This window comes from Manis javanica, chromosome X (assembly GCF_040802235.1).
Source record: "Manis javanica isolate MJ-LG chromosome X, MJ_LKY, whole genome shotgun sequence".
NCBI lineage: Eukaryota > Metazoa > Chordata > Mammalia > Pholidota > Manidae > Manis > Manis javanica.
Window position 1 is genome coordinate 49,391,367 of NC_133174.1, and position 72,089 is coordinate 49,463,455.

The window sequence follows — 72,089 nt, forward strand, 5'->3', positions numbered from 1 at the left end:
AAATGAAACAGAAGGATCTTAAGTACCAAACTCACTTTAAACAACAAGGAACTAGAAAAAACAAATTTGTCCAAAATTTGCAGAAGGAGGAATAACAAAAGATCAGAGAAGGCGTAAGTGAGTTAGAGATCATAAAAACTAGAAAAGATGAAGGAAACAGATAAGTTTTTGGAAAATAAACAAAATTGATAAACCTTTAGTAAGACTGGAGCAAGAGGTTTAAGGTCTGATGTCAGGAGCCCAAGGGTGGAGTTGCAACCTCACTGTTAATTGTCTCTGTGACCTGGAGGTCCTGCCACTTATCAGTTAATTCTTATAGGAAAAGGGAGGCAAATTTCTGTACTCACAAAAGCACTGGCAAGGAGGAACCAAGATGGCAGTGTGAGTAGGGCAGCGGAAATCTCCTCCCAAAACCATATATATTTTTGAAAATACAACAAATACAACTATTCCTAAAAGAGAGACCAGAAGATACAGTACAACAGCCAGGCTACATTACACCTGTGAGAACCCAGTGCCTCACGAAGGGGGTAAGACACAAGCCTCAGCCCTGTGGGACCTGAGTGGGTGCCCCACCTCAGCTCCCCAGTAGGAGGAGAGGAGTTGGAGTGGGGAGGGAGTGGGAGTCCAGGACTGCTAAATAACCAGCCCTAGTCATCTGCACTGGGAGCACAGACACACAGTGTCTAGTATGCTGCATACTAGGAAAACTGAACAGTAAAACCTGTGAGCAGGTTCCCACAGCTGGCGCCCCAGGGAAAAAAGAAAAGTGAGTGATTTTTGAAAGTCTTAAAGTGACAGGAGCCTCACAGCTGTACAGAAGTGTCCCAGCACCCTCAACCCAGCAACTGGAAATCCCTGGGAACTCTGGGCGCCCTAACCCCCTGGGCAGCAGTGCAGCTCTGAAGCCCCTCACAGTGATAAACAGCCTCCCACCCGTTACGTCTCCACGTGGCCCCACCATAGCAGAGCAGCAGCCTGAGACTGGTCATACCCACAGCAGCCACACAGAGCCTCCCCCACAGCCACCTGGGCCAGACTCAGAGAACCCTTCGGCACACAGCTGCTCAGCACAAGCTGCTAGGGGTTGCCATTCTTGCAGGAGAAGAAGATGAGCAAGCGGGAAGGGACTTTGTTCTCTCAGCTAACACAAGTGCCAACTGCCCATGACAACCTCTATCTCCATGCAAAGGCAGAAGAATTTGATCCAGACTAGAATCACACAGACATCCCCTGAGAGGGAACCTGGGGAGATAGATTTAACCAATCTCCCTGAAAAAGAATTCAAAATAAAGGTCATACCCATGCTGATGGAGCTGCAGAGAAAAATGCAAGAGCTAACAGATAAACATGGGAGGGAGAATACAGAAACAAAACAATCTCTGGAAGGACTTAAAAGCAGAATGGATGAGGAGCAAGAGGCCGTTAATGGAATAGAAAGCAGAAAACAAGAATGCAGAAAAGCTGAAGCATAGAGAGATAAAAGGATCTCCAGGAACAAAAGAATATTAAGAGAACTGTGTGACCAATCCAAAAGGAACAATATCTGCATTATAGGGGTACCAGATGAAAAAGAGAGAGAAAAAGGGATAGAAAGTATATTTGAAGAAATAATTGCTGAAAACTTCCCCAAACTTGGGTAGGAAATAGTCGCTCAGACCATGTAAGCACACAGAACTCCCAGCAGAAGGGACCCAAGGAGGACAACACCAAGACACATAATAATTAAAATGGCAAAGATCAAGGACAAGGACAGAGGATTAAAGGCAGCCAGAGAGAGAAAAAAGGTCACCTACAAAGGAAAACCTATCAGGCTATAATCAGACTTCTCAACAGAATCCTTACAGGCCAAAAGAGAATGGCATGATATATTTAATACAATAAAGCAGAAGAGCCTTGAACCAAGAATACTGTAACCAGAATAATTATATTTAAATATGAAGGAGGGATTAAACACTTCCCAGACAAGCAAAAGTTGAGGGAATTTGCCTCCCACAAACCACCTCTACAGGGTATTTTAGAGGTACTGCTTTAGATGGAAGCACTCCTAAGGCTAAATAGATGTCACCAGAGAAAATAAAATCTCAGCAAAGAAAGCAGACCAACCAAATACTAACTAAATGCAAAAAATGAAATCAACTATATACAAAAGCAGTCAAAGGAAACACAAAACAGCACAAAATAAAACACCTAACATATAAAGAATGGAGGAGGAAGAATAAGAAGGGAAAGAAATAAAGAATCATCAGACTGTATTTATAATAGCTCAATAAGTGAGTTAAGTTAGATGGTAAGATAATAAAGAAGCTAACCTTGAACCTTTGGTAACCACGAATCTAAAGCCTGCAATGGCAATAAGTGCATATCTTTCAGTAATCAGCCTAAATGTAAATGAACTGGATGCACCAATCAAAAGATACAGAGTAATAGAATGGATGAAAAAGCAAGACCCATCTATATGCTGCTTACAAGAGACTCACCTCAAACCCAAAGACATGCACAGACTGAAAGTCAAGGGATAGAAAAAGATATTTCATGCAAAGAACAAGGAGAAAAAAGCAGGTGTTGCAGTACTAGAATCAGACAAAATAGACTTCAAAACAAAGAATGTAACAAGAGATAAAGAAGGACATTACATAATGATAAAGGGCTCAATCCAACAAGAGGATATAACCATTATAAAGATATATGCACCCAACGCAGGAGCACCAACATACATGAAACAAATACTAACAGAATTAAAGGAGGAAATAGAATGCAATGCATTCGTTCTAGGAGACTTTAACACACGACTCACTCCAAAGGACAGATCCACCAGACAGAAAATAAGTAAGGACACAGATGCTCAGAACAACACACTAGAACAGATGGACCTAATTGACATCTATAGAACTCTACAGCAAAAAGCCACTATGTACCATAGCCAAGTAATGGAAGCAACCTAAGTGTCCATCAGTAGATGAATAGATAAAGAAGATGTGGTACATATACACAATGGAATATTTTTCAGCCATGAGAAGAAAACAAATCCTACCATTTGCAACAACATGGATGGAGCTAGAGAGTATTTTGCTCAGTGAAATAAGCCAGGCCAAGAAATACAAGTACCAAATGATTTCACTCATATGTGAAGTATAAGAACAAAGGAAAACTGAAGGAACAGAACAGCAGCAGAATCACAGAACCCAAGAATGGACTAACAGTTACCAAAAGGAAAGGGACTGGGGAGGATGGGTGTAAAGGGAGGGATAAGGTTGGGTGAAAGAAAGGGGGCATTACGATTAGCATGTGTAATGTGGGGGTAGGCATGGGGAGGGATGTGCAACACAGAGAAGACAAGTAGTGAGTCTACAGCATCTTACTATGCTGATGGGCAGTGACTGTAATGGGGTTTGTGGGGGGGACTTGTTGAAGGGGGGAGCCTAGTAAACATAATGTTCCTCATGTAATTGTAGACTAATGATACAAAAAAAAAGAGCACTGGCAGTATCATCTGAGAAAATGGTCATAAGATTCTTACTGTGACCTCAGCTCTCTCCCTCTCCAGTGCTTCTATGGACCATCATGGAAAATTTTTCTTTCTTTTTTTTTTTTAAGGGGAAAAGACCCAGAGCCAGGATTGCCTCTCTCTGACAGCTAGCTAGTCCCAAAAAGAACAAAACCAAAAAACAGAAAAAAAAAAAAACCCAAAAAACCACTTCTTGATGCTCCAGAAGGAACTTTGGTTCTGCTGGGCAATGTTTAGGAAATGAAATTGTATCAGACCACAGAGCTATTGCACCTGAAAAGCTCACAGATATGTCATTCAGGGGGTACAAGAATTTGTGGTAAGTACTATAACAGAGGGATGGAACCTATGTAAGTACAAAGTAGGGAGCAACTGACTACATTGGGGCATTAAGGAAAGATTTCAAAGACAAAATGTTTAAGTGAAGTCCTGAGTAATTGAGCATATTTTTATTAGCAAATGTAGTGGAAGAAAGAACATCCCAGATAGGAGGAACAGAAAGTGCAAAAACCAAGAGATTTGAAACAACTTAGAATGTTGAGTGAAATGGCCTGGAGCATGAGAAGAAGGAAGTAGTAGTAAATAGTACAGAAGTAGTAAATAGAGAGGCTGGAAAGGGAAAAAGGACCCACTCATTAAGGGCCTCAAATGCCAGGCTGAAAATGTTGTCTTTATTCCAGGTGAATTATGTAGCATTGCCATACAAACCGGTGTCCCCATTTTTCATGCTAAATCACAAACTTAATTTCTTCCATTCTGTGAAACAATTTATTTTAAGAAGAGGTATCCATTCAAGATGGAATTCTGATCCATTAAAATTAATTCCAATGCCTGCCTTTCCTTGTCCAGGGTGATAATTGTCAACATAGTCTACCTTGCAACATCTGTTCTTTTCTTGCCTGCTAGCTGGTGGTACTCATTTCTGTGGGACACTCACATTTTAGTGAATCAGGAGAAGAAAGAGGACCAGAGAGAAGAGAGATGAGGATTAGAAAATGAAAGCTCTCTACTCTTCCACTAGCCATCCCACTATTCCTCATGTCCTCCCTCTCTTCATATGTAGAAGAGAGCCTCATAAGGAAATGTTACAATCTTAGGGAAATGGACACTATATCAGATATTTGAGATCTTAGAAATGAGTGAGCCACGAATAATATGAATTATTATATTACTGGCTGAGTCTGACAATGTGCACACAATGATTTGGTTACTTCATTGTTTAAGCAAGGGGGATCCTATAGTCAACAAATAAGTCCATGAAAATCAATAAATATCAAGCAAATAACAAATCAAGAAATATCTACGGGAATCAACAGCTTAAGTAGATCTGGGTGAAGCCTCTGCAAAGGCAGTACTATGCCACTGTCAGGGGTGACTCATGAGGACCCTGGTGACACCTTCTTCACCAGAGATACTGTGTATTGCATTACTAAATACTGGTAGGATGAGCCAAAATGCTGAATTATAGCATCTGTGTATGGCCTGGCTATGTGTGTAACAAAAGGGCTGATATAATAAGGTCTCACATGAACAAGAGCTTTCTTTTATAGTCTCTGACCTCCTCCTTTGTGCATAGTCAACTGAATTTTGAGCTAGATTTTGGCAGCCCACTCCCCTTTCCCTTTGACTAAGACACACTAAGAGTGACACTTATCCCATCTTATCCATGTGTTTTCTGCTGTGTTGTGGGTTAGAAAGAAATATAAAAAATAAACCTCTTACCTTCTAAGTGTATGCTTTTATTCTGATGGTTTCATTCAAAACATTGGTGTAAGGCAAGGGAAACCCCAATATCTCTCAAAATCTTTCCAGCTTTAGAGGCATCTGAGGAAGAAATGAGCTGTCAGTGCTCAGACTGGTGGACACATTACCCTGATTCAGTGAAAAGAATGTCATATGCGATGTTTTGGTTTTGGGAATTTTTATTCCATGGAGCTGAAAAGCATCTTGGAGATGACATTTGAGATGTAATGTAAATAGCTTCTCAGAAAGAGATTTAAGGGGCAGGTGACTAAAGAGATTTAGGGGGCAATGAAAGGACTTCCATGATACCACATTCTTTGTTTAACTCCTACTTCACTGATGGTGACTTCTTTGACTCTTTTGCTTGTATCTCTTCTTCCTGATCTCTTTGTTGCCCAGAGCCCTGCCCATGGTCATATGGTCTTCTCTATGTACCCTCATTCCCTAGGGTGACTGCATATAGTCCTACGACTTTAAATACAATGTGTATACAGAAACCTCCAAATTTATGTATCTAACTCAGTCAGACCTCTCCTCTGAACAGCATACTCACATATTCAATAACTGCTCAACATCTTCACTTAGAGGTTTGAACAACACCTCAAACTCAACCCACCCCCAGACTGAGTTCCTGATCTCCCCTATACACCCATCCAAACCAAGCCTTCTTAATCTCTGTTAATAACAACTCCATCCCTCCAGTTGTTCAGTCCAAAAATCTTGGAGCTGTCCGTGACTCCTCTTTTTCTCTCACATTCCACTTGCAATTTGTGAGAAAATCTTGCTGGCTTTTAGTTAAAAATATATCCAAAATCCAAATTCTTCTCACCACCTACCTTGTTACATCTTAGATATCATCATCTCACACTTCACCTGGGCTCCCTGCAATGCCTTAAGTAGTTCCCTTTTCTCTTTACACAGCTTGTGCTCAAAGCATCAGAGAGATCCTTTAAAAACACAAATCAGGTCAACTATCTGCTTAAAATATGTAATGGACCTGTAGACATGGTGGTGTAATATCCAGGTTCCTCTTCATTGACAGACATTACCCCATTAAGGATTGCCTCATCTGCAGAAAGTAGCTTTTTCCAAGGTTGCATCCTTTCACAGGGCAGCCTACATCCAATGATTAATCGGCATATGAGTTTGTTGGTGACACTGTTGTTGAGTCTTTATCAGAGCTTGATTTCTCCCTCAGTGCTCCTGCTTCTTTCTCATTTCTTCCACTGGTGTTAACCCCAAAGGCATTGCTTAATAAGTTTTCTGAAGGATTAGCTTTGTTTCAGAATTTGTTCCCTGGGAAACCCAACTCATGACATGATTCTTATGTCCTTCAGAGTCTCAACAGTGCCTTACAAGATATATGATTTGGACCCTTTTTACCTCTCTCACGTCTCCTTTGGCCACCCCCTTCATTTATGTAGCTCCAGACATGTAACCTTCTTGCTGGTTTTTGAACATGCCAAGAACATACTTACCTTAGGGCATTTCCTCTAGCAGTGCCTTTTGCCTGGAATGCTCTTTCTCTAGATACATGCTTGGCTAACTTCCTCACTTCCTTTATTTCTTTGCTCAAATATCCATTTCTCTATGAACTTTATACCCTAACCACCCCATTAAATATTTCAACCCACCACTCCACTTACCTCTCATTCTGCTCTAGTTGCCTTTTTGTTTATAATAGAACAAAATTTTTATAATGTCACTTTCTGACCTCCATATAAATTATTTACTTATTATGTTTATTGTTTATTGTCAGCCTCCACTTGTTTGCATTTAAGCCCCATGAGGACAGTGATCATTGACTGCTTCACTCACTGAAATATCCTGAGTGCTTGGTTACAGTGCCTGGAACAAACTAGGAGCTAAATAAATTTGTTGAATGAATAAAGCAGATTTAACACTAAGGACAAATATGTGTTGAGAGAGGAAGACCACAGCTGTAAATAAATCACTTTGAATTTGCCCTTGATACCCTTGCTCCTTCCCCATTTTTCAATGAATATGTCAGCAAAAATAATAATTAGAATAGCACTTGGCATCGGGAGACCTAGGTTCATATTCAGTACTCTTACTAGCTGTGTGACTCTGATTTCCTTTTTCTTTCTAAGCTTGATTGCCATATCTGTAAACTTAAGATATAACACTTAGCCCTCAGTATCCTGTGAAGATTAAGATGTGCCTGGCACATGCTAGGTGTTCAATAAATGCTACTGACATCTGACCACCCTCCAGAGGTTAATGATATAAACTAAATGGTACAAATGTCTTGTAATGTGTGCTTGAAACTGCAACCACAAAAATAAATAAACACATTCATTACATTATTTATGGGATTTAATTTTAACTCTCTGCTGTGCGTTTGTATCCTGGATTTGGTGGAGGGGAAGAAATTTGCCCTGTTTCCATCTAATCATTGATTTTTGGCTCTTCATTTCATCTCTAGGGTCAGGGTAACAATTGAAAAAATACACAAACATATTGTTTGTCTTTTGACCTCCAAAAATTACCAGAAAAAAACAGTGACATAGTCAACTGTATAAAACAGTAGAGAAGAATCATGAGCTATAGATCTCAGTATTAAGTATATGACTGAATTAATAACCATGGATAAATGATTTCAGCTATCTCAGACTTTCAACTTGTTTTTCTCTTTATTTTGCTCCTCCTTCAACTTTTGGCATTGGCTGGCTTCTCATCATTTGGTTATCTCCTCATATATCCACTCAGGCCTTTTTCTGACAAACCTGAGCTGAAGAAGTTTCTTCAATTACACTCTATTCCATTGCTTTGCTGTGTTTTCTTCATACAACTTATCATTCTCTGAAATTATATAGTTTATTTTTCTACATCTTTGTTGTGTTTTTCCCCCTGTGAGAATTTAAGCTCCCTGAAAGTGTGGAACTTATTTATCTCTTTCATCACTATTGACCAAGTCAATCAGAAAGTATTTGAATAAATGAATGATTGAATCTACAAAATAGGATAACACTCTGCCCTAAACACTCAGGAATGTTATGAAGAATAATGAGCTCTCTGGGAAAGTTTTTAGTATGAAAGGAAAGAACTATGTACATCCAAAGAACTATTTAAAGTCACTTTTAGTAATAGGATTTCTAGACTATAATTCACCAGTTAAATGATATTGTAGCATTGATGAATATAAAGATTTACCAAAAAGACATGGGCTTTATCCCTGTGGGAGCAAGGAAGAATTCAGTTCTATTTACCTGCACTATGTTATACACTAAGGGTATAGTTTTTCATTTAGTTCTTAACAGAACCAAGTAAGATAAAGATTATTTCTTGCAAAAATAGGCTTAGAAAGATACTTAAATCACCCCAAATCACAGAGCTAGTGGAGCATGGAATTAGTGCCCATTCTACTGACTGCATTGTCTCTCCTATTCTATGCTCTCCTGGGGAGCATGTCACCCTCAGATCTATGCTTCTTAGACCAAGGTTAAAGGTGACCTATTTCCATAATTGAAACTGGCCTGTCTGAAAACAGTGAGGGAAGACAGTAAAGCTTGATTAGCTTAGTTACTGGTTACCTAAAATCCTAGTTGAAATAAATCTTGATCATTTCAAATCTTGTAGGATTGGTAAAGCCAAATTCCTTACCCTAAACTAAGCTTTACGAGAACAAAGGCAAGGAGATGGGAGACTTATCAAGAAAAAAGATTGGGGACAAGAAAAGCCTAATTTTCTAGACCAGAATTTCCTAATCAGTATTTGATGATGATAAGAATCACTTGGGGTATCTGGCAGTGTAAGGTGGTGCTCAGAAATTTATAATTTAGCAATCATGCCAAGTAAATTTATTCTCAGGTAAATTAAGGAAATAATCATTCTGACCTCACACAATTGCCATCTACAAGTTAGTGATTCTCAGTGTGGGGTCCCAAGACAAGCAGCATCAGTCTCCTGTGAGAACTTGTTAGAAATGTAAATCCTTGGACCCCACCCTAAACCTATTGAATCAGAATCTTTTGTTTGGTGGATCCCAGCAATCTGTTTAATAATTCTAGCTCTATTATATGCTAAAGTTTGTGAACTACTATATTAAGGAAATTCCAATCCTAGTCAACAACAAGAACCTTTAAATCCAGAACAACTTCCAGGCACAAGAAGTGGCATAAGATGAAGTAAACTGATAAAACTGTTCATTCACACAGAAAGTACATGCTTCCAAGATATGTCTCCAAAGGAGACCTTTTCAGAGAACAAAAAGATGCTGGATAACCAGAGGACTCACTCTACTGCCAGAGCAGACAGTCCTTCTCTAACAGGTTATGATATACAGTTGACCTTTGAACAATGCAGGAGTTAGGAGTGCTGGTCCCCATGCTGTCAAAAATCCACACATAACTTTTGACTCCCCCAAAACTTAACTACTAATAGCCTACTCTTGACTGGAAGTCTTACTGGTAACACAGTCAGTTAACACGTATTTTGTATATTATGTGTATTCTGTACTGTATTCTTACAACAAAGTAAGCAAGAGTAAATAAAATGTTTTTTCAAAATATTTCCAATATATTTACTGAAAAAAAATTTATATAAGTGGACCTGCACAATTCAAACCAATGTTGTTCAAGGGTCAACCTGTATGTTTTAAATCAGAAAATACTGTGTATTTTTTCCTACTTCCTCCTTTTTCAAATGGTAGTCTTTTTATTATTTCTCTGGTTATTTCTCAACAATTGTATATTGGGTATATATGATTGTATGTTGGGCTGAAGGTAATTTACAATTTAACTACACATGACGAGACTGCTAGGATGATAGATCTAAAAATGATGGCATATCAACCAGAGATCTTAAACTTGATGTTAAATGCAGTTAACTGGATAAGACTTCAGGTTTTCACCTTTGGATGACATAAATTCACTACATGTAGGTGTGGGCATTTTTGAAAGTGGGTATGTGGAAAGAAAGGTGTCCATGGATACTGACTTTCCAAAGGAGGAATCCATACTAGCCATTTTTGATTGGCTCATCGCATTCACTCATGCCCTTGATTTTACTAGAAATCCATTTGGGTTAAAGGATGAAATACATGTCCTGGATAAGCTAATCAGTGCCTTTCATCCATGGGACTTCAATTTTTGTTTCAGGTATATGACCTAAGCCAGTTCAGAATGCACCATAAGATATATGTGATTTATCTTTTTCTAGCCTGTAACTGATGGTCCAGTTTTGTTACAATGAGGAAAGGCAGTGTAAGAATGAAACTGACATACAGAGAAAGGAAAATACTAAAGAATTACAGACACACCTTGAGCCCAATTAAACTGTGCCTGAAGCACATCTAACTTCTGGAACCTTTTAGTTGCATGAACCTTTTAGTTGCATGAGTCAGTCATGCTTGATAACTATTTAATCCTGTTTACATGGGTTTCCTGTTACATGCAGGAAAGCATTCTGTTAGAAAAGGCAAAAACTATCAGCATAAATTTGAACATGGCAGTAGATATGAGTGCAAATTGGAATAAAATTAATGACTCTTCATTTCATTTATGGATTACTGATTATATTACCTTAACTTTTCCCATAGCTTCAATTTATGTTTGAGTCTCCTGTAACTTCAGTAAAATATACTAGCCTCTCTCAAGGAATTCCTTCTACAAAATTCATTGTGTTCGCATACATTTTACATTCTACAAGTCAGAAAAATTTGCCTGGCAGAAATGGTAGGTTTGCAGGGACATGTAAATATTCATTAAATTATGTTGGAGTTTGAAGGTTTGAAGTAATCATACCCACTTCCCTTCCAGATTCTGAATCAACTAAAGAGCATACACAGGAATCAAAGGATTAAAGTATTGGCTTTAATATATTGTTAAGTGAAAAAGCCAAGTTCAGAACAGCATGCCACCATTTCTTTAAAAAAACCTACACACACACACACACACACACACACACACACACACACACAAAATGCTTGTAAATACAAGGATTATCTCTGGAAGGATATATAGTAACTAGTAACATTGGTTATGCTCGGAAAGAGGAACTGAGGAACTGAGGTCAGGGGTGGGAAGGAGGAAAGGAGACTTACTTTTACTGTATACTCTTTTGTACTGTTTTATTTTTTCCAGAAGCGTGTGGGGTTTTTTTTACAAAAAAATCTATATATTAAAATTTTTTAAAGAATAAAAATATATACTGTCTTTATTGCTGACAGATCTGGACTAGAGAACATGGTTTGGACCCAGGCCTGAAATGAACTTTTACCCCAAGTCTGAAGAAAATGGAATCCCGTACCCCATAGGGAGGGAGGGGTCTATAGAGCAGATGTTTACCCAGCTACACAGTGAAGGACTGAAGTCTTTCCCATACCTCACCGAGAGGAATGAGCTCAAGAACCAAGAGGGGCTTAGGCTGCTTATCCATAATAACACTATACTCAATTTCAACCAAGTTACTCTTCCTCCCATATGGAAGACTGAGTGAATAACAAACAAAGATGGGTAGAAATTTTCTTCCAAATATTTATGATAAGTGCAAGTACTCTTTTTTTTCTTGAGCCGGGAACATGGAGAGAGGCAGAGATATATCCCATCATACTCTTAGATATTTTGTTCCCTTAAATTACAGCTGCCAACAGCAAAGACTATGGTTAACAAATAGAATTTGGCTCTCTTCTTTGGAGGAGACCAGCAATTTGTTAGGAATGTTCTGCTTCCACCTGTATAGGACTGGTGAGCATTTACGTTTTTGCCCCTAAAAGGCTCTGAAATAAGTCAGAATAGGACCGTAATTAAGTTAACCCTAATGCTACATTATACCCCAGGTTGAAAATTCACTCACTAGTTTATCCCCAATTTACTATAATGTCCAACCACATTATCTGACATAACCTACAAAGATTATATAATGACCCCAAAAGATAGTATCAAAATAATCCAAATAATACAATGTCAAAAACATAATGAAAATGCCTTAATTTGAACTATATGAAATATATTCCAACTATTAAACTCCAAAAGAGAAATTAATGCTCCAAATTAAATTTCTTTTTTAAAGTCCAAAGGAATTAAAGTCCAAAATACTGCCTTTCTCAATTTGTTGTTTTTTCTTATTTCAGCTACACAGATTTCACAAAGATGTCTGGACATATATGGGATTCCTTCAGCAGCTGCAGCCTGGGCTGTCTTCCTCTTGACTGTGTGTAGTTCCTTCAGGACTTCAGAAGCTGAATCAATCTAACCCCACAACAACTGTAGGCCATACATTTTTAAGAGTTCACAGGGTCAATAGGACATAAGATTATTACAGTACCAGCCTCACATCCAAAAATCTAGGAAGCACACTAATCCCCACCCACTAGAACATATTTCCCAAGCAAATTTATGTCCCCAGGAGTTAGTACATAGTGTGAAACAGACCCACATTGCTGTTGTCAGTCAAATAACTCATCAGACTTAGTGGCATCAAGAGGAAGAAAAATACGTAGAGAAAACATGGGTGAAAAGAGAGTATCTTCTTGGTTTCAACCTCAGCAGGATGCCAGTCTGTGTCAGTAGTCTAGACTTTGTAACCTGTGAACTTAAACTAATTTAGAAGATATTTCCAAGTGGTTGATTGTATTGTCCTGAGTCTCAGACCCAAACCTGCAGGAGTCCAGGGCCTGTCTGTTACTGCTAATGGGGCTTTCATCAGAAACCCAATGAGGAACCATTGGCTTTGTCCAGAGCTCCTCTCCAAAACCATGCTTATTTTTCAAAATTTCTTTCCTAGTCTTAGATTAACCTTCACTAATGTTTTCAATAGCAGAAGGTACAAGGCCCATTCCACTACTTATTCTTCTGCTACAGTAGGGCTCAGCCTTTTCCTCACATGAGTTTCATAGGGCTAGCCAAGAAACAGAATAAAATTGAAAAACAAAACACCAACAAGTATCTATTATATTTCTATCTACCAATGCCAGCACTTAAAACATCATTAAGCCTATTGATCATCTAGTACTGATTCTAATATGTGTGTTCCACTGTCCTTCTGGAACACCATAACAGATGATCCCAGCAGTTCCTACAAGGAAGCAAATCCTGTTATTCAGCCTTTCTTAGTTCTAGCAAGTGCCTTGCCCACCTCATATGCTGAGACTTGAAAGTCCCCTAAGAATCAAATCTAAAACGTAATTTAAAATTTCTCAGAGTCTCTCTTGGTATAAGAAAGAATCTCTCTCCATCTCAGCTAGATTCCAGACTTTTGTTCTTTCATTTTGGGGTCCTGGACAGGCCTGCTAACTCTTGCTAAGCCCAGCCTTTACCCTGTGACTAAAGACTCTAGTTAGAACCTGGCTTAATGCTCCATTGTGCTGAAGTCTGCCTACACAGCCTGCATTTGTTAAAACCCACTTGGTATCTGCAGGGAGAAGCCAGAGCTATTGCAGACAACAGAGCCCCTAATGCCATTGATAACCAACCTTGATTTCTCCACCTGGAGTTAGGTTCCAAAGTGCTTGCCCTCTTATCAGTTTCATAAGCTTTTGCAGCCTTTGCTTATGTACTGCAATGGAAAGTAATAACCCTCTTGATTTTGAACCAAGTTGAGTAATAAATGCAAGAATCAGAAAGGGAGCAAAATGTTAGCCTTACTTTTAATACAGTTAGAATTGAAAATGCAGCTTCACCAGGAGAACAAAATGGGCTTCCCACTCCTCTCCAAATTAGACTTTTAAGTCACCTGGGGGGAGAGTTGAAGTTGCAAAGACACTCAATCAGTCATGTTGAATATCTCAGGAAGCTTCACACTTAAGTGAGTGCAGAGTACAAGTGCCCCAAAGAAGAGGGCAAGAGGTGTTCAACTACCATTAATCAATAACACCAAGATAAAAATATGGGCCAGTGGATGTCAGATTTTAACTTTCTCACTAATTAGATAAATCAATCATTCTCCTAAAAGGATTAGAGAGAAGGGGAAAAGGTTTCTTCCAAAAGTGTCTGAGCGGGTGCAAAATTACAAAATTACAATCTTTTGCCAGGCAAAAGCAGGCAAAAATGTAGAAGATTGTTCTTACATATTGAAAAGCAGTCAAAGACTTTTTGTGTGTACAGATTTTACAAATCATCTTACATACTTGGCAAAGTTCAAGATTGCTTCTAAGATGCTTTTACCAAATCACAGACATAAATATGGAAATCATCATCAAATTTGATGAAGTACACAGAGGGTTTTGCTTCTGTATGATGAATGACCCTGCCATTCCTCTTGGATCCATCATCTTTGGCTTATTCTACCTGTTTGCCTACTAGGTTGCATATGACTTTTGGTTCCCTCTCTGTGGGAGGAGAATCACTGGAATCTGGAAGGATACATAGGTTACCATCTTTACAATCATCCAAGAGCTGTTACATATATAATACAGGATCTTTTTCATAAGTAAATAAAACCATGTGTTCATGACAGGTACCTGAGCTAAGACCATCCCCCTTCATTCACTTTTGCAATCTTCGTCTGTCTTTAATGTTCCACTGCTTTGCCAATCATAGTTTCTGTTAAGTCTATGTAACTGATTCTAGATTTCTATGAGAAAGGACTTCAAGTGATGACACTCTTTTATCTCTGTGAAGTTCCAATCCATAAACAGTCAAATCATATTTGATAAGATACAGAGAGGGATTTACACATAGCTGATCCAGAATGGTTCCCTTCCACTGTGTTAAGGGTTCATCTCCATCTCTCCATCCATGCCGAATTTTGCAGCCTATGATGTTGTTTCAAGGCTGAGAGGTCAGTCTGCTCTTATGCTTCTTGTGTGCCGCCTTTCTATTCAAGGTAACAAACATGTCTTGTGCCTGTCCTGGACCACCACCTTTCTGGACTGGGTCTTTAGCCTCTGAGGAGCACAGTAGCAAGAAAGAAAATTAAGAAAAAATAATTTCACAGCAAGACACAGTGAGCTTTTCCTTCTAATTAGTGCACTCCAGGATCTTGCTCCTAAGTTTTTCAAGAAAGCTACACAGGAAAGCTGGAAATCAAGGCATCCTGACTGCATGCCTGCAGTAGCCTTCCTCCCAGCTCGTTCTGGCTTAGAGCGAGGGAGCTGACGTTAGGGTCAAAGAAACAGGGGACATACTCCACCCTCCCAATCCTTCTGCCCCTCCAGGTCAAGGGGCACAGACTTCCCAGGGCCTGGTATCATGGGCCTCACATGTCCTATTTGGACACCTCGCTGCTGCCTCCACTGTGAGCCTGTGGCCAAGGAAGATAAGCAGGCGACAAGTCAGGTGCTGGGAGAGGAGGATTGCAGGCGAGGAGTGTGTCTAAGAGGACAGCGGGGAAGACGAAGAGGATGGCGGTGGTGTCCCCAATACTCAGCTCTTGAGTCCTCCGCATTCCTGGTGGCGGCGACCCCTCTGCCACAGTGGGCTCCCACCAACCATTGCCACCCTTCCTGTCAAACATTGCACAGCTTCCTGCCAGGAGAGAAGCCTCCCTTCCTGTCAGACATTGTGCGCTGCACTCCCTCTCCACTTTGCACAGCCAACTCTGAGGCCCATGACAGTCATGGGCCTGGAAGGCGCTTCTTGGTTCCTGGCCCTGGCCCTTTCTGAAACCAGGAGCTGCCTTGCACACCACCCCACTCCCTGACAACTCTACCTCTCCAGTTTAGGGCTTCCAAGCTCCCCACACCGCCCCTCACCCCGACCCCTACCTAGTGCCCCTGCCTCATCTTCCAGGAATTCACCCTTTCTTTTTTCCCATGCTCTCCTGGACTCACTCTTTATATACAGAAAATTGCTTTTCCTGTCATTTAAAGAGATTTGAGGGTTCAGTTTTCCAGCTTGATCCTATCTCTAGGTAATTTTTATTATCTGGTCATTCCCAGGCTTTACTTCTTGAGGATAATTTTTTCCTTTTTCTTTTCCCTCTTTACTTATTTATTTTTTTACCTATTGAAAAAGAACTGTACGAACAATGTAGGCATTTTGTAAAATTCAGAATATAAACATGAAGAAGAAAATAATCAACTGTAAGCCCACCTCCTATTCCCCATGGCTCATAGCAAAACATTAACACTTCCAAATGCCTTTTTAATAGGCTCTTACAAAACTGGGTAACTTTGCATATTCATTTTCATGGCATGCCTTTTCCACATAGAATTAGCATTTGCTCAAGTTATATTGATTGAAACATGTTTTCTAGGAGTTTCACTAAAACCAGCATAAAGATATTTTCTTAATTTAGCCATTCTCTCCTATCTTTAGATATTTAGGTTTTTGAATTGAAATATCATTGATATACAATCTTATATTGATTTCAAATATACAACACAATGGTTCAACAGTTATCCATATTATTAAATCTGCATGCCCAATAGTGGGGTTATTACCTGTCAACATAGAAAGATGTTACAGAATCTTGGTTATATTCTCCATACTGTACTACTATCCTCATGACCAACTTATTTTATAATTGAGAATTTTTGTGCCCCTTTATTCCCCTCATGCTCCCCAACCACGCACCCCAACACGCCCCTGCCAATCACCTCTCAGCATCTATGAGTCTGCTGCTGTTCTGTTCATTTGGTTTTACTTTGTTTTTATATTGCATGAATAAGTGAAAACATATGGTATTTGTCCTTCTCCACCGGACTGACTTCACTGAGCAAAATACCCTCTAGGTCCATCCATGTTGCTTCAAATGGCAGGACTTCTTGTTTTTTTTATGGCTAAATAATATTTCATTGTGTATATGTACCACCTCTTCTTTACCCATTCATCTATTGATGGACGCAGGTTGCTTCCATATTATGGCTATTGTAAATAAGGCAGTGATAAACATAGGAGTGCTTTATCTTTTCCAATCACAGATTTTGTTTTCTTCAGGTGAATTCCTAGAAGTGGAATTACTGGGTCAAGTGGTATTTCTATTTTTAGTTTTCTGAGGAACCTCCATAATGCTTTTCACAGTGGCTGCACCAATTTACATTCTCACAAACGGTATATGAGGGTTCCATTTCTTCCATTCTCTTCAACACTTTTTATTTCTTATCTATTTAGTAGTCATTCTAACTGGTATGAGGTGATTTGCATTTTTCTGATGGTGAGCGATGTCGAGCGTCTTCTCAAGTGCCTGTTAGCCATCTGTATTTCTTCTTTGGAGAAGTGTCTGTTCAGGTGCTCTGCCCATTTTTTAATCAGATTATTTATTTTTTTGGTGTTAAGGCATATAAGTTCTTTATATATTTTTGATGTTAACTCCTTATTAGAGGAATAATTTATGAATATATTCTCCCATACTGCTTGTAGCCTTTTTGTTTTGCTGATCTTTTCCTTTGCTGTACAGAAGATTTTTACTTGATGTAGTCCCACTTGTTCATTTTTATTTGGTTTCCCTTGCCCAAGGAGATGTAACCAGAAAAAAACTTCCCAAGCTTATGTTTAAGAGATTTTTGCCTATGTCTTCTTCTAAGAGTTTTATGGTTTCATGTCTTGCATTCAGGTCTTTGATCCATTTCAAATTTACTTTTGTGTATGGAGTTAAACAGTAACCAAGTTTAATTCTTTTGTATGTAGCTGTCCAGTTTTCACAACACCAGTTATTGAAGAGGCTGTCTATTCCCCATTGTATATTCATAGCTCCTTTATTGTATAATAAGTGACTATATATGCATGAGTTTAAATCTGGGATCTCTATTCTGCTCTATTCATCTGTGGGTCTGTTCTTGTGCCATAATGTTTTGATTACCATAGCTTTGTACTATAGTTTGAGGTCAGGGAGTGTAGTACCCCCAGCTTTTTTCTTTCTCAGGATTGCTTTGGCTATTCTGGGTCTTTTGTGGTTCCATATGAATTTTAGGATATTTGCTATAGTTCATTGAAAAATGCTCTTGTTATTTTGATAGGGATTGCATTGTATCTGTAAATTGCTTTGGGAAGGATGGCCATTTTCACAACCTTAATTCTTTCTATCCATGAGCATTGGATAGATTTCCATTTATTGGTTTCTTCTTTAATTTCTTTTAGGAGTTTCTTATAGTGTTCAGAGTATAGGTCTTTCCCCACCTTGGTTAGATTTATTCCTAAGTATTTTATTCTTTTTGATGCAATTGTAAATGGAATTATTTTCCTGATTTCTCTTTCTGTTAGATTTTTGTAAGTATGTAGGATTGCAACAGATTTCTGTGCATTCAATTTGTATCCTGCAACTATGCTGAATCCAGTTATTAGTTCTAATAAATTTTTGATATAGTCTTTAGGGTTTTCTATGTATAATGTCATGTCATCTGAAAATAGTTACAGTTTAACTTATTCCCTACCAATTTTGATGTCTTTTAACTCTTTGTGTTCTCTGATTACTATGTCTAGGACCTCAAGTACTATGTTGAATGCAAGTAGTGAGAGTGGACATCCTGGTCTTATTTCTGATCTTAGAGAAAAGCTTTCAGTTTTTCACCATTAAGTATGATGTTGACTGTGAGTTTGCAGACATGGCTTGTATTATGTTGAGATATACCCACTATTTCCATTTTGTTGAGAGTTTTATAATGAATGTATATTGAATTTTGTCATTCTTTTTCAGCATTTAATGAGATAATCATATAGCTCTTACCCTTCCTTTTGTTATTGTGATGTTTATGTTGTTTGATTTACAAATATTGTATCATCCTTGCATCCCTGGAATAAATCCCACTTGGTCATGGTGGATGATCTTTTTGATGTATTTTTAAATTGAGTTTGCTAATACTTTTTTTGAGGACTTTTGCATCTATGTTCATCAGGGATATTGGCCTATAATTTTCTTATTTTTAGTTGCTTTGCCTGGTTTTGGTATATTTGGTGGGCAATAGCTCTTCTTTAAATGTTTGGTAGAATTCAGCTGTGAAGCCATCTGTCCCAAGACTTTTGTAATATGGAACGTTTTTGATTACCAATTCAATTTCATTGCTGGTCATTTGTTCAGATTTCCTGTTTCTCCTGGGTCAACCTTGGAATGTTGTATTGTTCTAGAAATTTCCCTGTTTCTTCTAGGTTGTTCGTTAAGTTGGCATATAATTTTTCATAGAATTCTCTAACAATTCTTTGTATTTCTGAAGTACCAATATGACTATTCCTTTTTTGTTCCTGATTTTATTTGTATCCTCTTTTTTTTTCTTGATAAGTCTGGCTAGGGGTTTTTCTATTTTGTTTATCTTAAAGAACCAGCTCTTGGTTTCATTGATTTTTTTCTGTTGTTTTATTATTCTTTATTGTATTTATTTCTGGTCTGATGTTTATTATGTCCATTCTACTAACTCTGCATTTCACTTGCTCTTCTAGTTTCTGTAGGTGAGAGTTTAGACTATTTATTTGGGATTATTCTCGTTTCTTGATGTATGCCTCTATTGCTATGTATTTCCCTCTTAGAACCCTTTTATTGCATCTCACATATTTTTTTGAGAGGGCATCTCTCATATTTATTGATCAAATGGTTGTTAACAACAATAAAATTCTGTATAGGGGACTCAATGCACAATCATTAATCAACCCCAAGCCTAATTCTCAAAAGTCTCCAAACTTCTGAAGCATAATGAAAAAGTTCTTACATGGTGAACAAGTTCTTACATGGTGAACAGTGCAAGGGCAGTCATATCACAGAAACTTTCCGTTTTGATCATGCATCATGAACTATAAACAATCAAGTCAAATATGATTATTCATTTGATTTTTATACTTGATTTATATGTGAATCCCACATTTCTCCATTATTATTATTATTATTATTTTAAATAAAATGCTGAAGTGGTAGGTAGATGCAAGATAAAGGTAGAAAACATAATTTATGCTGTAAGAGGGCAAATGTAGATAATCAGGTCTGTACCTATAGACTAAGTATTAATCCAAGCTAGACAAGGGCAACAAAACATCCACAGATGCAGAAGATTTCTCTCAAAATGGGGGGGTTGAGGTTCTAAGCCTCACCTCTGTTGATCCCTAATTTCTCACCTGATGGCCCCCGTGTGACTGTGCCTGTCTTAGGTTGTTCCTCCCTTGAGGAATCTTACCTGTCTCTGGCTAACCAGTCATCTTCTGGGGCCATACAGGGAAATGTGAATTTGGTAAGTGAGAGAGAAGCAATATTCTTTGAAAAGGTTAGCTTTTTACTTCTTTGCAGATTTATGCCCTGTGGCTTCTGTTGGGGACTGCCTTTGTCTTCTCACGTTTGTAGTCAGAATGGGAAAGCACCTTCCCCCATGTCTGAACGCAGCATGGGAAAGCACCAGCATGAGAACAACCGGTGCAGTCCTTGGAAGTTATTTTCCTACAGAAACATATCTTGTCCTTGAAGACGAGCCAAGACTCCTCACTCTGAAAATAGGGAGACCTTGAAGATGTGTGGAAACACTGTCCCTGCTTCTGACTATGCCCTTCCCCCACTTGCCGATGTGGCGGGAATAGAGAACAAAGAACATTCTGTTTACGCATTCCATGAGCAACTAACTGGAACCCTGCTGAGCCTACCTTTGACCAGCTACTGCTGACGTCAATACTGTGCTTGATTGTCTATTGGATAATGCTATGCCCTGGAATCATGTAACCCCACTGCATTATATAAACCCTGGACCTTCCATAAAGTTTTGCTGGTGACGCGCGGGAGCATCAGCCCTCCCAGTTCTTTCTGTCTTTATTTTCTTTGCCCCCCTTCTGCACTTCAGGACCTGCTTGACTAGGTGCGGCTGGACGGCGTCAGGCTTCTATGCGCAGCATTTGTCTTGAGGTATCTTTACCACTTGGAAGAATAATGATACTCAGTAATTTTCGGTATGAGGCACGAATTCTACTAAAGGGTTGTAATTAGGAAGGAAGAAGAAAAGTTACAGAAGTAGCAGATGGAAGAAAACATGGGAAGATTGATTATTTCTTTGACATATCTTCTTGTAGAGTAACATAAGCATGTATAGGTTTTAACAAACTACAAATTAAATTGCATAGACACATTAACATAATAGGAATACAGCTACATAACAAAAGCAGACCTACAAATACCAGTCATGTCCAGTGAAACCAAGAAAACCAGTTAGGTACCCTAGGCATTTGTGAAAACTTATCAATGATATGATGGATATTGTCTAACTGAATTTCAATAGTTTGAGAAAAATCAGACAAATTAAAACAACACATTCCTGGGAACTGTTCACATCCCATAATGTTCTTTTAACAGTAGATAGTCTAGAGTCACACGATTTTGGAGCACTGCAACTTGCACTTCTCCTAATTCTTGGTTGAGTTCCGACAGTATAGATCCAGTCAAATTTGTTGTTTCACTGTATGCACAGGGCAGCTTAGATATCTCCTTCTTCATTCCCATGGCAAGTCCAGGAACCAGTGGGATGAATGCAGCTACAACTTCAACATTGTCAGGATCTCTCTTGAAGTTTTTTGATGATCATCTTCTGGAATGACTCTTCCAGAGGATGTTGATGTTGGAAGTTCTTCTTCATATCGTATCTTAATTCGTTTTCTGGGTAGCCAAATTAGGCTTTGATCCTCTGTATAAACAAAAACAAACCCTTTGCCCACACTTTGATATGACCTTTATACCATTGTGAAGAACATATTGGAGATCACCACACAGGAACTGCATTTTTTTAAGAGAAAGGAATATTATCAGAAAAATGGACTTCCATAGCTGATCATCTGACACCCTTTAAAAGATCAAAATTAAGGATATGTAAAGCATGCATTAATCGTTGATTTGCAGTTAATTTTATCCTATCGGAGTAATTCCCCTTTTCTTTCTCTTTTTTTTGTTATCATTAATCTACAATTACATGAAGAACATTACGTTTACTAGGCTCTCCCCTACCCCAAGTCCCCCCCACAAACCCCATTACAGTCAATGTCCATCACCATAGCAAAATGTTGTAGAATCACTACTTCTGTGTCTTGCACAGACCTCCTCTTTCTCCCACCCCCCACATTATGCATGCTAGTCATACTGCCCCCTTCTTCCCCCCATATTCCTCCCTACCCACACATCCTCCCCAGTTCCTTTCCCTTTGGTACCTGTTATTCCATTCTTGGGTTCTGTGATTCTGCTGCTGTTTTGTTCCTTCAGTTTTTCCTTTGTTCTTATACTCCACATATGAGTGTAATCATTTGGTATTTCTCTTTATCCACGTGGCTTATTTCATTAAGCATACCCTCTAGTTCCATCCATGTTGTTGCAATCCATGTTGCATCCATGTTGTTTTCCTATGGCTGAATAATATTCCATTGTGTATATGTACCACATCTTTTTTATCCATTCATCTACTGATGGACACTTAGGTTGCTGCCAATTCTTGGCTATTGTAAATAGTGCTGTGATAAACATAGGGGTGCATCTGTCTTTTTCAAACTGGAGTGCTGTGTTCTTAGGGTAGATTTCTATGAGTGGTATTCCTGGGTCAAATGGTAAGTGTATTTTAAGCATTTTGAGTAACCTCCATACTGCTTTCCACAATGGGTGAACTAATTTACATTCCCACTAGCAGTGTAGGAGGGTTCCCCTTTCTCCACAACCTGGCCAACATTTGTTGTTCTTTGTCTTTTGAATGCTAGTCATCCTTACTGGTGTGAGGTGATATCTCATTGTGGTTTTAGTTTACATTGCTCTGATAATTAGCGATGTGGAGCATCTTTTCATGTGTCTGCAGGCCATCTGAATTTCTTTTTTGGAGAACTGTTCAGTTCCTCTGCCCATTTTTTAATTGGATTATTTGTTTTTTGTTTGTTGAGGTGGGTGAGCTCTGTATATATTTTGGATGTCAAGCCTTTATCGGATCTGTCATTTACAAATATATTCTCCCATACTGTAGGGTACCTTTTTGTTCTATTGATGGTGTCTTTTGCTGTACAGAAGCTTTTCAGCTTACTATAGTCCCACTTGTTCATTTTTGCTGTTGTTTTCCTTGCCCGGGGAGATATGTTCAAGAAGAGGTCACTCATGTTTATGTCTAAGAGATTTTTACCTATGTTTTTTTCTAAGAGTTTTATGGTTTCATAACTTACATTCAGGTCTTTGATCCATTTCGAATTTACCTTTGTGAATTGGTTAGACAATGGTACAGTTTCATTCTCTTAAATGTAGCTGTCCAGTTTTCCCAGCACCACCTGTTGAAGAGACTGTCATTTCCCCATTGTATGTTCATGGCTCCTTTATCAAATATTAATTGACCATATATGTTTTGGTTAATGTCAAGAGTCTCTAATCAGTTCCACTTGTCTGTGGATCCGTTCTGATGCCAGTACCAAATTGTCTTGATTACTATGGCTTTGTAGTAGAGCTTGAAGTTGGGGAGTGAAATCCCCCCCCCCACTTTATTCTTCCTTCTCAGGATTGCTTAGGCTATTCGAGGTGTTTGGTGTTTCCATATGAATTTTTGAACTATTTTTTCCAGTTAGTTGAAGAATGTTGTCGGTAATTTGATAGGAATTGCATCAAATCTGTATATTGCTTTGGGCAGGATGGCCATTTTGATGATATTAATTCTTCCTAGCCACGAGCATGGGATGAGTTTCCATTTGTTAGTGTCCCCTTTAATTTCTCTTAAGAGTGACTTATAGTTTTCAGGGTATAGGTCTTTCACTTCTTTGGTAAGGTTTATTCCTAGGTATTTTATTCTTTTTGATGCAATTTTGAATGGAATTGTTTTCCTGGTGTCTCTTTCTATTGGTTCATTTTTAGTGTATGGGAAAGATACAGATTTCTCTGTGTTAATTTTGTATCTTGCAACTTTGCTTTATTCCGTTATCAGTTCTAGTAGTTTTGGAGTGGAGTCTTTAGGGTTTTTTATGTACAATATCATGACATCTGCAAATAGTGACAGTTTAACTTCCTCTTTAGCAATCTGGATTCCTTGTATTTCTTTGTTTTGTCTAATTGCTGTGGCTAGGACCTGCAGTACTATGTAAATAACAGTGGAGAGAGTGGGCATCCCTGTCTTGTTCCCGATCTCAGAGCAAAAGCTTTCAGCTTCTCACTGTTCAGTATGATGTTGGCTGTGAGTTTATCATATATGGCCTTTATTATGTTGAGGTACTTGCCCTCTATACCCATTTTGCTGAGAGTTTTTATCATGAATGGATGTTGAATTTTTTCAAATGCTGTTTCAGCATCTATGGAGATGATCATGTGGTTTTTATCCTTTTTGTTTATGTGATGGATGATGTTGATGGATTTTCAAATGTTGTACCATCCTTGCATCCCTAGGATGAATCCCACTTGTTCATGGTGTATGATCCTTTTGATATATTTTTGAATTTGGTTTGCTAATATTTTATTGAGTATTTTTGCATCTACATTCATCAGGGATATTGGTCTTTAATTTTCTTTTTTGGTGGGGACTTTGCCTGGTTTTGGTATTAGGGTGATGTTGGCTTCATAGAATGAGTTTGGGAGTATTCCCTCCTATTCTATTTTTTTTGAAATCTCTAAAGAGAAAGGGTATTATGTCTTCTCTGTGTGTTTAATTAAATTCTGAGGTAAATCTGTCTGGCCCGGGGGTTTTGTTCTTGGGTAGTTTTTTTATTACAGTTTCAGTTTCTTTGCTCATAATTGCTTTGTTTAACTTTTGTATTTCTTCCTTGGTCAGTCTTGGAAGGTTATATTTTTCTAGGAAGTTGTCCATTTCTTCTAGGTTTTCCAGCTTGTTAGCATAGAGGTTTTCATAGTAGTCTTTAATAATTCTTTGTATTTCTGTGGAGTCTGTCTTGATTTTTCCATTCTCATTTCTCTGTCTGTTGATGTGTATTGATTCTCTTTTTCTCTTAATAAGTTTGGCTTGAGGCTTACCTATTTTGTTTATTTCCTCAAAAACCATCTCTTGCTTTCATTGATTTTTTCTATTGTTTTATTCTTCTCAATTTTGTTTATTTCTTCTCTGATCTTTATTATGTCCCTCCTTCTGCTGACTTTAGGCCTCATTTGTTCTTCTTTTTCCAGTTTCGATAATTGTGATGTTAGACTATTCATTTGGGATTGTTCTTCCTTCTTTACGTGTGCCTGGATCGCTATATACTTTCCTCTTAAGACTGCTTTTGCTGCGTCCCACAGGAGCTGGGGTTTTGTGTTGTTGTTGTGATTTGTTTCCATATATTCCTTGATCTCTATTTTAAGTTGTTCGTAGATCCATTGATTATTTAGGAGCATGTTGTTAAGCCTTGATGTGTTTGTGAGCCTTTTTGTTTTCTTTGCACAATTTATTTCTAGTTTTATACCTTTGTGGTCTGAATAGTTGGTTGGTAGTATTTCAATCTTTTGGAATTTACTGACGGTCTTTTTATGAGCTAGTATGTGGTCTATTCTGGAGAATGTTCCATGTGCACTTGAGAAGAACATAGATCCTGTTGCTTTTGGATGTAGAGTACTATAGATGTCTATTACGTCCATCTGTTCTAGTGGGTTGTTCAGTCCCTCCATGTCCTTACTTATTTTCTGCCCAGTGGATCTGTCCTTTGGGGTGAGTGGCGTGTTGAAGTCTCCTAAAATGAATACATTGCATTCTATTTCCCCATTTAGTTCTGTTAGTATTTGTTTCACATATGCTGGTGCTCCTGTGTTGGGTGCATATATATTTAGAATGGTCATATCCTCTTTTTGTACTGAGCCCTTTATCATTATGTAATGCCCTTCTTTATCTCTTGTTACTTTCTTTGTTTTGAAGTCTATTTTGTCTGATACTAATACTGCAACCCGTGCTTTCTTCTCTCTGTTGTTTGCCTGAAATAGGTTTTTCCATCCCTTGACTTTAGTCTGTGCATGTCTTTGGGTTTGAGGTGAGTTTCTTGTAAGCAGAATATAGATGGGTCTTGCTTTTTTATCCATTCTATTACTCTGTGTCTTTTGATTGGTGCATTCAGTCCATTTGCATTTAGGGTGACTATTCAAAGATATGTACTTATTGCCCTTGCAGGCTTTAGATTCGTGGTTACCAAAGGTTCAAGGTTAGCCTCTTTAGTGTCTTATTGCCTAACTTAGCTCACTTATTCAGCTGTTATATATACTGGAGATTCTTTTCTTCTCTCCCTTCTTATTTCTCCTCCTCCATTCTTTATATGTCGGTTGTTTTATTCTGTGCTCTTCTGTGTTTCCTTTAACTGCTTTTAGTGGGTAGTTGATTTTATTTTTTGCCTTTAGTAAGTATTTGTTTGGTCTGCTTTCTTTTCTGTGATTTTATTTTCTCTCTTGGCATCTGTTTAGTCTTAGGAGTGCTCCCGTCTAGAACAGTCCCTCTAAAATACCCTGTAGAGGTGGTTTGTGGGAGGCAAATTCCCTCAACTTTTGCTTGTCTCGGAATTGTTTAATCCCTTCTTCATATTTAAATGATAATTGTGCTGGATACAGTATCCTTGGTTCAAGGCCCTTCTGTTTCATTGCATTAAATATATCATGCCATTCTCTTCTGGCCTTTAAGGTTTCTGTTGAGAAATTGGATGATAGCCTGATGGGTTTTCCTTTATAGGTCACGTTTTTCTCCCTAGCTGCCTTTAAAACTTCTTCCTTGTCCTTGATCTTTACCATTTTAATTATTATGTATCTTGGTGTTGTCCTCCTTGTGTCCTTTCTGTTGAGAGTTCTGTGTATTTCCGTGGTCTGTTCAATTATTTTCTCCCCCAGTTTGGGGAAGTTTTCAGCAATTATTTCTTCAAAGACACTTTCTATCCCTTTTTCTCTCTCTTCTTCTGGTACCCCTATAATACGGATATTGTTCCTTTTGGATTGGTCACACAGTTCTCTTATTGTTTCATTCCTGGACATCCTTTTATCTCTCTCTGTATCAGCTTTTATGCGTTCCTGTTCTCTGGTTTCTATTCCACCAATGGCCTCTTGCCTCTTATCCATTCTATTTATAAATCTTTCCAGAGTTTGTTTCACTTCTGTAATCTCCTTCCGAACATCTGTAATCTCACTCCAGGTATCTGTAATCTCCCTCCGGACTTCATCCCTTAGCTCTTGTATATTTCTCTGCATCTCTGTCAGCATGTTTATGGTTTTTATTTTGAATTCTTTTTCAGAAGACTGGTTAGTTCTGTTTCCTTCTCAGGTGTTGTCTCTGTTATCTTGGTCTGCCTGAAATTTTGCCTTTTCATGGAGATAGAGATAGTTTGCAGAGGTGACACAAGCGACGGCTGGAAGAACTTTCTTTGTTTGATTCCGGCTTTCCTTTCCTGAGAGAACAGTGACACGTAGTGACTTGTGTTGGGCAGCTGCACGCAGACAGGCCTTCTGATTCCTGCCCGGCTGCTATGGAGTTTCTCTCCACTGTTGCTCTGGGCATGTCCTGCCTTGGGCTGCTGCTCTGATATGGTGGAGGCGCCTTGGAGGTGGAATGGCCGGGGAGGCTATTTATCTCTGTGTGGGTCCTCCCTGCTCCCTGATTCCAGGGGGTTAGAGTGCCCAGAGTTCCCCTGATTTCCTGCTGCGGGACTAAGTGTCCTAGGATGCTTCCACTGGCTGTGGGGTCCCTGTCCCTTTAAGACTTACAAAAAGCACTTGCTTTTCTTTGTCCCAGGGTGATGGCTGTGGTTACCTGCTCACAGGTCTTACTTTCCTGTTTCCCTAGTATACAAGACCCCACACATGCACTGTGTCTGTGCTCTGATGCAGATGGCTAGGGCTGGCTATTTAGCAGTCCTGGGCTCCCTCTCCCTCCCCGCTCCAAGTCCTCTTCTCCCACCTGGAGCTGTGGAGTGGGACGCTTAGGTTCCGCCGGGCTGGGGCTTGTATCTTACCCCCTTCATGAGGCGCTGGATTCTCGCAGGTATGGATGTGATCTGGATGTTTTCCTGTGTCTTCTGGTCTCTCTTTTAGGAAGCATTGTCTTTGCTGTATTTTCAAATGTATATGTGGTTTTGGGAGGAGATTTCTGCTGCTCTACTCATGCCGCCATCTTGGCTCCCCTGTGCATCTGTCTTTTTCAAACTGGGCTGCTGCATTGTTAGGGTAAATTCCTTGAAGTGGAATTCCTGGGTCAAATGGTATTTCTATTTTGAGCTTTTGAGGAACCTCCATAATGTTTTCCATAATGGTTGAACTAATTTACATTCCCAGCAGCAGTGTAGGAGGGTTCCCCTTTCTCCACCACCTCACCAACATGTGTCATTGTTTGTCTTTTGGATGGTGGTGATCCTTAGTGGTGTGAGGTAATATCTCACTGTGGTTTTAATTTGGATTTCTTTGATGACAAGCAATGTGGAGCATATTTTCATGTGTCTGTTGGCTATCAGAATTTCTTCTTTGGAGAACTGTCTGTTCAGCTGCTCTGCCCATTTTTTACTTGGATTATTTGCTTTCTGTTTGTTGAGGTATGTGAGCTCTTTATATATTTTGGATATGAACTCTTTATCTGATCTGTCATTTATGAATATATTCTCCCATACTGTAGGGTACCTTTTTGTTTTATTTATGGTTTCCTTTGCTGTACATAAGCTTATCACATTTATATAGTCCCACTTGTTCATTTTTGCTTTTGTTTCCCTTGCCCGGGGAGATATGTTCATGAAGAAGTCGCTCATGTTTATATCCATGAGATTTTTGCGTATGTTCTTTTCTAGGAGACTTATGATTTCATGACTTACATTCATGTCTTTGATCCATTTTGAATTTACTATTGTGTATGGGGTTAGACAATGATCCAGTTTCATTTTCTTACATGTAGCTGTCCAGTTTTGCCAGCACCATCTGTTGAAGAGACTGTCATTTCCCCATTTTAAGTCCATGGCTCCTTTATCATATATTAATAGACCATATATACTTGAGTTAATGTCTGGAGTATCTATTCTGTTCCACTGGTCTGTGGCTCTGTTCTTGTGCCAATACCAAACTGTCTTTATTACTGTGGCTTTGTAGTAGAGCTTTAAGTTGGGGAGCGAGATCCCCCCACTTTATTCTTCCTTCTCAGGATTGCTTGGGCTATTCGCGGTCTTTGGTGTTTCCATATGAATTTTTGAACTATTTGTTCTAGTTCGTTGAAGAATGTTGTTGGTAATTTGATAGGGATTGCATCAAATCTATATATTGCTTTGGGCAGGATGGCCATTTTGATGATATTAATTCTTCCTAGCCATGATCAGGGGATGAGTTTCCATTTGTTAGTGTCCTCTTTAATTTCTCTTAAGAGTGTCTTATAGTTTTCAGGGTATATGTCTTTCACTTCCTTGGTTTGGTTTATTCCTAAGTATTTTATTCTTTTTGATGCAATTGTGAATGGAATTGTTTTCCTGATTTCTCTTTCTATTAGTTCATTGTTAATATATAGGAAAGCCACAGATTTCTGTGTGTTAATTTTGTATCCTGCAACTTTGCAGTATTCTGATATCAGTTCTAGTAGTTTTGGAGTGGAGTCTTTAGAGTTTTTTATGTACAATATCATGTCATCTGTAAATAGTGACAGTTTAGCGTCTTCCTTACCAATTTGGATTCCTTGTATTTCTTCGTTTTATCTATTTGCTGTGGCTAGGACCTCCAGTCTGTTGTTGAATAACAGTGGAGAGAGTGGGCATCCCTGTCTTTTTCCCGATCTCGGAGGAAAAGGTTTCAGCTTCTCACTGTTCAGTATGATGTTGGCAGTGGGTTTATCATATATGGCCTTTGTTATGTTGAGGTACTTGCCCTCTATACCCATTTTGTTGAGAGTTTTTATCATGAATGGATGTTGAATTTTGTCAAATTCTTTTTCAGCGTCAATGGAGATGATCATGTGGTTTTTGTCCTTCTTTTTGTTGATGTGGTCGATGATGTTGATGGATTTTCAAATGTTGTACCATCCTTGCATCCCTAGGATGAATCCCACTTGGTCATGGTGTATGATCCTTTTGATGTATTTTTGAATTTCGTTTGCTAATATTTTGTTGTCTATTTTTGCACCTGTGTTCATCAGGGATATTGCTCTGTAGTTTTCTTTTTTGGTCTGGTCTTTGTCTGGTTTTGGTATTAGAGTGATGTTGGCTTTATATAATGAGTTTGGGAGTATTCCCTCGTGTTCTATTTGTGGAAATCTTTAAGGAGAATGGGTATTATATCTTATCTATATGTCTGATAAAATTCCAAGGTAAATCCATCTGGCCTACGGGTTTTGCTCTTGGGTAGTTTTTTGATTACCACTGCAATTTCTTTGCTGGTAATTGGTTTGTTTAGAGTTTGTGATTCTTCCTTGGTCAGTCTTGGAAGGTTGTATTTTTCTAGGAAGTTGTCATTTCTTCCAGGTTTTCCAGCTTGTTATCATATAAGTTTTCATAGTAGTCTCTAATAATTCTTTGTATTTCTGTGGGGTCCTTTCTTGTTTATGATTCTGTTGATGTGTGTTGATTCTCTTTTTCTCTTAATAAGTCTGACTAGAGGCTTACCTATTTTGTTTATTTCCTCAAAAACCATCTCTTGGTTTCATTGATTTTTTCTTTTGTTTTATTCTTCTCAATTTTATCTATTTCTTCTCTGATCTTTATTATGTCCCTCATTCTACTGACTTTAAGACTCATTTGTTCTTCTTTTTCCAATTTCGGTAATTGTGATGTTAGACTATTCATTTGGGTTTGTTCTTCTTTCTTTAAATGTGCCTGGATTGGTATATACGTTCCTCTTAGGACTGCTTTTGCTGTGACCCACAGAAGTTGGGGCTTTGTGTTGTTGTAATTTGTTTCCATATATTGCTTCATCTCTATTTTAATTTAATCATTGATCCATTGATTATTTAGGAGCATGTTGTTTAGCCTCCATGTGTTTATGGGCCTTTTTGCTTTCTTTGCACAATTTATTTCTAGTTTTATACCTTTGTGGTCTGAAAAGTTGGTTGGTAGAATTTCAATCTTTTTTAATTTAGTGATGCTCTTTTTGTGGCCTAGCATGTGGTCTGTTCCGGAGAATGTTCCATGTGCACTTGAGAAGAATGTGTATCCTGTTGCTTTTCAATGTTTAGTTCTGTAGATGTCTATTAGGTCCATATGTTCTAGTGTGTTGTTCAGTGCCTCTGTGCCCTTACTTATTTTCTGACTGGTGGATCTGTTCTCTGGACTGAATGGTGTGTTGAAGTCTCCTAAAACGAGTGCATTGTATTCTATTTCCTCCTTTAATTCTGTTATTATTTGTTTCACATATGCTTGTGCTCCTGTGGTGGGTTCATGTTTATTAATAATGGTTAAATCCTCTTGTTGGACTGACCCCTTTATCATTATGTAATATCCATCTTTATCTCATTACTTTCTTTGTTTTAAAGTCTATTTTGTCTGATACTAGTACTGCAACACCTGCTTTTTTCTGCCTGATGTTCACCTGAAATATGTTTTTCCATCTCTTGACTTTTAGTCTGTGTATGTCTTTCAGTTTAAAGTCTCTTGTGTATGCACTGTAAAGATGGGTCTTGTTTTTTTATCCATTCAGTGATTCTCTGTCTTTTCATTGGTGCATTCAATCCATTTACATTTAGGGTGATTATTGTTAGGTATGTACTTATTGCCTTTGCAAGCTTTATATTCGTGTTTACCAAAGGTTCAAGGTTAATTTCCTTACTATATAAGAGTCTAACTTAACTCATTTGGTATGCTGTTACAAACACAATCTAAAGGTTCTTTTCTTTTTCTCTTCCTTTTTCTTCCTACTCCATTCTTTATATATTAGGTATCATATTCTGTACTTTTTGTCTATCCCTTGATTGACTTTGAGAATAGTTAATTTAATTTTGCATTTGCTTAGTAAGTACCTGTTCTCCTTTCTTTACTGTGGTTTTTTTTTAACCTCTGGTGACTTCTATTCAACCTTAGGAACACTTCTGTCTATAACAGTCCCTCCAAAATAGACGGTAGAGATGGTTTGTGGGAGGTAAATTATCTCATCTTTTGCTTATCTGGAAATTATTTAATCTCTCCTTCAAATTTAAATGATAATCTTGCCAGATAAAGTAATCTTGGTTCCCGGCCCTTCTGCTTCATGGCATTAAATACATCAAGCCACTCCCTTCTCACCTGTAAGGTTTCTGCTGAGAAGTCTGATGTTAGCCTGATGGGCTTTCCTTTGTATGTGATCTTATTTCTGCCTCTGGCTGCTTTTAACAGTCTGTCCTTATCCTTGATCTTTTCCATTTTAATTACTATTTGTCTTGCTGTTCTCTTCCTTGGGTCCTTTGTGTTGGGAGATCTGTGGATCTCTGTGGCCTGAGAGACTATCTTCTTCCCCAGATTGGAGAAGTTTTCAGCAACTACCTCCTCAAAGACACTTTCTATCCTTTTCTCTCTCTTCTTCTTCTTCTGTTATCCCTATAATATGAATATTGTTCCTTTTGTATTGGCACACAGTTCTCTCAATATTCTTTCATTCTTAGAGATCCTTTTTTCTCTCTGTGCCTCAGCTTCTTTGTATTCTTCTTCTCTAGTTTCTATTTCATTTATCGTCTCCTCCACCATATCCAACCTGCTTTTAATACCCTCCATCATGCTCTTCTATGATTGGATCTCTGATGTGAATTCATTCCTGAGTTCTTGGATGTCTTTCCATACCTCCATTTGTATGTTGATGATTTTTATTTTGAACTCCTTTTCAGGAAGTGACGTGAGGTCCATATCATTTAAATCTGTCTTGGGAGTTGTATTAATAATTTTACTCTGGACCAGGTTTCTTTGGTGTTTCATATTTCTATATGGCACCCTCTAGTTTCCAGAAGCTCTATTCTGGAGCTGCTCAGTCCCTGAAGCAATGTCGGAGGTTTCAGGGAAGAGGTATTTGTGCCTGGGTGGAGGAAAGAGCTGTTCCCCGCTTCCTGGCTGCTGTGCTTGTCTCTACTGCCTGAACCAGTCAGCTGAGCACACAGGTATAAGCTTTTGTCCCAGAGCAGCTGGATATGGATCCCTGCTTTCCACAAGCGGCCGAAATCCCAGTCTCCCCAGGATCTCTGCCTGTATTAACTTTCAAACCCAGTAGTCATGCGAGTCTCATGAAAGCACCATGAAATGTAGGTTTGTGCTCCCAGAGCAGATCTCCAGAGCTAGGTATTCAGCAGTCCCAAGCCTTCCACTTCCTCCCTGCTCAGTTTGTCTTTCTCCTGACTGTGAGCTAGGGTGAGGGAAGGGCTCGGGTCTCACCCAGCTACTGCTCTGGTATGTTACCCCGTTCTGTGAGGTCTGCTCTTTTCTCCAGGTGTAGGCTGTCTGGTGCATTCCTCTTTCATGTTGCTAAGGATTTGTTGCACCAACTATATTTTGTAATTGTATCAAGTGTTAGGAGGAAGCCTCTGTCTCTCCTCTCACACTGCCATCTTTAATCTTTTTGCTCATAACATTGGTTTTTGGTTTGTGGTTACTTTGGGGTTATTGCATGACAACCTACATATATAGCAATCTATGATAAATTGGTGACATTTTAGCTCCTCTTCCTCCACATTTTATATTTATGATGCCTTCATTTACACATTTTTATTTAGTGATTGCCTTAACTAATTTTTTGGTGTAGATGATTATACTATTTTTTTCTTTTTGTATTTCATGCTAACTTTCATATGATATATCTACTTCAGGTATATGTTTGCTTTTACCACTGAAATTTTGCTTTCACATTTTTCTTGCTTCTCGTTGAGTTCTTGTATTTTCTTCTTAAAGAAGACCCTTTAAATTTTCTTTAAGGCAGGTTTACTAGTGGTGAACTCTTTTAACTCATGCTTATCTGTGAAGGTCTTTATCTCCCCTTCCATTTTGAATGATAATCTTGTGCAGTAGAGTATTCTTGGCTGGAGGTTTTTCTCTTTCAGCACTTTGAATATTTCATGCCATTCCCTTCTGGTTTATAGAGTTTCTGCTAAAAAAAATTTAGCTGATAAGGTAATGTGGTTTCTTTGTAGAAACTCCTTGATTTTTTCTTGCTGCTTTTAAATTTCTTTCTTCGTATTTGATCTTTGATCTTTTAAGTATGATGTGCATTTGCGTGGCCCTTCTTGTGTTCATCTTGTTTGGGGCTCTGTCTGCTTCCTGGATCTGGGTGTATGTTTCATTCCCCCTAGGTTAGGGAAATTTTCAGCAACTATTTCTTCAAATAAGTTTTGTATTCCTTTCTATCTTCTTTGGGACTCCTGTGGTGCAGATGTTCAGACATTTAATATTGTCTCACAGATCCCTTAAGCTATCCTCATTTCATTCTTTGTTTCTTTTTGCTGTTCAGCTTGAGTGCTTTCCATTACTCCATATTCCAAATTGCTGTGATGTTCTTCTCCAACCTCTATTCTGCTATTTATTCTTTATAGTGTTTTTCATTTCATTTATTGAATTCTCATCTCTGATTGGTTGTTTTGTATTTTCCATCTCTTTGTAGAGGTTCTCACCATGTTCCTCCACTCTTGTCTTAAGCCTGTTGGGCACCAGTAATAATCATTAATTTGAAGTCTTTTAGATTGTTTAACTCTGTTTCATTTAGTCCTTTTTCTATAGTTTTGTCATTTTCTTTCGTTGCAGGTATATTCTTCTTTCTCCTCACTGTGACTCATTTTGACTTTCTGTGCTTAATTCTATCAATTAGTAGAAAGCTTAACTATCCCATTCTTGAAAAATTGGCCTTGTATACAGAAGGTCCTTTGATAGATTGTACATACCTGATAGCTTTGTATGGCTGGGTAGCTAAAGACCTAAGGATTTTCAGCTGACAGCTAAGACACAGCTGCCCTTGTGTCTGTACCCTCTGAGTTTGTTTAGAAGGGTGTACCATCAGAGGTGCTCCTAAATGGATATTGATGAGGTTCATGCTGGCATGGAGGCAGTGGGCCCAGGTGTGTTTTCTATGAAATGTGGTCTCTAGGTCTCTGTATATGCAGCTTCTAGCTCCAGGTCCACAGTGCACCAGTGGCTCATGTGCACTTCCCAGGAACCACTTTCCAGCCTGTAGTGTACCCCTCTGCCCAGAAAAAGCCTCCAGGAAATCAGCATCTCCACAATTAGTAGATCTTGCTCTTGCAGTGCAGCAGTGGTTCAGGTGTGTTCTGCAGTGGTGGGCTGAAACCATATCTACACGGTTGGTGCAGTCCAGGAAGCCCTGCCTCTGTGGAAAACAGCTCCATATTTGTAGTGAAGCAGTGGCCAAGGCATGCTTTTGAGGAGTAGGTAATCACTGGTTCCACATCCTTCATGCATCTCCAGGCCAAGGCATGGTCACCAGGAAAGCCCCTACTTCATAGCTACTAGTTCAGAATCCATGGTGCAACAGCTGCTCAGGAGTGCATCAACTGGTTTGAGGAAACCCTGCCTCTGGATCTACTGGGTCGTTGCCCATGGTGTGGTAGTGGCCAGGGTGTGCTCCCCAGGTGTTGGCAGTGACTGGCTCTGACCCCTTGAGGCAGCTATGGCATAAATGCTGTCTCTAGCTGATGTGTCTGTGTTTGAGCAGGGGAAGGAAGCCCCCTAGATGAAGTCTGAAACAGGATGTGCACTCCAACCATGTTCCCTGCATCACTATCAATCTGAGGAAGGAGTACAAACAATGGCACTGGGTAGACTGCCAATCCAGGGAGAGTTCCAGTCATTCCTCACCAAATGGTGGTGTTTTAGTTCTATAAATCAGGAATTTTACTCATAATCTGGCTGCACTTTTAGACATGACTTTTTTATTTCTATGCCCTAGGAAAGGAACTCTGTCCTGGTCCCTCAGCAATATCCCTTTCTACTTTAGATCATTGCACTGGGGGTGGTTTTCCCTCCATTATCGTGCCTCTGTCTCTTTTGTCATTTTTTATGTGATCTTCCTATCCCTTATTGTGCAGAATATGTTCCCTCAGTCCTCAGTTCTTCAAAATGATTTGCTCTGTGTGTAGGTGTAGATTTGGTGCAAATGAGATAGAAGATGGGTTCAAGCTCTGTCTATGTCACATCTTCACAGAAATCTCCAATCTCCTGGACTTTTGCCTTTTCCAACTGGGCCTGGCCTTGCTGCTCTCACTGTGCACTGCCCTTTGATCTTCCTCCAAATAAACTGAATCAGATCTTCATTTGTTCTTTTTCTAGTTATTTGTGGTTTAAAGTTGTTGATTTTGTAACTTATTTTTCTTAATAAGCGTGTTCATTGTTATAAATTTTTTTCTTAAAATGTTTTTGCTGCATCTCCTGTTTGGTATGTTTTGTTTCCCTTTTCATTTCTTCCAAATTATTATTTTTTTGCTTTTTATTTCTTCTTTGACTGATTGCTTGTTCAGCAACACAATGTTTAATGTCCACATAATCGTGAATTATCTAGTTTTCTTCTTGTTATTGATTTATAATTGCATACTACTTTGGTCAAAAACGATGTTTGATATGACAGCAATCCTCTTAAATTTTTTAGGCTTTTGTTGAGCCCTAACCTATAATTTACTTTGGACATTGTTCCATATGCCTTTGTAAATAATGTGTATTTCACTGCTGTTAGGTGAAATATTCAGTATATGTTTGTTAGGTTCCTCTGGTCTAACATATAGTTTATGTCCAGTGATGATCTATCCATTGATAGAAGTGGAATATTGAAATCCCTTATTTTCTCCCTTCAGATTTGTTGGTGTTAATATATTTATGTGTTCTGATGTTGGGTCCTTAAATATTTACAATTGTTATATCCTTTTAATGAATTGAACCCTTTAACCAATACATAATAAGCTTTTTTGTTTCTTCTAATAGGTTTTGGCTTAGTCATTTTTTTTTGACATAAGTGTAACTACACATGGTCTTTTATAGTTTTCACTTTTACATAAAACCCTTCCCATACCTTTACTTCCAGTCTATGTGTGCCTTAAAGTTGAAGTGAATCTTTTATAGGCAGCACATAGTTGGGTCTTTTTAAAAATGTATTCATCTACTCTGTGTCTTTCAGTTTGAGAATTCATTCCATTTATAGTTATTATTGATAGGTAAGGATTTACTATTGCCATTTCTTAACTGTTTTATAGCTTCTTTGTTCCTTTCTTCCTTTGTGATTTGTTGATTTTCTGTAGTGGTACACTTTGAATATTTTCTCTTTTCATTTACACCTACAATAGTTTTTACTTGTTTTTTTTTGTTATGATGAGGCTTGCAGAAAACATCTTACACTTACAAATGTATTTTAAACACATTCAAAATCTCTACATTATCACTGTCCCCCCATTTTGTATTTTTGATGTCACAGTTTATATGTTTATGTATCCATTAACAAATTATTATAGAAACAGTTATCTTAATACTTTTGGCTCTTAGCCTATATACTTAAGGTAAGTAATTTATACACTACCATTACAATATTAGAGTATTCTTAGTTTAATTATGTATTTACTCTTACCAGTGAGTTTTATACTTTCATAGGTTTTCATTCCACTGTTAACACCTTTCATTTTGGGTTAAAGAACTCCTTTAATTTTTTTTTTTGGTAAAGATTGTCTAGTGGTAATGTACTACTTCAGTTTTTTATTGAGGAAATTTTCCTCTCTTTAGTTCTGAAGGACAAATTTTCGGGTTCATTATTCTTGGTTGGCAGCATTTTTCTTTCAGTATTTTGAATTTATCATCCCACTCCCTTTTGTACTACAAGGTTTTTGCTTAAAAATCTATTGATTGCTTTATGGCAGTTTCCTTGTATGTAACAAAATGCATTTCTCTTGCTGCTTTTATGATTCTTTGTCTTTAATTTTTTATAATTTAATTAAAATATGTCTCTGTCTCTTTTGTTTCATCTTATGTGTTCTTTGGATTTCTTAGATATTGATGTCTACTCCTCTCAGCATTTAGGATGTTTTCACTTATTATTGCTTTGAATATGCTTTCTTCCCCTTTTTCTCTCTTCTCTCTTATTATTCAGATATTGATCAACTTCATGGTTTCCCATAAGTCCCCTAAGCTATCTTCCTCTTCGTTTCTTTTTATTTTGGTAACATTAATATACAATTACATGAGCAACATTGTGGTTACTAGATTCTCCCCATTAACAACTCCCCACCACATACCCAATTACAGTCACTGTCCATCAATGTAGTAAGATTCTACAGAGTCACTTCTCATCTCCTCTGTGGTATACTGCATTCCCCGTGCCCTGCCCTACATTGTGTGTGCTAATCATAATGCCCCTTATTTCCCTTCTACCTCCCTTCCCACTCACCCTCCCCGGTCCATTTCCCTTTGGCAACTTTTAGTCCATTCTTGGGTTCTGTGAGTCTGCTGCTGTTTTGTTCCTTCAGTTTTGGTTTGTTCTTATGCTCCACAGATGAGCAAAATCATTTGGTACTTGTCTTTCTCCACCTGACTTATTTCACTAAGCATAATGCCTTCTAGCTCCATCCATGTTGTTGCAAACAGTAGGATTTGTTTTCTTCTTATGGCTCAATAATACTCCATTGTGTATATGTACCACCTCTTCTTTATCCATTATTTTCCACAATGGTTGAACTAATTTACATTCCTACCAGCAGTGAAGGAGGGTTCTCCTTTCTCCACATCCTTGCCGACATTTGTTGTTGTTTGGATTTTGGATGCTGGTCATTCTAACTGGTGTGAGGCGATATCTCACTGTGGTTTTAATTTGCAATTCTCTTATGATTAGTGATGTGGAGCCTCTTTTTATGTGTCTGTTGGCCATCTGAATTTCTTATTTGGAGGAGTGTCTGTTCAGATCCTCTACCTATTTTTTAGTTGAATTATTTGCTTTTTGTTTGTTGAGACATGTGAGCACTTTATATGTTTTGGAAGTTAATCCCTTGACAAATATGTCATTTACAAATATATTCTCCCATACCATAGGGTGCCTTCTTATTGGACTGATGATGTCTTTTGCTGTAGAGAAGTTTTTAGTTTGACATAGTCCCACTTGTTCATTTTTGCTTTTGTTTCCCTTGCCCGGGGAGTTATGTTCATGAAGTTCCTCATGTTAATATTCAAGAGAGATTTGCCTATGTTTTTTTCTAAGAGTTTATGGTTTCATGACTTACATTCAGGTCTTTGATCCATTTTGAGTTTACTTTTGTGTATGGGATTAGACAGTAATCCAGTTTCATTCTCTTACATGTAGCTCTCCAGTTTTGCCAGCACCATCTGTTGAAGAGACTGTCATTTCCCCATTGCATATCCATGGCTCCTTTATGATATATTAATTGACCATATATGCTTGGGTTAATATCTGGACTCTCTATTCTGTTCCACTGGTCTATGGGTCTGTTCTTGTGCTTTGTAGTGGAGCTTGAAGTTGGGAAGCGAGATACCCTCTGCTTTATTCTTCTTTCTCAGGATTGTGTTTGCTATTCAAGGTCTTTTGTGGTTCCGCATGAATTTTAAAACTATTTGTTCCAGTTCATTGAAGAATGCTGTTGGTATTTTGATAGGGATTGCATTGAATCTGTATATTGCTTTAGCCACGATGGCCATTTTGACAATATTAATTCTTCCTAGCCAAGAGCATGGGATGAGTTTCCATTTGTTAGTGTCCCCTTTAATTTCTCTTAAGAGTGACTTGTAGTTTTCAGGGTATAGGTCTTTCACTTCCTTGGATAGGTTTATTCCTAGGTATTTTATTCTTTTTGATGCAATTGTGAATGGAATTGTTTTCCTAATTTCTCCTTCTGCTGGTTCATCATTAGTATTCAGGAATGCAACAAATTTATGTATATTAATATTGTATCCTGCAACTTTGCTGAATTCAGATATTAGTTCTACTGGTTTGGGAGTGGATTCCTTAGGCTTTTTTATGTACAATATCATGTCATCTGAAAACATGACAGTTTAACTTCTTCCTTACCAATATGAATGCCTTTTATTTCTTTGTGTTGTCTGATTGCCATGGCTAGGACCTCCAGTGCTATGTTGAATAAAAGTGGGGAGAGTGGGCATCCTTGTCTTTTTCCTGATCTTGAGGAAAAACTTTCAACTTCTCACTGTTAAGTATGATACTGACTGTGGCTTTGTCATATATGGCCTTTATTATGTTGAGGTAATTCCCCTCTATACCCATTTTGTTGAAAGTTTTATCATGAAAATATATTGAATTTTGTCAAATGCTTTCACAGCATCTATGGAGATGATCATGTGGTTTCTGTCTTTGTTTTGGTTGATGTGGTGGATGATGTTGATGGATTTTCGAATGTTGTACCATCCTTGCATCCCTGGAATAAATCTTACTTGATCATGATGGATTATCTTTTTGATGTATTTTTTTTTTTGCACGAGGTAAGGATTTTATTCTATTCTAATCGCAAACTCAATTTGTATACATACATTTTAGTATTATTTCTTTTCATGGAAATTATAACTTTTTAGTTTCTAACATTCATTATTCACAGCAAATATCTTTTGAGAGGGGAGCCAAGATGGCGGCGTGAGTAGAGCAGTGGAAATCTCCTCCCAAAAACACATAGAGCTATGAAAATATAACAAAGAAAAATCTTCCTAAAATAGAGACCACAGGACACAGGACAACATCCAGACCACATCCACACCTGCAAGAACCCAGCGCCTTGTGAAGGGGGTAAGATACAAGCCCCGGCCCGGCGGGACCCGAGCGCCCCTCCCCCCGGCTCCCGGCGGGTGGAGAGAAACCGGAGCAGTTTTTTTTTTTGGCGAGCGCTTTTTGGAAGCCTTAGAGGGACGGGCCCCCGTTGCTGGGGAGGCAGGGTGGCGGGACCGGTGAGGAGGTGCCTGGGAACGGCGCCGGAGGACAAAGAATATCCCGCGTTTCTCCCTGCGAGACCTGGGGGCGGGTGCCTGAGACTGGTGCCTGAGGACGGAGGAGGTCGCGCGTTTTTCCCCTTTTTTTTTTTTTTTCTCTTTTTGGCAAGCGCTTTTTGGAAGCCTTGAAGGGACGGGGACCCCAGTGCTAGGGAGGCACGGTGGCGGGACTGGTGAGCGGGTGGCTGGGACCGGCGCCTGAGGACAAAGAATATCCCCCGTTTTTCCCTGCGGGACCGGTGGGCGGGTGCCTGAGACCGGCACTTGAGGACAGAGGAAATCGCGCATTTTTCCCCTTTTTTTTTTTCTCTTTTCTGCGAGTGCTTTTTGGAAGCCTAAAAGGGACAGGGACCCCGGTGCTAGGGAGGCAGGGCGGCGGGACTGGTGAGCGGGTGCCTGGGACCGGCACCTGAGGACAAAGAATATCCCGCATTTTTCCCTGTGGGACCGGTGGGTGGGTGCCTGAGACCAGCACCTGAGGACGGAAGAAATCGTGCGTTTTTCCCCTTTTTTTTCTCTCTTTTTGCCAAGTGCTTTTTGGAAGCCTTGAAGGGACAGGGACCCCGGTGCTAGGGAGGCAGGGCGGCGGGACTGGTGAGCGGGTGCGTGGGACCAGTGCCTGAGGACCAAGAATATTGAGCGTTCCTTCCCTGCGGGACCGGTGGGTGGGTGCTTTTTGGAAGCCTTGAAAGGACAGGGACCCTGGTGCTAGGGAGACAGGGCAGCAGGACCAGTGCGCGGGTGCCTGGGACCGGCACCTGAGGAAAAAAAAAAAAAAAAAAAATCGCGTGTTTTTTCTTTTTTTTTTCCTTTCTGTTCCCTCTCTCATTGTTGCTGTTGTTGTTTTGGTTTGGAGAGTGCTTTTTGGAAATCTTAAAGGGGCAGGACAGGTCACTTAGACCAGAAGCAGGGAATCTGGGGATCTCTGGGCACTCTAACCCCCTGGGCAGCAGGGAGCACAGAGGCCCCTTACGGAGATAAATAGTCTCCTGGCTGCTCCCCCTCCAACGGGGCTCCACCATTTTGGAGGAACAGCCCCAGCCAGGCCAAGCCCACAGCAACAGTGGAGATAAACCCCAAAGCAACTGGGCAGGAAGCAGAAGCCCTGTCTGCGCACAGCTGCCCAGCACAAGCCACTAGAGGTCGCTATTCTCCCAGGAAAAGGCTACAAACCAACAAGAAGGGAAGCTCTTCCAGCGGTCACTTGTACCAGCTCTGCAGACTATCTCTATCACCATGAAAAGGCAAAACTACAGGCAGACAAAGATCACAGAGACAACACCTGAGAAGGAGACAGACCTAACTAGTCCTCCTGAAAAAGAATTCAAAATAAAAATCATGAACATGCTGACAGAGATGCAGAAAAAAATGCAAGAGCAATGGGATGAGATGCAGAGAAAAATGCAAGAGCAGTGGGATGAGATGCAGAGAAAAATGCAAGAGCAGTGGGATGAAGTCCGGAAGGAGATCACAGATGTCAGGAAAGAGATCACAGAAGTGAAACAATCCCTGGAAGGATTTATAAGCAGAATGGATAAGATGCAAGAGGCCATTGAAGGAATAGAAGCCAGAGAACAGGAACGTATAGAAGCTGACACAGAGAGAGATAAAAGGATCTCCAGGAATGAAACAACACTAAGAGAAATATGTGACCAATACAAAAGGAAAAACATTCGTATTATAGGGATACCAGAAGAGGAAGAAAGAGGAAAAGGGATAGAAAGTGTCTTTGAAGAAATAATTGCTGAAAACTTCCCCAAACTGGGGGAGGAAATAATCGAACAGACCATGGAATTATACAGAACCCCCAACAGAAAGGATCCAAGGAGGACAACACCAAGACACATAATAATTAAAATGGCAAGGATCAAGGACAAGGAAAGAGTTTTAAAGGCAGCTAGAGAGAAAAAGGTCACCTATAAAGGAAAACCAATCAGGCTAACATCAGACTTCTCAACAGAAACCCTACAGGCCAGAAGAGAATGGCATGATATACTTAATGCAATGAAACAGAAGGGCCTTGAACCAAGGATACTGTATCCAGCACGACTATCATTTAAATATGATGGTGGGATCAAACAATTCCCAGACAAGCAAAAGCTGAGGGAATTTGCTTCCCACAAACCACCTCTACAGGGCATCCTACAGGGACTGCTCTAGATGGGAGCACCCCTAAAAAGAGCACAGAACAAAACACACAACATATGAAGAATGGAGGAGGAGGAATAAGAAGGGAGAGAAGAAAAGACTCTCCAGACAGTGTATATAACAGCTCAATAAGCGAGCTAAGTTAGGCAGTAAGATACTAAAGAAGCTAACCTTGAACCTTTGGTAACCACGAATCTAAAGCCTGCAATGGCAATAAGTACATATCTTTCAATAGTCACCCTAAATGTAAATGGACTTAATGCACCAATCAAAAGACATAGAGTAATAGAATGGATAAAAAAGCAAGACCCATCTATATGCTGCTTACAAGAAACTCACCTTAAACCCAAAGATAAGCATAGACTAAAAGTCAAGGGATGGAAAAACATATTTCAGGCAAACAACAGTGAGAAGAAAGCAGGGGTTGCAGTACTAATATCAGACAAAATAGACTTCAAAACAAAGAAAGTAACAAGAGATAAAGAAGGTCACTACATAATGATAAAGGGCTTAGTCCAACAAGAGGATATAACCATTCTAAATATATATGCACCCAATACAGGAGCACCAGCATATGTGAAGCAAATACTAACAGAACTAAAGAGGGAAATAGACTGCAATGCATTCATTGTAGGAGACTTCAACACACCACTCACCCCAAAGGATAGATCCACCGGGCAGAAAATAAGTAAAGACACACAGGCACTGAACAACACACTAGAACAGATGGACCTAATAGACATCTATAGAACTTTACATCCAAAAGCAACAGGATATACATTCTTCTCAAGTGCACATGGAACATTCTCCAGAATAGACCACATACTAGCTCACAAAAAGAGCCTCAGTAAATTCCACAGTATTGAAATTCTACCAACCAATTTTTCAGACCACAAAGGTATGAAAGTAGAAATAAATTCTACAAAGAAAACAAAAAGGCTCACAAACACATGGAGGCTTAACAACATGCTACTAAATAATCAATGGATCAATGAACAAATCAAAATAGAGATCAAGGAATATATAGAAACAAATGACAACAACAACACTAAGCCCCAACTTCTGTGGGATGCAGCGAAAGCAGTCTTAAGAGGAAAGTATATAGCAATCCAGGCACACTTGAAGAAGGAAGAACAATCCCAAATGAATAGTCTAACATCACAATTATTGAAACTGGAAAAAGAAGAACAAAGGAGGCCTAAAGTCAGCAGAAGGAGGGACATAATAAAGATCAGAGAAGAAATAAACAAAATTGAGAAGAATAAAACAATAGCAAAAATCAACGAAACCAAGAGCTGGTTCTTTGAGAAAACAAACAAAATAGACAAGCCTCTAGCCCAACTTATTAAGAGAAAAAGAGAGTCAACACAAATCAACATAATCAGAAATGAGAATGGAAAAATCACGACAGACTCCACAGAAATACAAAGAATTATTAAAGACTACTATGAAAACCTATATGCCAACAAGCTGGAAAACCTAGAAGAAATGGACAACTTCCTAGAAAAATACAACCTCCCAAGACTGACCTGAATGTAAGTCATGAAACCATTAAACTCTTGGAAAAAAACATAGGCAAAAACCTCTTAGACATAAACATGAGTGATCTCTTCTTGAACATATCTCCCCGGGCAAGGAAAACAACAGCAAAAATGAGCAAGTGGGACTACATTAAGCTGAAAAGCTTCTGTACAGCGAAAGACACCATCAATAGAACAAAAAGGAACCCTACAGTATGGGAGAATATATTTGAAAATGACAGATCTGATAAAGGCTTGACGTCCAGAATATATAAAGAGCTCACACGCCTCAACAAACAAAAAACAAATAACCCAATTAAACCCAATTAAAAAATGGGCAGAGGAACTGAACAGACAGTTCTCCAAAAAAGAAATACAGATGGCCAAGAGACACATGAAAAGATGCTCCACATCGCTAATTATCAGAGAAATGCAAATTAAAACTACAATGAGGTATCACCTCACACCAGTAAGGATAGCTGCCATCCAAAAGACAAACAACAACAAATGTTGGCGAGGCTGTGGAGAAAGGGGAACCCTCCTACACTGCTGGTGGGAATGTAAATTAGTTCAACCATTGTGGAAAGCAGTATGGAGGTGCATCAAAATGCTCAAAACAGACCTACCATTTGACCCAGGAATTCCACTCCTAGGAATTTACCCTAAAAACGCAGCAATCAAGTTTGAGAAAGACAGATGCACTCCTATGTTTATCGCAGCACTATTTACAATAGCCAAGAATTGGAAGCAACCTAAATGTCCATCTGTAGATGAATGGATAAAGAAGATGTGGTACATATACACAATGGAATACTACTCAGCCATAAGAAGTGGAAAAATCCAACCATTTGCAGCAACATGGATGGAGCTGGAGAGTATTATGCTCAGTGAAATAAGCCAAGCGGAGAAAGAGAAATACCAAATGATTTCACTCATCTGAGGAGTATAGGAACAAAGGAAAAACTGAAGGAACAAAACAGCAGCAGAATTACAGAACCCAAAAATGGACTAACAGGTACCAAAGGGAAAGGAACTGGGGAGGATGGGTGGGCAGGGAGGGATAAGGGGGGGGAAGAAGAAGGGGGGTATTAAGATTAGCATGCATGGGGGGGAGGGAGAAAGGGGAGGGTGGGCTGCACAACACAGAGAGGACAAGTAGTGACTCTACAACATTTTGCTAAGCTGATGGACAGTAACCGTAATGTGGTTGTTAGGGGGGACCTGATATAGGGGAGAGCATAGTAAACATAGTATTCTTCAGGTAAGTGTAGATTAAAAATTTAAAAAAAAAAAAAGAAAGAAAGAAAGAAAAGGGGGATTACTCCTTAACAGGATAAAACTATTGGTAAATCAAAGATCAACGCATGCTTTAAATATCCTTAATGTTGATCACTTAAAGGGTGTCAGATGATCAGCTATGGAGGTACTCTTTTCTGATAATATTCCTTTCTCTTAATTAAAAAAAAAAAAAAAAAAAAGCAGTTACTGTGTGCTGACCTCCAATGAGTTCTGCACAGTGGTATAGAGGGCATGTCAAAGTGTGGGCAAAGGGTCTGTTTGTTTCTACGCAGAAGATCAAGGCCTAGCTTGGATACCCAGAAAATGAACTAAGATACGATATGAGGAGGAGCTTCCGGCATCAGCACTCTCTGGAGGACTCGTGCCGGGGGATGATCATCAAAAAGCCTCCACAGGGATCCGGACGATGCTGCGGTTGTGGCTGCATCCAGCCCACCATCTCCTGGACTTGCCATAAGAAGGAGGAGGGAGATGTCTAGGCTGGCATGTGCATACAGTGAGACAACGAATTTGACTGGATCTGTACTGTTGGAACTCAACCAGGAGTTGGGAGGGGTGCAAGTTGTAGCGCTACAAAATCTTATGACTATAGACTATCTACAGTTAAAAGAACATATGGGATGTGAACAGATCCCAGAAATGGGCTGCTTTAATTTGTCTGATGGTTCAAGTACAGTTGGAAAATATCCATCATATCATAGATAAATTTTCACAAATGCCTAGGGTGCCTAAATGGTTTTCTTGGCTTCACTGGAGATGGCTGGTAATTATAGATTTGCTTTGTTTATGTCACCGTATTCCTATTATGTTAATATGTGTGTGCAAATTAGTTAGTAGTTTAAAACCTATACATACTTAAGGTACTATACAAGAAGATATGTCAAAGAAATAATCAATCCTCCCAAGTTTCCTTCATATGCTACATCTATAGCTTTTCTTCTTCCTTCCTAATTACAAACTTTAAATAGAATTCGTGCCTCATATCGAATTTACCGAGTATCATAATTCCTCCAGGTGGTAAAGATACCTCGAGACAAGTGCTGGGCATAGAAGCCACAGGGCATAAATCTGCAAAGAAGTAAAAAGCTAACCTTTGCAAACAATATGGCTTCTCTCTCACTTACCAACTTTACATTTCCCTGTATGGCCCCGGAAGATGACTGGTTAGCCAGAGACGGGTAAGATTCCTCAAGGGAGGAACAACCTAAGACAGGCACAGTCGCAGGGGGGCCATCAGGTGAGAATTTGGGGATCAACAGAGGTGAGGCTCAGAACCTCACCCCCCCTGCTTTGAGAGAAATCTTCTGCATCCGTGGATGTCTTGCTGCCCTTGTCTAGCCTGGATTAATACTTAGTCCATAGGCACACACCTGATCATCTGATCATCTACATTTGCCTTCTTACAGCACTAAACTATGTTTTCTACCTTTATCTTGCATCTACCTACCACTTCAGCATTTTATTAAAAATAAAAATAATAATAATAATAGGAGAAATGTGGGATCAACATATAAATCAAGTACAAAAATCAAATGAATATTCATATTTGACCTGATGGTTTATAGGTCATATTGCATGATCAAAACCGAAAGTTTCTGTGATGACTGCCCTTGTACTGTTCACCATGTAAGAATTTATTCACTCTGTAAGAATTCGTTCACCATGTAAGAACTTGTTCGTTATGCTTCAGAAGATTGGAGACTGACGAGAATTAGGCTTGAGATGGATTAATGATTGTACATTGAGCATTGACCCCCCTATACTGAATTTTATTGTTGTTAACAACCATTTGATCAATAAATATGAGAGATGCCCTCTCAAAAAAAAAAAAAAAAAAAAAATATCTTTTGAGAGGAATATGTACAATATGAACGTGTATGATATATACAAAGAGTAGTGCTTTTCTTTTTATTGAAGTATACTTGATATACAGTGTTATACTCGTTTCGAGTATATGGCACAGTGATTCAACAGTTATCTGTATTAACTCTTAATCCCATCAAGTGTATTTACTATTTTTTTTTTGTTCTTAGGTAGTTTTTTTTTTTTTTGAAAGGGCATCTCTCATATTTATTAATCAAATGGTTGTGAACAACAATAAAATTCAGTATAGGGGGGTCAATGCTCAATGTACAATCATTAATCCATCTCAAGCCTAACTCTCACCAGTCTCCAATCTTCTGAAGCATAACGAACAAGTTCTTACATGGTGAACGAATTCTTACATAGTGAATAAATTCTTACGTGGTGAACAGTACAAGGGCAGTCATCACAGAAACTTTCGGTTTTGATCACGCATTATGAACTATAAACAATCAGGTCAAATATGAATATTCGTTTGATTTTTATACTTGATTTATATGTGGATCCCACATTTCTCCCTTTATTATTATTATTATTATTATTATTTTTAATAAAATGCTGAAGTGGTAGGTAGATGCAAGATAAAGGTAGAAAACATAGTTTAGTGTTGTAAGAGAGCAATTGTAGATGATCAGGTGTGTACCTGTAGACAATGAGTTAATCTAAGCTAGACAAGGGCAATAAAACATCCACAGATGCAGAAGATTTCTCTCAAAGCAGGGGGGATGAGGTTCTGAGCCTCACCTCTGTTGATCCCCAATTTCTCACCTGATGGCCCCCCTGCGACTGTGCCTGTCTTAGGTTCTTCCTCCCTTGAGGAAACTTACCCGTCTCTGGCAAACCAGTCATCTTCCGGGGCCATACAGGGAAATGTAAAGTTGGTAAGTGAGAGAGAAGCCATATTGTTTGAAAAGGTTAGCTTTTTACTTCTTTGCAGATTTATGCCCTGTGGCTTCTATGCCCAGCACTTGTCTCAAGGTATCTTTACCACCTGGAGGAATTATGATACTCGGTAAATTCGATAGGAGGCACGAATTCTATTTAAGGGTTGTAATTAGGAAGGAAGAAGGAAAGCTATAGAGGTAGCATATGGAAGAAAACATGGGAGGATTGATTATTTCTTTGACATATCTTCTTGTAGAGTACCTTAAGTATGTATAGGTTTTAAACTACTAACTAATTTGCACACACATATTAACATAATAGGAATACGGTTACATAAACAAAGCAAATCTACAATTACCATCCATCTCCAGTGAAGCCAAGAAAACCATTTAGGCACCCTAGGCATTTGTGAAAATTTGTCTATGATGTGATGGATATTGTCCAACTGTACTTGAACAGTCTGAGAGAAATCAGACAAATTAAAGCAGCCCATTTCTGGGATCTGTTCATATCCCATATGTTCTTTTAACCGTAGATAGTCTATAGTCATAAGATTTTGGAGTGCTACAACTTGCACCCCTCCCAACCCCTGGTTGAGTTCCAAAAGTACAGATCTGGTCAGATTCGTTGTCTCACTGTATGCACATGCCAGCCTAGACATCTCCCTCCTCATTCCAATGGCAAGTCAAGGAAAAGGTGGGGTGGATGCAGCCACAACCACAGCATCGCCCGGATCCCTGTGGAGGCTTTTTGATGATCATCCCCTGGCATGAGTCCTCCAGAGAGTGCTGATGCCGGAAGCTCCTCCTCATATTGTATCTTAGTTCATTTTCTGGGTATCCAAGCTAGGCCTTGATCTTCTGCATAGAAACAAACAGACCCTTTGCCCACACTTTGACATGCCCTTTGTACCACTGTGTAGAACTCATTGGACGTCAGCACACAGGAACTGCTTTTTTTTATTATTAAGAGAAAGGAATGTTATCAGAAAAGAGTACCTCCATAGCTGATCATCTGACACCCTTTTAGTGATCAACATTAAGGATATTTAAAGCATGCGTTGATCTTTGATTTACCAATAGTTTTATCCTATCAAGGAGTAATCCCCCTTTTCTTTCTTTCTTTCTTTTTTTTCTTATTCTTTAATCTGCACTTACATGAAGAGTACTATGTTTACTATGCTCTCCCCTATATCAGGTCCCCCCTAACAACCACATTACGGTTACTGTCCATCAGCTTAGCAAAATGTTGTAGAATCCCTACTTGTCCTCTCTGTGTTGTGCAGACACCCTCCCCTTTCTCCCTCCCTCCATGCATGCTAATCTTAATACCCCCCTACTTCTTTCCCCCCCTTATCCCTCCCTGCCCACCCATCCTCCCCAGTTCCTTTCCCTTTGGTACCTGTTAGTCCATTTTTGGGTTCTGTAATTCCGCTGCTGTTTTGTTCCTTCAGTTTTTCCTTTGTTCTTACACTCCTCAGATGAGTGAAATCATTTGGTATTTCTCTTTCTCCGCTTGGCTTATTTCACTGAGCACAGTACTCTCCAGCTCCATCCATGTTGCTGCAAATGGTTGGATTTTTCCACTTCTTATGGCTGAGTAGTATTCCATTGAGTATATATACCACATCTTCTTTATCCATTCATCTACCAATGGACATTTAGGTTGCTTCCAATTCTTGGCTATTGTAAATAGTGCTCACTTGCTAATTTTTGCTGTTGTGTTCCTTGCACGGGGAGATATATTCAAGAAGAGGTCACTAATGTTTATGTCTAAGAGGTTTTTGCCTATGTTTTTTCCAAGAGTTTAATGGTTTCTTTACTTACATTCAGGTCTTTGATCCATTTTGAGTTTACCTTTGTATATGGGGTTAGACAATGGTCCAGTTTCATTCTCCTACATGTAGCTGTCCAGTTTTGCCAACACCATCTGTTGAAGAGACGGTCATTTTGCCATTGTATGTCCATGGCTCCTTTATCAAATATTAATTGACCATATATGTTTGGGTTAATTTCTGGGGTCTCTAATCTGTTCCACTGGTCTGTGGCTCTGTTCTTGTGCCAGTACCAAATTGTCTTGATTTCTATGGCTTTGTAGTACAGCTTGACGTTGGGGACTGAGATCCCCCCTACTTTATTCTTCTTTTTCAGGATTACATTGGCTATTCGGGGTCTTTGGTGTTTCCATATGAATTTTTGAATTATTTGTTCCAATTCATTGAAGAATGTTGCTGGTAATTTGAGAGGGATTGCATCAAATCTGTATATTGCTTTGGGCAGGATGGCCATTTTGACAATATTAATTCTTCCTAGCCATGAGCATGGGATGAGTTTCCATTTATTAGTGTCCCCTTGAATTTCTCTTAAGAGTGACTTGTAGTTTTCAGACTATAAGTCTTTCACTTCTTTGGTTAGGTTTATTCCTAGGTATTTTATTCTTTTTGATGAAATGGTGAATGGAATTGTTTTCCTAATTTCTCTTTCTATTGATTCATTGTTAGTGTATAGGAAAGGTACAGATTTCTGTGCGTTAATTTTGTATCCTGCAACTTTGCTGTATTCCGATATCAGTTCTAGTAGTTTTGGAGTGGAGTCTTTATGGTTTTTTATGTACAGTATCATATCATCTGCAAATAGTGACAGTTTAACTTCTTCTTTACCAATCTGGATTCCTTGTATTTCTTTGTTTTGTCTGATTGCCATGGCTAGGACCTCCAGTACTATGATAAATAACAATGGGGAGAGTGGGCATCTCTGTCTGGTTCCTGATCTCAGAGGAAATGCTTTCAGCCTCTTGCTGTTCAGTATCATGCTGGCTGTGGTTTTATCATATATGGCCTTTATTATGTTGAGGTACTTGCCCTCTATACCCATATTGCTGAGAGTTTTTATCATGAATGGATGTTGAATTTTGTCAAATGCTTTTTCAGCATCTATGGAGATGATCATGTGGTTTTTGTCTTTCTTTTTGTTGATGTGGTGGATGATGTTGATGGATTTTCGAATGTTGTACCATCCTTGCATCACTGGGATGAATCCCACTTGGTGATGGTGTATGATCCTTTTGATATACTGTTGAATTCGGTTTGCTAATATTTTATTAAGTATTTTTGTATCTACATTCATCTGGGATATTGGTCTGTAATTTTCTGTTTTGGTGGGGTCTTTGCCTGGTTTTGGTATTAGGGTGATGTTGGCTTCATAGAATGAGTTTGGGAGTATTCCCTCTTCTTCTATTTTTTGGAACACTTTAAGGAGAATGGGTATTATGTCTTCTCTGTGTGTCTGATAAAAGTCTGAGGTAAATCCGTCTGGCCCCGGGGTTTTGTTCTTGGGTAGTTTTTTGATTACCATTTCAATTTCTTTGCTCGTAATTGGTTTGTTTAACTTTTGTGTTTCTTCCTTGGTCAGTCTTGTGAGGTTGTATTTTTATAGGAAGTTGTCCATTTCTTCTTTGTTTTCCAGCTTGTTGGCATATAGGTTTTCATAGTAGTCTTTAATAAGTCTTTGTATTTCTGTGCAGTCTGTCGTGATTTTTCCATTCTCGTTTCTGATTCTGTTGATTTGTGTTGATTCTCTTTTTCTCTGAATAAATTTGGCTAGAGGCTTATCTATTTTGTTTATTTTCTCAAAGAACCAGCTCTTGGTTTCATTGATTTTTGCTATTGTTTTATTCTTCTCAATTTTGTTTATTTCTTCTCTGATCTGTATTATGTCCCTCCTTCTGCTGACTTTACGCCTCATTTGTTCTTCTTTTTCCAGTTTCGATAATTGTGATGTTAGACTATTCATTTGGGATTGTTCTTCCTTCTTCAAGTGTGCCTGGATTGCTATATACTTTCCTTTTAAGACTGCTTTCACTGCGTCCCACAGAAGTTGGGGCTTAGTGTTGTTGTCATTTGTTTCTATATATTCCTTGATCTCTATTTTGATTTGTTCATTGATCCATTGATTATTTAGGAGCATGTTGTTAAGCCTCCATATGTTTGTGAGCCTTTTTGTTCTCTTTGTAGAATTTATTTCTAGTTTTATACCTTTGTGGTCTGAAAAATTGGTTGGTAGAATTTCAATATCTTGGAATTTGCAGAGGCTCTTTTTGTGAGCTTGTATGTGGTTTATTCTGGAGAATGTTCCATGTGCACTTGAGAAGAATGTATATCCTGTTGCTTTTGGATGTAGAGTTCTATAGATGTCTATTAGGTCCATCTGTTCTAGTGTGTTATTCAGTGCCTGTGTGTCCTTACTTATTTTCTGCCCAGTGGATCTATCCTTTGGGGTGAGTGGTGTGTTGAAGTCTCCTAAAATGAATGCATTGCAGTCTATTTCCCTCTTTAGTTCTGTTAATATTTGCTTCACATATGCTGGTGCTCTTGTATTGGGTGCATATATATTTAGAATGGTTATATCCTCTTGTTGGACTGAGCCCTTTATCATTATGTAGTATCCTTCTTTATCTCTTGTGACTTTCTTTGTTTTGAAGTCTGTTTTGTCTGATATTAGTACTGCAACCCCTGCTTTCTTCTCACTGTTGTTTGCCTGAAATATGTTTTTCCATCCCTTGGCTTTTAGTCTATGCTTGTCTTTGGGTTTAAGGTGAGTTTCTTGTAAGCAGCATATAGATGGGTCTTGCTTTTTTATCCATTCTATTACTCTGTGACTTTTGATTGGTGCATTCAGTCCATTTACATTTAGGGTGACTATTCAAAGATATGTACTTATTGCCCTTGCAGGCTTTAGACTCGTGGTTACCAAATGTTCAAGGTTAGCTTCTTTAGTATCTTACTGCCTAACTTAGTTCGCTTATTGAGCTGTTATATACACTGCCTGGAGATTTTTTTTCTCTCCCTTCTTATTCCTCCTCCTCCATTCTTCATATGTTGTGTGTTTTGTTATGTGCTCTTTTTAGGAGTGCTCCCATCTAGAGCAGTCCCTGTAGGATGCCCTGTAGAGGTGGTTTGTGGAAAGCAAAATCCCTCAGCTTTTGCTTATCTGGGAATTGTTTAATCCCACCATCATATTTAAATGATAGTCATGCTGGATACAGTATCCTTGGTTCAAGGCCCTTCTGCTTCATTGCATTAAGTATATCATGCCATTCTCTTCTGGCCTGTAGGATTTCTGTCGAGAAGTCTGATGTTAGCCTGATGGGTTTTCCTTTATAGGTGACCTTTTTCTCTCTAGCTGCCTTTAAAACTCTTTCCTTGTTCTTGATCCTTGCGATTTTAATTACTATGTGTCTTGGTGTTGTCCACCTTGGATCCTTTCTGTTGGGGGTTCTGTGTAATTCCATGGTCTGTTCGATTATTTCCTCCCCCAGTTTGGGGAAGTTTTCAGCAATTATTTCTTCAAAGAGACTTTCTATCCCTTTTCCTCTTTCTTCTTCTTCTGGTACCCCTATAATACGAATGTTATTCCTTTTTGCTTGGTCACATAGTTCTCTTAGTGTTGTTTCATTCCTGGAGATCCTTTTATCTATCTCTATGTCAGCTTCTATACATTCCTGTTCTCTGGCTTCTATTCCTTCAATGGCCTCTTGCATCTTATCCATTCTGCTTATAAATCCTTCCAGTGATTGTTTCACTTCTGTGATCTCCTTCCTGACATCTGTTATCTCCCTCCGGACTTCATCCCATTGCTCTTGCATTTTTCTCTGCATCTCATCCCATTGCTCTTGCATTTTTCTTTGCATCTCTGTCAGCATGTTCATGATTTTTATTTTGAATTCTTTTTCAGGAGGACTGGTTAGGTCTGTCTCCTCAGGTGTTGTCTGTGTGATCTTTGTCTGCCTGTAGTTTTGCCTTTTCATGGTGATAGAGATAGTTTGCAGAGCTTGTACGAGTGACCACTGGAAGAGCTTCCCTTCTTGTTGGTTTGTTGCCTTCCTCTCCTGGGAGAAAAGCGACCTCTAGTGGCTTATGCTTATCAGTTGTTCGCAGACAGGGCTTCTGCTACCTGTCCGTTTGCTATGGAGTTTATCTCCGCTGTTGCTGTGGGCGTGGCCTGGCTGGGGCTGCTCTTCCAAAGTGGTGGAGCCCCGTTGGAGGGCGAGTGGCCGGGAGGCTATTTATCTCCGTAAGGGGCCTCTGTGCTCCCTGTTGCCCAGGGGGTTAGAGTGCCCAGAGATCCCCAGATTCACTGCCTCTGGTCTGTGTCCTGTCCTGCCACTTTAAGACTTCCAAAAAGCACTCTCCAAACCAAAACAACAACAGCAACAATGAGAGAGGGAACAAAAAAAAAAAAGAAAAAAACACGCAATTTTTTATTTTCATTTTTTATTTTTTCCTCAGGCGCCTGTCCCAGTCTCCCACTCAGTGGTCCTGCTGTCCTGCCTCCCTAGCCCCGGGGTCCCTGTCCCTTCAATGCTTCCACAAAGCACCTGCCCACTGGTCCCGCAGGGAAAAACGCACGATATTCTTTGTCTTCAGGCGCCTGTCCCAGGCACCTGCTCACCGGTCCTGCTGTCCTGCCTCCCTAGCCCCGGGGTCCCTGTCCCTTCAATGCTTCCACAAAGCACCTGCCCACTGGTCCCGCAGGGAAAAACGCACGATATTCTTTGTCTTCAGGCGCCTGTCCCAGGCACCTGCTCACCGGTCCTGCTGCTCTGCCTCCCTAGCACCGGAGTCCCTGTCCCTTTAAGGCTTCCAAAAAGCACTCGCCAAAAAGAGAAAAAAAGGGGAAAACACGCGATTTCCTCTGTCCTCAGGCGCCGGTCTCAGGCACCCGCCCACCGGTCCCGTAGGGAAAAACGCGCGATAATCTTTGTCCTCAGGCGCCGGTCCCAGGCACCCCCTCACCAGTCCCACCACCCTGCCTCCCTAGCACCGGGTTCCCTGTCTCTTTAAGGGTTCCAAAAAGCACTCGCCAAAAAGAGAAAAAAAAAAGGGGAAAAACGCGCAATTTCCTCCGTCCTCAGGCACCAGTCTCAGGCATCTGCGCACCGGGTCCCGTAGGGAAAAAGGCGCGATAATCTTCGTCCTCAGGCGCCGGTCCCCAGCACCCCCTCACCGGTCCTGTCGCTCTGCCTTCCTAGCACCGGGTTCCCTGTCCCTTTAAGGCTTCCAAAAAGCACTCGCCAAAAAGAGAAAAGAAAGGGAAAAACGCGCGATTTCCTCCGTCCTCAGGCGCCGGTCTCAGGCACCCGCCCACCGGGTCCTGTAGGGAAAAATGCGCGATAATCTTTGTCCTCAGGTTCCGGTCCCAGGCACCCACTCACCGGTCCCGCTGCCCTGCCTCCCTAGCAACGGGGTCCCTGTCCCTTTAAGACTTCCAAAAAGCACTCGCCAAAAATAAAAAACCGCTCAGGTTTCTTTCCACCTGCTGCGTGCCTGGGGGAGGGGCGCTCAGGTCCCACCAGGCCGCGGCTTGTATCTTACCCCCTTCGCAAGGTGCTGGGTTCTTGCAGGTGTGGCTGTGGTCTGGATGTTGTCCTGTGTCCTCTGGTCTCTATTTTAGGAAGAGTTTTCTTTGTTATATTTTCATAGCTCTATGTGTTTTTGGGAGGAGATTTCCACTGCTCTACTCATGCCGCCGTCCTGGCTCCGCCCCCCTTTTTGATGTATTTTTGAATTACGTTTGCTCATATTTAGTTGAGGTTTTTTACAACCATATTCACCAGGGATATTTGTCTGTAATTTTCTTTTTTTGTGGTGTCTTTGTCTGATATTTCTATTAGAGTGATGCTGGCTTTATACAATGAGTTGGTAAGTATTCCCTCCTCTTCTATTTTTTGGAAAACTTTAAGGAGAATGTGTATTATGTCTTCTCTAAATGTCTGCTAAAATTCAGTGGTGAATTTGTTCTTGGGTAGATTTTTTATTACTGGTACAATATCATTGCTGGTAATTGGTCTGTTCAGATATTCTGCTTCTTCCTGGGACAGTCTTTGAAGGTTGTATTTTTCTAGAAAGTTGTCCATTTCTTCTAGGTTATCCAGTTTGTTGGCATATAGGTTTTCATAGTATTTTCTAGTAATTCTTTGTATTTCTGTGGTGTCCATCATGATTTTTCCTTTCTCATTTCTCATTCTGTTTATGTGTGTAGACTCTCTTTTTTTCTTTATAAGTCAGGCCAGGGGTTTATCCGTTTTGTTTATTTTCTCAAAGTACCAGCTCTTGGTTTCATTAATTTTTTTCTATTGTTTTATTCTTATCAATTTTATTTATTTATTCTCTGATCTTTATTATGTCCCTTCTTCTACTGACTTAGGGCCTCATTTGTTCTTCTCTTTCCAGTTTCAATAATTGTGAATTTAGAATATTCATTTGGGATTTTTCTTCCTTCTTTAAATAGGCCTGGATTGCTATGTGATTTCCTGTAAGAAATGCCTTCGCTGTGTCCCACAGAAATTGGAGCATTGTGCTGTTGTTTTCATTTGTTTCCATATATTGCTTGATCTCTGTTTTAATTTGGTCTTTGATCCATTCATTATTTAGGAGCATGTTGTTAAGCTTCCATGTGTTTGTGAGCCTTTTTGTTTTCTTTGTACAATTTAATTCTGGTTTTATACTTTGTGATTTGAGAATTTGATTAGTGTAATTTCAATCTTTTTGAATTCACTGAGACGTTTTTTAATTTTAATTTTTTTATTTTTTATTAAGGCATTCTTGATATACACACTTATGAAGGTTTCACATGAAAAAATGTGGTTACTAAATTCACCTATGTATTCATGTCCCCCCATACCCCATTGCAGTCACTGTCCAACAGTATAGTAACATGCCACAGAGTCACTATTTGCCTTCTTTGTGCTGCACTGTCTTCCCCATGATTCCCCCCAAACCATGTGTGCCAATCATAATACCTCTCAATCTTCTTCTCTACCCGCCCTTCCCATGCCTCCCCCTTCACATCTGCTAGTCCTTTCTTGGAGTCTGTGAGTCTTTTGCTGTTTTTTCCCTTCAATTTTGCTTTTTTGCTTATACTCCACAAATGAGAGAAATCATTTGGTACTTGTCTTCCTCCACCTGGCTTATTTCATTGAGCATAATATCCTCTAGCTCCATCCATGTTGCTGCAAATGGTAGGATTTGTTACTTTCTTATGGCTTAAAAGTATTCGATTGTGTATATATGCCACATCTTCTTTATCCATTCATCTGCTGAAGGACACTTATGTTGCTTCCATATATTGGCTATTGTAAATAATGCTTCAGTAAACGAAGTGGTGCATATCTGTTTTTGAATCTGAGAACTTGTATTTTTGGGTAAATTCCTAGGAGTGGAATTACCTGGTAAAATGGTATTTCTATTTTTAGTTTTTTGAGGAACCTCCCTATTGCTTTCCACAATAGTTGAACTGGCTTACATTCCCACCAGCAGTGTAGGAGGGTTCCCCTTTTTCCACATCTTCCCCAGCATTTGCTGTTCTTAGTCTTTTTGATACCATCCTAACAGGTTGAGGTGATATCTCATTGTAGCTGTTATTTGCATTTCCCTGATAATTAGTGATGTGGAGCATCTACTCATGTGCCTGTTGTCCATGTGAATTTCCTCTTTGGAGAATTGTCTGTTCATGTCCTCCACCCATTTTTTAATTGGGTTATTTGCTTTTCGGGTGTTGAGGAGTGTGAGTTCTCAATATAGTTTGGATGTTAACCCCTTGTCGGATATGTCATTTACAAATATATTCTCCCATACTGTAGAGTGCCTTTTTGATCTGTTGATGGTGTCTTTTGCTGTACAGAAGCTTTTTATTTTGATGTAGTCCCATGTGTTCATTTTTGCTTTTGTTTCTCTTGCTTGAGGAGATGCATTCACAAAAAAGTTGCTCATATTCATATTCAGGAGATTTTTGCCTATGTTGTCTTCTAAGAGTTTTATAGTGTCATGACTTACATTCAGGTCTTTGATCCATTTCAAGTTTACTGAGGCTCTTTTTATATGCAGTCTATTCTGGAAAATGTTTCATATATACTTGAGAAGAAGGAGTATCGTGCTGCTTTTGGGTGGAATGTTCTATAGATGTCTGTTAGGTCCATCTGTTCTAATGTGTTGTTCAGTGCTTCTGTGTTCTCACTTATTTTCTGTCTGGTTGATCTTTCCTTTGGAGTGAATGATGTGTTGAATTCTCCTAAAATGAATGCATTGCATTCTGTTTCTTCCTTTAATTCTGTTAGTATGTTTCACATATGTAGGTTTTCCGGCGTTGGGTGCATAGATATTTATAACGGTTATATCCTCTTTTTGGACTAACCTGTTTATCATTATGTAATGTCCTTTTTTATCTCTTGTTGCAGTTTTTGTTTTGAAGTCTATTTTGTCTAATACAAGTACTGCAACACCTACTTTTTTCTCCATATTGTTTGTATGAAATATCTTTTTCCATCCCTTCACTTTTAGTCTTAGTATGTCCTTGGGTTTGAAGTGAGTCTCTTGTATGTAGCATAGAGATGGGTCTTCCTTTTGTATCCCTTCTGTAACTGTGTAAATTCATTCCATTTACATTTAGGGTAATTGTCAACAGATATGTACTTAGTGCCATTGCAGACTTTGGATTCATAGTTACCAAGTTTCAAGGACAGCTTCTTTACTCTCTAACTGTCAAACAGCTCACTTATTATGCTATTATAAGCACAGTCTGATGATTCTTTATTTCTCTCCCTTCTTTTTCTTCCTCCTCCACTCTTTATATGTCAGGTTTTTTATTCTGTACTCTTTCTGTTTCCCTTGACTGACTTTGTGGACAGCTGATTTTATTTTGCATTTAAATAGTATTTAGTTTGTCTGCTTCATTTGCTGTCATTTTATTTTCTCTGGAGATAGCTATTTAACCTTAGGCATAGATTCATCTAGAGCAGTCCCTTTGAAATACACTGTAGAGATGGCTTGTGGGACATAAATTCCCTTAATTTTTGCTTATCTGGTAATTGCTTAATCCCTCCTTCAAATTTAAATGATTATCTTGCTGGATAGAGTATTCTTGGTTTGAGGCCCTTCTGTTTCATTGCATTGAATATATCATGCCATTCTCTTCTGGCCTATAAGGTTTCTACTGAGAAGTCTGATCATAGCCTGATGGGTTTTCCTTTGTATGTGATCTTTTTTCTCTCTCTGGCTGCTTTTAGTACTCTGTCCTTGTCTTTGATCTTTGCCATTTTAATTATTATTTGTCTTGGTGTTGTCCTCCTTGGGTCCCTTGTGTTGGGAGATCTGTGGACTTCCATGGTCTGAAAGACTATTTCCTTCCCCAGATTGTGGAAGTTGTAAGCAATTATTTCTTCAAAGACATTTTCTATCCCTTTTTCTCTGTCTTCTTCTTTTGGTACCCCTATATTGCAAATATTGTTCTCTTTGGATTGGTCATGCAGTTGTCCTAATATTCTTTTATTCCTAGTGATCCTTTTATTTCTCTCTGCCTCAGCTTCTCTGTATTCCTGTTCTCTCATTTCTGCTCCATTAACAGTCTTCTCCACCTCAACCAGTCTGCTCTTAAATCCTTCTATTGTTTGTTTCATTTCTGTTATCTCTCTCCTAAATTCGCCCCTTAGGTTTTGAAATTTTCTCCGTAGCTCCATCAGCATGGTTATGACTTTTATCTTGAATTATTTGTCAGGAAGATTGGTGAATTCAGTCTCACCAAGCCCTCTCTCTGGTGTTTGAAGGATTTTGGATTGAACAAGGTTCTTCTTCCTTTTTCTGGCAATGGGAGTGGTTGCTCATGAGTGGTGCATGTGTCAGCTGGGAGAACAAAGTCCCTTCCTGCTTGTTGGTTGCCTTGCCTGTCTCCACTGTCTGTGGTGGTTAACCGTGCACAGGGATAATCCCCTGAGCTGCTGTGGGTGGGATGGCCCTTGGAATTGCCTGGGGCACTGGCATGGTTTGCAGGCCAGCAGTGCATGTTCTGCAATGAGAACAGATCCTCTACATGCCCCCTGCTCTCTGCACCTTTCTCTGATGTCTGTGCTGGTCAACCAAATGCAGGGAAAAGCCTCTGGGTTAATCCCACAGGCTTCCATGGTTGGGGCAGGCCTTGAGTTGGCCTAGGGCACTGGTGGGTTTTGCAGTTGAGCTGCATGTGTTCTATCATGAGAACAAGGCTCCTTTGTGCCTCCCAGTCTCTGTGCCTGTCTCCGCTGTCTGTGCCGGTCAACTGAATGCAGGGAGCAGCCTTTGGGTTAATCCCCTAAGCTGCTGTGGGCAGGATGACCCTTGAGATGCCCTAGGTCACTGGCAGGGTTTGCAAGTGAGTGGCACATGTTCTGCCATCAGAGCAAAGCCCCTTCATGCCTCCCAGTTTCTGTGCCTCTCTCCACTGTCTGCTCAAGACAGTAGCCCACAGGGAGCAGTCTCTGGGTTTGGACAGTTAGGCATGCACAGGGAGAAGCCTCTGTGTTAAGCTATGTCATTGCTGTAGGTGGGGCTGCTCACCAGTTGATCTGTAGCAATGGTGGGGACAGCCAGTTTGCTGGCAGGTACTGGCAGGGATGAAGGAACAGCAGGCTGCTTATCACCATGAGGGGCCTCAGAGCTGCATTGACAACTAGGGGGATCGGGCGCCTGATGTTCCTTAAAGTTACCAGCCTGCTGGGCTGAGTGTGCAAGGATGATTCTGTCCACTTGTTAAAACCTTGTCCCTTTAAGACTTTTAAGCACCTGCTTTTCTTTTGTCCCATGGCAGCCAGTTATGGGAAACTGTCTGCAGTCTTAGTCTCAGTTTTTACTTTTCCATTTCTCTAATAACCAGTACACCATGCAATGTGTGTCTGTGCTCTCAGTGCAGATTACTATAGCTGGTTATTTAGCAGTCCTGTGCTTCTATTCCCTCCCCACTCTCATTCTTTTCCTCCCACTGGTGAGCTGGTGTGGGGGGAGTGCTCGCATCCTGCTGGGTCATGGTTTTGTATTTTACCCTTTTCCATGAGATGTTGGGTTCTCACAGATGTAGACTGGCTGGTATACTGTATCTTCTGGTCACTCTTTTAGGAATAGTTGTATTTGCTGTATTTTCAAAATATATATGGTTTTGAGAGGAGATTTCCTCCACCATACTCAATGCTGCTATCTTTTCCTCTTCTAAACTATCTTCTTTTTCATTCTATTTTCTTCTTTGATTATGTTTTCTACTGCCCTGTGTTAATGTTTGATTATATTTCCTTCTTGACCTCATGTGCTGTTGAATCCCTGTATTGAAAGTTTCAGTTCAATCATATTTTTCAGCTTAGTGTTTCTATATGGTAATTTTTTAATGTATTTCTTTGTTGAATTTTTCACTTATTCATCCATTGCTCACTTCACCACAATGAGCATTTTTATAACAATTATTTTCAGATCTCTGGTCAGCCACTTATCTCCATTAATTATTGTTGGTTCTTGGAAATGTATCTTGTTCTTCTGTTAAGAACATATACCTTTGTTTTGTTGCTTTCCTCTCCACATTATTCTGAACATTAGATAATACAGATTAGCCTCATGTACAGCATGAACTTCATCAATGAGCCCAACTTAGACTTCTGGTTGACTCTTAAAATTTTATGATTGTGCAAGCTAACATCATTTTTCTCAGTAGATCCCAGAGGATTAGTATGTGTCAAGACTTATCAGTGCCCCAAAGGCATGGGAAATGCCCACAAGCTTGTTTCAACAACCAGAGGACTACTAGTTGCCTAGCCCTTCAGTTTCTCAATATAGATTATTTGGAAGTCAACCTTCAATAGAATTTGAGAAAAGCAGGATATTAGATATGCAGTTTAGAACCTATTATGTAGAAATGAAGATCTGGATGTTTTTGCCTACTCTTTGCTGAACCAGAGGGAAGTCACTGGGGTTTTCTGTGTGATAGAAACACCTTCTTGTTTTATATTGATCCTGGGGCACTCATGTATGCCAAACCACATCAGCACTAGATGTGCAGTCCAATACCTTCACTCACTAGGCAGTTGAAGGTTTCCTTCTGATTATAAGACACTGTGCCATGATTAGACTTCATGGTGAGAGTATGGCTCAGTATTTCCTAACCATTTCATTGTAGGTATTTTCTCAGGTCTATAAAGTATACAAGTCAATCAACTAGCTTCTGTATTTTTCCCAGAGGGAATTTATCCATTTGTAGCTGTATATTTAGTGCATTCATGGGTGGAAAGCAAGTCAGGAGACGTTTTTTTTGGCCATCTTGGAGATAACATCAGAGATTACATTTTTAAAGGTTCTTCTTTGCTGTGGTAAAATAAATAGAATAAAAATCTTACCTATTTTTAAGTATTCAGTTCAGTGGCACTAAATAATTTACATCACTATACAATTATCACCATCATCCCTCCTCAACATTTCACCTTCCCAATCTAAAACTCCATACCCATTGAACAATAAATTTCCTTTGCCCTCTTTTCCCAGCTCCTGCCAACACGATTCTACTTTCTGTTTCTATGAATATGACTATTCCAGATAATCATACAATATTTTTTCTCCTGTCTGGCTTATCTTACTTAGCATAATATTTTTAAGTTCCACCTCTGTTGCATTTATTAGAATTTATTTCCCCTTAAAGGCTGAATAATATACATTGTATGTTCATACCATATTTTGTTTATCCATTCATTTGTTGATATTCATTTGGGTTGCTTCCACATTTTAACTATTGTGAATAATGCCGTTATGAACATGGGTGTATAAATACATCAACATCCTGCTTTAATTATTTTGGATATGTACCCAGAAATAGAGTGACTAAGTCATACAGAAATTCTATTTTTAATTTTTTGAGAAACTGACATGCCATTCTTAAAAATTTAAATACAATTAATACACAATATTATGCTGGTTTCACGTATACAGTATAGTCCAATCACTATGTTGCATAGCATTTTCAATAATGGTCCTACTATTTTACATTCCTACCAACTGTGCACAATTGTTCTAATTTCTTTATATCTTCACCAACTCTTTACTTTCTTCTTTTTATATAGTAGCCATCTTAATGTGTATTAAGAATTATCTTGTGTTTTAATTTGCATTCCCTTGATGACTAGTGCTGTTTACCATCTTTCTATATGCCTGTTGACCATTTGTAGACCATTGTAGTAATCTCTATGGAAATCCTTTGCCCATTTTTAATTATTTTTGTTGCTGTTGAGTTGTACGATTTCTTTATATATTGTGGATATTGACTATTAGCCATATACACAATTTGAAAATATTATCTTCCATTTTATAGGTTGTCTTTCTACCCTCTTGATTGTATCATTGTGATACACATAAATTTGTAATTTTAATGGGTTCACATTTATCAATTTTTACTTTCATTGTCTTCACCTTTGGTTTCATATTCAAGAAATCATTGGCAAATCTAGTGTCATGAAGTGTTTTCCCTTTGTTTTCTACTAAGAGTTTTACAGTTTTAGTTCTTACTGTATATGTTTGATCCATTTTGTGTTCATTTTTGTACATGATGTAAGATAGGGATCCAACTTCATTCTCTGTATGTGGATATCCAGTTTTCCCACCATCATTTGTTGAACACTGCCTTTTCTCCACTGAATGGCCTTGGTATCATTGTCAGCAATCATTTGGCCATATTTGAGAGGGTTTGCTTCTAGCTTTTCTATTCCATTGGTCTATGTTTGTCTTCATGTCAATACCATAGTTTTTTTTACTACTGTAGCTTTGTAATAAGTTTTAAAGTCAGTAATTGTGAGAAATTCAACTTTGTTTTCCTTTCTCAAGATGGTTTTGACCATTCAATGTTGCTTGAAATTCCGAATGAATTATAGGAATCCATTTTTCTATTTCCACAGAGAAGCCTATTGGGATTTTGTTAGCAATTACATTAAATTTGTAGTTTGCTTTAGGTGTCATTGACATACTTACAGTATTATTTTTCAACCCATAAAAACAAAAATCTCCTTCCATTAATTTTTTAAATCTAATTTGTTTCAGCAACATTTTGAATTTTTCAGTGCAAAATCTCCTTGCTTAAGTTTATTTCAAATTATATTAAACTGTTTGATGCTACTGTAAGTGAAGTTGTTTTTTAATTTCCTTTAAAAAATTTTTATCACTAGTGTATCTACACAACAGTGTTTAGCTTGTAAATTTTACATCTTTAACTTGGCTAAATTATTTTTTTAATTATAGCCTTCTTTTGTTAAATTTTTAGGATTTTCTGCTCATAATATAATGTCATCTTTGAAGATAGCTGCTCCTTCTTTTCCAGTTTGAATGACTTTTATTTACTTTTAATGTCTGATTGCTCAGGTTAGAACTTCCACTTATATGTTAAATACAAATGGAAAACGTGGGCATCTTTGTCTTTTCTTGATCTCAGAGGAAAAGCTTTCAGTTTCTCACCATCAAATCTGATGTTAGCTGTGGGATCTTAATTTTGTTTATTATATTGAGGTAGTTCTAATCCTAGTTCATTGTTTTTCTATCATGAAAATGTACTGAATTTTCTTAAATGCTTTTCCTTTATGAACTAAAATGATCATGTGTATTTGTATTCCATTTATTAATATGCTGTATTATACTGATTAATGTTTATATGTTGTATCATTTTTGCATTCACAAAATAAATTCCACTTGCTTGTATTATATAGTCTCTTAATGTCTTCCGGGATTTGGTTTGCTAGTATTTTGTTACATATTTTTGCATAAATATCCATAAGAGATATTGGTCCACTGTTTTATTGCCTCTAGTTATGGCATCAGGAATGAGTTGTAAATTGTTACCTCCATTTAATATTTTGGGAAAATTTCAGAACGATTGGTTTTGATTCTTTTTAAAATGGTAGAATTCCCAGTGAAGTAATCTGATCACAGGTTTTTCCTTTGAGATTGATTCAATCTCTTTACTAGCTATAGGTCTACCGTGAATATCTATTTCTTTATAATTTAATTGTTTTAGATTGTGTTTATCTAGGAATTTTCCCATTTCATCTAGGTTATCCAACCTATTGGTATACAATTGTTTCTAATATACTCTTGTAATCATTTCTAATTATGTAACATAAGTAGTAATACCTCCACTTGCCTTTCTGATTTTATAACTTAAGTTATCTCTTTTTTATCTAAGCTAAATATAGACTTCTTAATTTTTTTTTTTTTACATGGTGAACAAATTCTTACATAGTGAATAAGTTCTTACCTGGTGAACAGTACAAGGGCAGTCATCACAGAAACTTTCAGTTTTGATCATGCATTATGAACTATAAACAATCAGGTCAAATATGAATATTCGTTTGATTTTTACACTTCATTTATATGTGAATCCCACATTTCTCCCCCATTATTATTATTATTATTATTATTATTATTATTATTATTATTTTTTTAAATAAAATGTTGAAGTGGTAGGTAGATGCAAGATAAAGGTAGAAAACATAGTTTAGTGCTGTAAGACAGCAAAGGTAGATGATCAGGTAGGTGTGTGCCTGTAGACTATGTGTTAATCCAAGCTAGACAAGGGCAATAAAACATCCACGGATGGAGAGGATTTCTCTCAAAACAGGGGTGGTAAAGTTCTAAGCCTCACCTCTGTTGATCCCCAATTTCTCACCTGATGGCCCCCCTGCGACATTGCCTGTCTTAGGTTGTTCCTCCCTTGAGGAATCTTACCCGACTCTGGCTAACCAGTCATCTTCTGAGGCCATACAGGGAGATGTGAAGTTGGTAAGTGAGAGAGAAGCAATATTGTTTGAAAAGATTAGCTTTTTACTTCTTTGCATATTGATGCCATGTGGCTTCTATGCCCAGCATTTGTCTTGAGGTATGTTTACAACTTGGAGGAATTATGATACTTGGTAAATTCGATATGAGGCACGAATTCTATTTAACGGTTGTAATTAGGAAGGAAGAAGAAAAGCTATAGAAGTAGCAGGCGGAAGAAAACATGGGAGGATTGATTATTTCATTGACATATCTTCTTGTAGAGTAACTTAGGCATGTATAGGTTTTAAACTACTAATTAAATTGTGCACACACATTAACATAATAGGAATACAGTTACATAACCAAAGCAGATCTATAATTACCAGCTATCTCCAGTGAAGCCAAGAAAACCAGTTAGGCACCCTAGGCATTTGTGAAAATTTATCTATGATATGATGGATATTGTCCAACTGTACTTGAACAGTCTGAGAGAAATCAGACAAATTAAAACAACCCATTCCTGGGAACTGTTCACATCCCATATGTTCTTTTAACAGTAGATAGTCTGTCATTGTAAGATTTTGGAGCGCTACAACTTGCACTTCTCCTAATTCTTGGTTGAGTTCCAACAGTATAGATCCAGTCAAATTTGTTGTTTTACTGTATGCACAGGCCAGCTTACATATCTCCTTCTTCATTCCCATGGCAAGTCCAGGAACTGGTGGGATGAATGCAGCTACAGCTGTAGCAGCGCCTGGATCTTTGTTGAAGTTTTTTGATGATCATCTTCCAGAGAGTGCTGATGTTGGAAGTTCTTCTTCATATCGTATCTTAGTTCATTTTCTGGGTAGCCAAATTAGGCTTTGATCCTCTGTATAAACACACACACACACAAACAGACCCTTTGCCCACACTTTGATATGCCCTTTATGCCATTGTGTAGAGCTCATTGGAGGTCACCACACAGGAACTGCTTCTTTTTTCTTTTTTTAAGAGAAAGTAATATTATCAGAAAAGTGTACCTACATAGCCGATCATCTGACACCCTTTAAGTGATCAATTTTTTAAGGATATTTAAAGCATGCGTTAATCGTTGATTTACAGTTAGTTTTAACCTATCAGGGAGTAATCCCCCTTTTCTTTCTATCTTTTTTTTTGTTATCATTAATCTATACTTACCTATTGGTATACAATATTAGGTTTACTAGGCACACCACCTATAACAGGTCCCCCCTATAAACCCCTTTACAGTCACTGTCCATCAGCATAGCAAAATGTTATAGAATCACTACTTGTCTTCTCTGTGTTGTACAGCCCTCCCCTTTCTCCCACCCCCCCATTATGCATGCTAATCTTAATACCCCCCTACTTCTTCCCCCCCTTATCCCTCCCTACCCACCCATCCTCCCCAGTCCCTTTCCCTTTGGTACCTGTTAGTCCATTCTTGGGTTCTGCGATTCCGCTGCTGTTTTGTTCCTTCAGTTTTCCTTTGTTCTTATACTCCACAGATGATGAAATCATTTGGTATTTCTCTTTCTCTGCTTGGCTTATTTCACTGAGCATAATACTCTCCAGCTCCATCCATGTTGCTGCAAATGGTAGGATTTGCCCTCTTATGGCTGAGTAGTATTCCATTGTGTATATGTACCACATCTTTATCCATTCATCTACCGATGGACATTTAGGTTGCTTCCAATTCTTGGCTATTGTAAATAGTGCTGCAATAAACATAGGGGTGCATCTGTCTTTCTCAAACTTGATTACTGCGTTCTTAGGGTAAATTCCTAGGAGTGGAACCTCCATACTGCTTTCCACAATGGTTGAACTAATTTACATTCCCACCAGCAGTGTAGGAGGGTTCCCCTTTCTCCACAGCCTTGCCAACATTTGTTGTTGTTTGTCTTTTGGATGGCAGCCATCCTTACTGGTGTGAGGTGATACCTCATTGTAGTTTTAATTTGCATTTCTCTTATAATAATGGATGTGGAGCATCTTTTCATGTGTCTGTTGGCCATCTGTATTTCTTTTTTGGAGAACTGTCTGTTCAGTTCCTCTGCCCATTTTTTAATTGGGTTATTTGTTTTTTTTGTTGAGGCGTGTGAGCTCTTTATATATTTTGGACGTCAAGCCTTTATCGGATCTGTCATTTACAAATACATTCTCCCATACTGTAGCATTCCTTTTTGTTCTATTGATGGTGTCTTTCACTGTGCAGAAGCTTTTCTGCTTTATATAGTCCCACTTGTTCATTTTTACTGTTGTTTTCCATGTCCGGGGAGATATGTTCAAGAAGAGGTCACTCACGTTTATGTCTAAGAGATTTTTGCCTATGTTTTTTTCCAAGAGTTTAATGGTTTCATGACTTATATTCAGGTCTTTGATCCATTATGAGTTTACTTTTGTATATGGGGTTAGACAATGGTCCAGTTTCATTCTCCTACATGTAGCTCTCCAGTTTTGCCAGCACCATCTGTTGAAGAGACTGTCATTTCGGCATTGTATGTGCATGGCTCCTTTATCAAGTATTAATTGACCATATATGTCTGGGTTAATGTCTGGAGTCTCTAGTCTGTTCCACTGCTCTGTGGCTCTGTTCTTGTGCCAGTACCAAATAGTCTTGATTACTATGGCTTTATAGTAGAGCTTGAAGTTGGGGAGTGAGATTCCCCCTACTTTATTCTTCTTTCTCAGGATTGCTTTGGCTATTCGGGGTCTTTGGTGTTTCCACATGAATTTTTGAATTATTTGTTCCAGTTCATTGAAGAATGTTGCAGGTAGTTTGATAGGGATTACATCAAATCTGTATATTGCTTTGGGCAGGATGGCCAGTATGACAATATTAATTCTTCCTAGCCATGAGCACGGGAAGAGTTTCCATTTGTAGTGTCCCCTTTAATTTCTCTTAAGAGTGAGTTGTAGTTTTCAGAGTATAAGTCTTTCACTTCCTTGGTTAGGTTTATTCCTAGGTATTTTATTCTTTTTGATGCAATTGTGAATGGAGATGTTTTCCTGATTTCTCTTTCTGTTGGTTCATTGTTAGTGTATAGGAAAACCACAGATTTCTGTGTGTTAATTTTGTTTCCTGCAACTTTGCTGTATTCCGATATCAGTTCTACTAGTTTTGGGGTGGAGTCTTTAGGGTCTTTTATGTACAATATCATGTCATCTGCAAATAGTGACAGTTGAACTTCTTCTTTACCAATCTGGATTCCTTGTATTTCTTTGTTTTGTCTGATTGCTGTGGCTAGGACCTCCAGTACTATGTTAAATAACAGTGGGGAGAGTGGGCATCCCTGTCTACTTCCCGATCTCAGAGGAAAAGCTTTCAGCTTCTCGCTGTTCAATATAATGTTGGCTGTGGGTTTATCATAAATGGCTTTTATTATGTTGAGGTACTTGCCCTCTATACCCATTTTGCTGAGAGTTTTTACAATGAATGGATGTTGAATTTTGTCAAATGCTTTTTCAGCATCTATGGAGATAATCATGTGGATTTTGTCTTTCTTTTTGTTGATATGGTGGATGATGTTGATGGATTTTTGAATGTTGTACCATCCTTGCATCCCTGGGATGAATACCACTTGGTCATGGTGTACGATCCTTTTGATGTATTTTTGAATTCAGTTTGCTAATATTTTGTTGAGTATTTTTGCATCTACGTTCATCAGGGATATTGGTCTGTAGTTTTCTTTTTTGGTGGGGTCTTAGCCTCATTTTGGCATTAGGGTGATGTTGGCTTCATAGAATGAGTTTGGGAGTATTCCCTACTCTTCTACTTTTTTGAAAACTTTAAGGAGAATGCATATTATGTCTTCCCTGTATGTCTGATAAAATTCTGAGGTGAATCCATCTGGCCCGGGAGTTTTGTTCTTTGGTAGTTTTTTGATTACTGCGTCAATTTCGTTGCTGGTAATTGGTCTGTTTAGATTTTCTGTTTCTTTCTGGGTCACTCTTGGAAGGTTGTATTTTTCTAGGAAGTGGTCCATTTCTCCTAGGTTTCCCAGCTTGTTAGCATATAGGTTTTCATAGTAGTCTCTAATAATTCTTTGTATTTCTGTGTCGTCCACCATGATTTCTCCTTTCTCGTTTCTGATTCTGTTGATTTGTGTTGACTCTCTTTTCCTCTTAATAAGTCTGGCTAGAGGCTTATCTGTTTTGTTTATTTTCTCGAAGAACCTGCTCTTGGTTTCATTGATTTTTGCTATTGTTTTATTCTTCTCAATTTTATTTATTTCTTCTCTGATCTTTATTATGTCTCTCCTTCTGCTGACCTTAGGCCTCATTTGTTCTTCTTTTTCCAATTCCAATAATTGTGACGTTAGACCATTCATTTGGGATTGTTCTTCTTTAAATATGCCTGGATTGCTATATACTTTCCTCTTAAGACTGCTTTTGCTGTATGCCACAGAAGTTGGGGCTTTGTGTTGTTGTTGTCATTTGTTTCCATATATTGCTGGATCTCCATTTTGATTTGGTCATTGATCCATTGATTATTTAGGAGCGTGTTGTTAAGCCTCCATGTGTTTGTGAGTCTTTTTGCTTTCTTCGAACAGTTTATTTCTAGTTTTATGGCTTTATGGTCGTAAAAGTTGGTTGGTAGGATTTCAATCTTTTGGAATTTACTGACGCTCTTTTTGTGGCCTAGTATGTGGTCTATTCTGGAGAATGTTCCATGTGCCCTTGAGAAGAATGTGTATCCTGTTGCTTTTGGATGTAGAGTTCTGTAGATGTCTATTAGGTCCATCTGTTCTAGTGTGTTGTTCAGTGCCTCTGTGTCCTTACTTATTTTCTGTTTGGTGGATCTGTCCTTTGGAGTGAGTGGTGCGTTGAAGTCTCCCAGAATGAATGCATTGCATTCTATTTCCTCCTTTAGTCCTGTTAGTATTTGTTTCAGATATGTTGTTGCTCCTGTATTGGGTGCATATACATTTATAATGGTTATATCCTCTTGTTGAACTGAGCCCTTTATCATTTTGTAATGTCCTTCTCTATCTTTTGTTACTTTATTTATTTTGAAGTCTTTTTTGTCTAATACTAGAATTGCAACACCTGCTTTTTTCTCTCTTGTTTGCATGAAATAACTTTTTCCATCCTTGACTTTAAGTCTGTGCATGTCTTTGGGTTTGAGGTGAGTCTCTTGTAAGCAGCATATGGATGGGTCTTGCTTTTTTATCCATTCTATTACTCTGTGTCTTTTGATTGGTACATTCAGTCCATTTACTTTTAGGGTAATTATTGAAAGGTATGTACTTATTGCCATTGCACGCTTTAAGTTGGTGTTTACCAAAAGTTCAGGGTTAAGTTCTTTACTATCTTACTGCCTAACTTAACTCGCTTGTTGAGCTATTATAAACACGGTCTGATGATTCTTTATTTCTCTCCCTTCTTATTCCTCCTCCTCCCTTCTTCATATGTTGAGTGTTTTGTTCTGTGCTCTTTTTAGGAGTGCTCTCATCTAGAGCAGTCCCTGTAAGATGCCCTTTAGAGGTGGTTTGTGGGAGGCAAATTCCCTCAACTTTTGCTTGTCTGGAAATTGTTTAATCCCTCCTTCTTATTTAAATGATAATCGTGCTGGATACAGTAGTCTTTCTTTGTGGCCTGTCTGTTTCATTGCATTAAGTATTTCATGCCATTCTTTTCTGGCTTGTAGGGTTTCTGTTGATAAGTGTGATGATAGCCTGATTGGTTTTCCTTTGTAGGTAACCTTTTTTTCTCTCTGGCTGCCTTTAATACTTTGTCCTTGTCTTTGATCTTTGCCATTTTAATTGTTATGTGTCTTGGTGTTGCCCTCCTTGGATCCCTTGTCATGGGAGTTCTGTGTACGTCTGTGGTCTGAGAGTCCATTTCCTCCCCTAGTTTGGGGAAGTTTTCGGCAATTATTTCTTCAAGGACACTTTCTATCCCTTTTTCTCTCTCTTCTTCTTCTGGTACCCCTATACTGCGGATATTGT

General features: G+C 38.9%; 1 pseudogene; it reads right to left on the reverse strand.

The window, feature by feature from the left end:
* Nucleotides 1-6,917: 6,917 nt before the first annotated feature.
* On the reverse strand, nucleotides 6,918-24,871 carry LOC140847482 (spindlin-3-like; annotated as a pseudogene).
* Nucleotides 24,872-72,089: the final 47,218 nt, after the last annotated feature.